At 33.4% G+C, this 61,928-nt stretch overlaps 1 protein-coding gene across 5 annotated transcripts; it reads right to left on the bottom strand.

The window, feature by feature from the left end:
• Positions 1-1,940: 1,940 nt before the first annotated feature.
• Positions 1,941-27,880, bottom strand: LOC126971234 (protein tramtrack, alpha isoform-like). 5 transcript variants are annotated; one of them, XM_050817429.1, is made up of 5 exons: positions 27,573-27,880; positions 21,947-23,015; positions 7,147-7,569; positions 6,655-6,894; positions 1,941-6,319 (listed from the first exon to the last, which is right to left on the bottom strand). In XM_050817429.1, the coding sequence occupies exons 2-5, from the start codon at positions 22,800-22,802 to the stop codon at positions 6,153-6,155; spliced, it is 1,686 nt and encodes a 561-aa protein (XP_050673386.1). In that variant the 5' UTR covers positions 22,803-23,015; positions 27,573-27,880; the 3' UTR covers positions 1,941-6,152. The 5 variants fall into 5 exon arrangements, with proteins under 5 accessions (XP_050673386.1, XP_050673384.1, XP_050673385.1 ...); XM_050817427.1 differs by lacking the exon at positions 27,573-27,880 and adding an exon at positions 26,932-27,037; XM_050817428.1 differs by lacking the exon at positions 27,573-27,880 and adding an exon at positions 26,848-27,031.
• Positions 27,881-61,928: the final 34,048 nt, after the last annotated feature.

Raw genomic sequence — 61,928 nt, 5'->3', positions numbered from 1 at the left:
TTTTTTTAACATAACTGCTGAGTTTAACCTTAAATGCTGAGTGTTTATACTATCTTTGATCTTAACTATTTGTTAAAATTTGATTTATTTTTCCATACGCCAAAGAAGTATAACTTCAGTCGCGTGTACATAAGTACACACACTCTTTAAACAGATCATAAGTTACTTTTTTTCATACTTGGTGGGATTTTTATTAGGCATTATTTTAAAATGTATAGAGATGGAGACGACACGGTTCCAAGATGATAACTTCTAGATAAGAGCTATCGAAACTTGTCAGTCTGAAATATACTTACATATCAACTATGAAGAAAATATTTCCATGTGGGATTGAGATACGATTATGAAGATAAATGCATAATATTATTTTTTGGGAATGTAGGTGCAGCAACACCAAAAACAAGTAAACTCAAAAGCTATTAGATTTACTACCCTACCAGTTACATTATCTCTGGACCTGACGTCGATGACGTCACGCCACATTAGTCGCATTATTACGGTGTGCAAAACAAGAATCACGTTTCATACAATCGCTTTTTTCTTAGAGAATTTCGCTAGGCTGATAGTTATAATTGAAAGCAGTATTCGAATTTTAAATTCAATGTTTGAATTCCAATGTTTTTATTTTTTCAAATCAATTAAAAATAAGTATGTACAAAAAAACCCAGTGTTTTTACTTAACTTTTATTATCTGAGCCAGATACATCACAGTTTCCGTATTTTAATTTTGACACATAATATTATTATGCTATACAGACATTATCTAGCCACGTGGTTATATTATAATTATTTATGGTATGTTTTATTTTTAGGTTATTTAATTCTACAAGAGAAAAAATAAATTAAAATATACAATTAAGATAGCTTAGGTAATAAGCAGTCGGGAAATATTAATTTAATTTCATAAAATAGCAAAATAAATTTTATAATTAATTTCAAAGTTTTCACTATTTTATTTCCGAGGTATTCGCCATGTTATTATGTTATAAAGTCAAGTAAATTCTAAAAAAACAGTATGTCCGTGTCAACTGTAGTAAACTTTAAGCAACTACATTCATAATAAAGAACATAATGAGAGGTGATAAGCGGTATATTGCAATAACCCCGTAAATCCCGTACACTGAGAAAACTCAGTCTACAAAGAATCCTATATTTTCAGCATTTTGTGTGACTGAACCTTATTACAATAGAACACACGGCGTGCCGCGTTTTTATCAAATTACTTAAAATTAAACAAATTAATTTAAAATGCAACATAATGCTTTTTTACTCAACAATAGCATTAAAATGAATAATAAATAACATTATAAAAAAGCATTTTTATAAAAATTATAATAATAAATTATAGTGCGTGATTTGTTTTTTTAAAGTGGCAACCCTCACTTCTAGGATTAATACACAAATAAAATTTGAAAACAAAATTTAATGAACGATGAACTCGAACGGTTAGCTCAGTTGGAAGACCACGTGCACGGAACGCGAGAGGTCGTGGATTCGACTCCCGCATCGTTCATAAAATTTTGTTTTCAAATTTTATTCGTGTAAAGTCCGTGATACTTAGTATTTTTTCACTGTATTTTCAGTATCTCAGTTTTTAAGATCAAATAGGTACCATGGAAATTAAATCCATACCAAAATATCATCTCAATAACGCGGATACTGTAACATTAAAAATTATTTACAAGCTAGCAACTTATTTGTAATTTACAAGATCCAACATATTGTTTCCAATACCAATATTACAGATTTGCAACAGCAGTTTTATCAAATAAAAAATTATAAGGAGTACCTACAACGCAATTGTAGGCAAATAAATCATTATTTTAATAATACTTAGGTACTGCTTTTATCTTGGACGAATTTTATTATGTCAAAATAAGTACAAAATAATTTTTCTATTATTAGAAAATTATTTGCAAAGAATAAAGAAAAAAAATACATCGCTTACATTTATATATTATGACGATTAAAAATACTAAATTCGTCCTGAATGAACATTTTTGCAAAGCTAAAAAATTTCTTTTGGCAACGTTATTCATAAATAATTTCCGGATGACCCATTATGGACTGGAATCCCGTGCCACTATATAAATAAATAAAAAATACCCGAATAATGACAGTTATCAAATTGCACAGTTCAGTTACAGTGTCACCAACTTACCTGTGAACTGATGGGTTTAATTCCAATGTGCACAAAAGTCGGGGCATATATTTTAACGCTTAAAATTCAGAAGTAGGTATCGCACTAAAACACATGGAACACTCGAAAGTAGTAGACACTGACAGTCGACTGTCGAATGACATTTCAACATGGCGACCGTAGTTCCTATTTTTGCCACTTCACAGATACGTTGGTATTACTACAATTCCATGATTTTTCGCATGTTTTGTATGTGTTTTTACTTTTTATGTGTCATTTCCCTTGACATTTGGCAACCCGCAACGTTATTAACAAATAATCACCGAATAATGACATTTATCAAATTGCACAGTTAATTCCATGATATTTTCGCATGCTTTGTATAATGCGTTCCCAAGCGCGATTTATAATTAAAGTTTGCAATAATGAGACCACAGCATGTCCACTGCTATTAATTTTTACCAAATTTATATTTTTCACCTAAATCTTTTCGCGTCTATTTTGTAGGTTTACGGGGTAAAGTCAGACTCGAAGTCGTGAAATTATATCGGGTTAGATACTTAATGGAATCTTTAAAAATGGTACTTTCCAATTATGGTTTTTTTTTCAAGTGAATCTTATTTTTAATTATTGAGACATCGCGCTCGAATATGTTCCGAAGTCGACTCCGATTATACTATCGATTTATGCTCGGCCTCTTCTGATTATTTAGAATACAGATTTTATGTTAATTTCTGCCTGCATGTTGCTTGGGCCACCATTCTACCAAATCAGTTACATGATGATCTCATAATGCATCACAAAACGACCTAACTCGTATCTACTACAATACAATAGGTACGTACTACGATAAAATCTTGATCAAAATGCACTGCGCCCGTAACCCTGATACTTACAGAATTTCTCTCAGATACTATTAAATACTTAATAATTAATATAATATAGACTAACGTAATATAAATGTTGTAAAACGAAAAATATGCGATAAATTATTGTATCAGGTATGCATACGTCATAAATAGTTGAAATTCTTTTGGCACGCTATGGTTGAGCGAATTTTAAACAAGTCTATACAACAATGGGACTAGTTTATACCACAGAACAGTTAAAAGAGATCTCTTAACTGTTCTGTCTTACTATCAACCTTATTCTATACTTATATTAGTAGGTATAGAGACGGAGACTATAGATAAAGAGACAAAAAATTACTGAGCTATCATATTATATCTACATAATATAGAAAACCAAAATTTAAATAAAATAAAAATAAAATTAATTTGCTAACGCTTACCCGTTATAATCGAAGACGGATTCTATTCTATACCCATATTTCTGTAGAATGTATAAATGCAGTAATGAAATATATATATTGATAAAAGTTAATATAATTACGAATTAACGATATTTAATATTAATTACAAGAGAAAATTTAAACATACATATTGATAAAAAATTGGCACATTTTTTAACGGCCTTTTAATAAAACTGTTTGGCACTAAGTTTAGTACGTTATAAGTATAGGTACGTTAAGTTAAATCTATATATCTATCTATTTTGTCACTTATTTTCGAAAGGAACATTCATACATTTTTGAGTACGTAGTTATTATAATACTAACAAGACATAAATCACGTTTACAGCTTACTTCATAAATCAAATTACAATATAAAGATACTTAATAATTATCAAAATCGTTTAGAGTAACGTCTAAAAAATATATTTTCCAATGGTAAGCAATTATTTTTATAGAATAAAACTAAATAGTATCGCTAATCATAATTATTATCAACTTTAATGATGATAAAATATTTCTATTAGGAATTACCTATCGGTAAAAAGTTTTGACTAAGGCCAGGTTGCACCAAATAACTTTAGTAATAAAAAGCATGTCAAAGTACCGGTTAAGCAAAAAATTTGCACCATTTGGTAGTTTTCCAATTACCTACAGATTATAATGCAACAAATTAAAATATAGGTTAATGTAATGTTTGTACCTACATCATTACTTATATTTTTTTTAACATACTCTGAATTTAGTCTCGTGCCAGATTTTGGCGAGACAACACGTGTCGAATTGTATAAAAACAAATATTGGCGGTATTAACACTAAAGAAAACTTAAATCACTTATATAATTATGGATTTCGGCAAAGAAACGCCTACTTCAATAAAGAAACAATACTCTGAATTAAGTTATTTTTTTAAATTTTATAATTCTAAAAAACTACGACGAAACGACAGCTACAAAAATGTTTTCAACAATAAACAATATTACTAACGATAACATATATAATGATAACGATGATATAAATAAATCGATTCCAACTTAAAGAAAAAACACTTGTTAATTATCTGCCACTGAGTTCGTATCTATTGCACGCATCACGCGAAAGCAGCACTTTTGAGTGTACTCGATTGTGCGAAGCGTTGTTGTAGTTGAAACACTCAACGTTGACCATTATGCCGCATAATGGGCTACAGTGCTGTAATTAGAAAACTACCAATGACAAATTTTAAAGGACGTCATAACATTAACTATAAACCATAATCGTCCAAATTTCGCCGGGTAAAGCTATTGTTAATGTTAAATAGCGACTTCAAAAGTTTCAAATAAATATGCGATATTGTCTTGATATTTCACTATTTAACTTTAACATGAACTATGCCAAGAAATACTATGGTACAACACATTCCGCAGTCTATGTCAAAATCAACGTTACTGTTAACGTTTAATTTGACTTAAACCTTAACTATAACAGCTAATATGATGCAGCCCAGTCTAAGTAAAATATTATGTATTTTACAATAACGGTACTTATCACATTAGGTCGCTATCGACAGTCAATACTGTCTTTTTTATTAGTTTATTGGCCTGGATACAGTCCTAGCCTATCTCAAAGCTTAATGCTTAGTCTGCAGCGTAAGTATTGCCATTATTAGATATTGTATGTTCTGTTATAAACAGTTTCGGGTTACAAAACCTGAGACAGACGATAAGTTAACCCAGAAATTGAGCCACCATTTAAAATATCAAACTTATGATTATTAATCAATTTGATATTTATTAACACGTAAAGTACTTGATACAATCAAATTGTGATTATGATGGGGATTTTTTTATAATGCATATTATATGCAATAACATAAAATAACATATCGTTGAAAAGTTCTTCATGAAAAAAGCTTAAAATTGTTGAGCTTGGGTTTCTAGTTGGTCGGTATCAAAAGCTATTCAAATCCAAACATTTCTCATAGAGTTACATTGAAAATGTTTGTTCACAGGCATTCATATACGCACAGAAGATTTGCAAAGAACGAGCGACTCATCACCAGTTAAAATATTGACATGATATTCAAAGAGTTCTTATTCCCGCTATTTATATTATAAGTTAGCCTGTCAATATTATATCTATAATTATTGAGGGGCATTTTTATAATATTTACATATTATAGACAAACGAGAAATTCATAGTTCTGAATAATGCCAGCTGTAATATTTTTATCGATATTGTTGAATTTTATATTCGATTGCTGATTGGACTCAGTTCACATTTGCTGATGGCATTGGCTGGGTGTAATATTTACTCAAAAGATAAGGAACTACATACCTAACCCTATAGTCTTTTTCACGACGTTAAGTCTTCCGGAACATTCTCATCTGCGTATCAGCGCGCTTTTTGATATTGATATATTAAGAACGAGAAAACTACCTCTTTGCGACCTTATTGCAAATGGAAAGGATATATTCAGATATGGTCACCGATGTCCAAGCGCATTAAAACAGCAGCTATTTTCAAAGCTGTCTTAAAAGTTCAGGAGATTTATAGCCAAAATTTACCACAGCCAACCAACATAGCAAAATTGTAGTTCTTAAATACTAAATTCTTATAGATCTTCGTATTTTTCAGTTTCCACGTATACACGTGTATAATCAGAGCTGTGCCCTTATACGCATTATAAAATTGAATGATATTAACAATTTAATCGTAGTTGATATCTTTTTAAATTGCAGCTTAGGTGTGCATCACAGTTGTTCGTCTGGAGTATCCACGCCGGGTTGGGACATCGCCACCCTGAGCCTCACATTCTTTCCGCACTCTTGCAATTATGTCTGCAACTAATTTTTCCTCTCTGATCCTTTTCTCAACTCTATCACTCGCAGATCTGTAGTTACTTTCACCTTAAAAAATTAAAGAATTCAGCTGTTTTGGAAGTTTACTTACAGGTAAAAAAGGTAAAGAAGGTACATGTCCGTGTTAATATTTTTAGAAGCCAAACTTTTTTCCATCGAAGGTATATGTGTAGTTAATAACATTTTTCGAAAAACCGAAAACTATGTGCAATCTGTACAAACTTAGGGTAGCAGTAGTTTACGGAGTCAACCAAAAGCGCAACTCTTTGCGTTTTACGACACAATAGTTTTGTTAACTAGAACCATACACCAATTTCCAAAAGATTATATAACATTTCATTTTAATGGACAAAGCAATAAAAATTTTTATGTTAATTTTATACCTCTACAGTGACCTTTTCTCTTGGTCTCCGATGTTTTGGCGGCAGCATTTTTCATTGCAGTTTGATAGTTAGGAACGCTCGTTTTTGGTATTGACATTTCAGGGTCAACGTCATCTTTTATTTCTGGCAGTGTGACATTTGGCTCGTCTCTAGATAAAGCTTCTGCCTGGGTATTAGTTAATACTGGGCTCGAATCAGCTAATGTTTCACTGTGTCTGCTTGCTATGTGTCCAATATATCCTGAAATATATAGTGACTCTTATAGTTATTTAATAATAAAACATTATTTATACTAGTTCTCTTTTTGAATATTGATTGCATAAGAAATTGCATCGCAATTGCAACGCATTGTGATATTAAAGATCTTCATGCACCAAACAGTTAAGGATCCAATTATATATACTTGAATTTTAAGATATGATTAATTGATTTAATGGCATAGATATTATACTGTAAGCAATTGCCTAAGAAATAATAAAACAAATCAGTTACCTTTTCTGCTTTTAAAGTAAACTTTGCATTGTTCACACTGAAACAGTGGAGACGGATTCAATGGATGTACTATGTGAAATTTATATTTATGTCGATACCAGTGAGTTCTGCTTTGCAAAACTTCACCACAAACTTTACATACAACTCGACCATCATTTCTCATCATATATTCAAGTGCGTCGCTTCTTCCAGATGCATTTTCTATTATTTCCTTATCATACTCTCCGATTTCGTACTTTTCGGGTTCCTGTTGATTTTGTTCAGTAACTAATTGTATATCAGATTCTTGAGTACTATTATCTGTAGCTTCTTGGGTATCATCATTTAGATCGGATTCATTTCGATCGATGTCAGTAGACAAAACTTCTAATGTAATAACTGGAAAGTTGCTGTCTAAATCATCGTAATACGTTGACTGATATGCTGAAAATGGTTAAATTTTTATTTCATTGAATATAAAAGATTTTCATTGAATATTCTATAAATAATGCACCTTATTACAATCGAGTTTATTCTGAACTGAGGTGATACACAAACTTAAAATTATACTTTACAGCCCTATTGAATTTATAAATTAGTAATTATATAAAATGTAATTTGCCCCCAAGAAGTCCTTCTTAAATTCTTCCCAAGATGTTAACTTGCCCAGAATATGTCCATATTCTGGGTTAGTTAACTCCACAACCATTGATCGTACTGTCGACCGGTAAAGCGAATATTTATGACATTAGTGGAATGAAATAATTATTAGCTTTGATAAAGTTGATACACAGAACTTCAAGAGCCTTTGCCCATATTGACCGAGTAATTTTAGTGCCAAAATTAAAACGACTAGGAATACAAGGTGTATATCTTCTTTAAGTCAGTTGTTATTTGACTGATTGCAGAGTCATGCTAATTATTTCTGGGTGGTTTCAAATCTGACTTTGTTCCCTCTGGCGAGTCTCAGTGATCCTTGGTGCCTCTCTTTTGTGAATATTAAACGTTTGCTTGTAAATATTGACATAAGTGTCACGTGTATGTCAACTATTTTTTTTACACGAATATTTTACAGACGCAATTTCAAAATACCCGCAATACTTAAATATAATATTAGTACCAACCTTTTATAGGTATTAGGGGATGTGGTAGGATAATTACGATAATTGGGTGGCTGCGCTTAAATATGCTCACAATGACTTTGTTATTCAAAGTAAAAAATACAAAATTAAACGAATATAATATTTTACTGTATTTAACTTTTTATTGGATTAATTATAATAAATAGTTTTTTTTTTATTCCAAATTGTGTTATTGAAATGCTAAATTGGCATTTATTTTCTCAAAATAGATTCCTTTAGATTCTTGTTACCTACTATTGTCTTAGGAGGTACATCATTTGTACTTCAGCGTAGCTAACATCCTTCTGGGTGGTATTTACGCCGAGCAGCCGTCTGTGGTATAATACTTAATCAGATATACTTATAGATATATAGTTGTCAGAGACCGGTTTATTCGCTGATCACATCTTATGATATAAAATGTATTTGTAATTCGAATAATTTAATTAAGTGAAATCTTCTTTAAATGTTGGCCATTTTTAGATATGGGAAAAAACTATTGATTTCTCGATAGTTACCGACACCCCCGATATGTACATATATTGTGTATATAAGTACATAGATACACATGAATGTTGACATTTTTGAGATGGGAATAATTCACGGAACTTGCAACACTTACCGTTACCAAGACCACTTTATTTAAAAGTCCTGCATAATTAAATACTTCCTGACGATTCAAAAAATACACACCTATGGATGTAAGTTTTCACTTCTATTGAGGTTTCGACTTCTGCCATTGCAGGAGTGCCACTTTTTTTTTAATTTTTGTTTGATGCTAAAACCACTTATTATAACATTAGAAATAAGGGATTGCTTGTAACTAATTCTAGTAGGCTTCATAAGATACATAATAGCTTTAAGGGTAAATGTATACACTTCTATAATAAAGTCCCAGCCACTGTTCAGGCATTATCTATAAATAAATTTAAATGTTTTATAAAAAAATGGCTCTGTCGTAAATCCTATTACTCCACTGCTGAATATCTAAATGATCGGACAGCCTGGAACTAGATTGTGATTATTTTATAGCGATGGAAATGACTGTACAATATTGTATATTTTTATTGAAAAGAGCGTAAAAAAGAATGCTGGGAGAGTTTCTTGCGCCGCTTCTTCTCTCTCAGAGCGCCATTTGTTTCCGAAGCGGTAGTAGTATCTAGTAGTTATTAGAAATGACATCAAAAATAATTCTAAAGGAATCAATTTTGAGAAAATAAATGCCTTTTATGCCTGCCTTATGGCATATACATTGTATTCGAAAGACAATTGCCGCAAACGCTAGAAGAACAGGCACAACATTTTTAGCAGTTTTTCTTTATTTTTACTATGATGATATTTGGTAATTTTTTTTAACTTCGCTACACACTTTAAACTTCGATACCTACTTACCCAGCCGACTTGCAGGCAAACAGACTTTGCAATAAAACTCATGAGCTTACTTTTTTACGTATCCTATGGTTTTCAAGTAATCGATATAAATCTCGTAATATAGTGTCACTGTTACATTTTTTATCTAGGTAAACAACAGACCTGTATAAATACCACTGGATAGACTGTTCCATATTATGTTTGACAGCAAATTTTTTGTGCCTACTTGAAGCGCCACTCGCGAGCGTCCAGAGAACAAATTTTGACGTATAATACAAATGGCTGCGAAGAAACGTACTCTGAAGTATTTTTACATTTCGAATTAATTTCGTTGGTTTTCCATGTTATTTATACTTCAAGAATCAACATAATAAAGTACACAATTCTTTTTTGTAAATAGTTTCCCACCATCTATGTTGTCATCACTAGTTTTAGTACCGCAGAGTCTCACTATGGCCAACAGCGCCAAAATGGCGAATGTCAAACAGGCACAAAAGCACTTTGACAGCCGCCAGTCCAGTGGTAAATAGTGAGTTATACGGAACGCCCACGTGATGCATGTCACCAACATCTCCCTCGTCAAATTAAAAACATGATTAAAATCTGTTATTTATTATTTATTTGTAGTATACACATAAGTATTACATCGCTAGGTAAGACTCCTGTTCAATCTTGCCTTCGCTCCTGTAACTATAAAATTTAACGTTAAAGCTATCTTGAAATATACGTGGTACTCTAAAGAAAACTACGTAATTCAGTTTAACTGTGGTAGTAATTGTTATAAACATCGATAAAAAGTATTCTCTAACTTAATAAAAACATAAACTTAGAAATACTCTATGAATAATTTTAAACGTGCATACCTAAAGTTATCGACAGTTCCCTTACCATAGATTAATAAAACATTAAATATATTTAATGAAAATATACAACAAAGTATAATATATAATACTCAAACTTTAAAAGATTAAGATGTAAAGCGACAAGCACTTATATCACAATACAAGTTATAGAACAGTAGCGTTACACAGAGGTCTCCTTAAAATTTAAACCTACGTCTGGCCGGAGCGATAGGGTTGGTACATACAAAAAGTTTGACGACGCGGACGGCGCGGCGCAGCTAAGTTAACTCGGACGGCGACCAGTCTCTGTGGCGTACGTCGTGGCACCCAATAATTTTGTCTACCCAAGATTGCTTAGCGGCCGAGTAAATCGTGTGAATGTGTGCGTGCGTCGATTCGGGCGCTCTATTTTTAAAGTTAAACTACTTTTCTATTACTGTATTGTGCTTATTTATACCTTGGTGTCACTAAACTAATATAGAATATAGAAATATTTAACATTTGCAAATATATTGCACTAAGATAAGGATAGAACTTAAGTAGTTAGTTTTAGTGTTTCATTTCATTTCATTAGTTAATATTAGTGTTTCATTCATAAATATATTCAGTGTATATAGTTTATTGGAAAAAGGCTCGTTTTAGTTTTTATAAATGCAATGTAGCTATAGAAATTCGTAAAATACCAAAAAATTTCGTACACCTAATTTATAAAAAAGTTGTAAAACAGATACAAAGAACTAACATAAAATTGCATGTTCTAAGGCTTAAACTAAAATAACAAAAGAAAATGATTTGTTTTTATTTCGAGGCTGCCTGGCAGCTTTTGAAGAAAAGAAACGAAAAAAGGGATTAACAATGAACTTGAAAGCTAACTTAGTTAGCACTAATATCACAAAAAAATACTAAAAGAAAGAAAATAAATAACAGGAAAATAAACCGCTTCAACCCATAAAGATGATAGCTAGTGTACAAAGTATTAAGTTTAAAGCGGGTGGAAAAAAAACATAAAAAAGTATTTTTCATGAGACCTTTGTTAGAGAATTTGTGCGATTTGACTGGCGCATTTTATAAATGTATGACACTTATCTAAATTTTCAAAATCACACATCATTTATTATTATTTTGTTAATACCCTTTCGGTGAATTTAAAATCTATTCATCCAAGTAACTACTATCATATATACAATATCTTGAACCACAACATGATTACGTAAAATTGTGCGCAGCTTATCTATAACTAACTAATAGAATATAACTAACCTAGAATTGCTAATAAACACTCTGACAAACTAACTAATAATGTTATATTGAAACTTAACTTTATGTTAACATATTATTGGGGGCGACATATAAAACACTAATGAAATCGCAGATACAACAATTTTTCATCAAATTAATAGTTAATTTAATTAGTTAAAATGACAATGAACACGTTGAAATATCCTAATCAGCAAAGGTCCTAAGTTAAATAATAAGATATTTCGGTGTATACATATAACAGGGGGGACAGTGTGGTTCTGACAAGAAAAACTTCAAAATTTATTTTATTGGATCAGGTTTCGTAGTCTGTGATATTTTTTTTATATCAGTGATAAAGATGTGTACATTGATGATGTACTTCCCACCACACCCAACCAAAGCTTATAATTATTGTACTCTTGGTTCCATCAGCACACACACCCCCCTGTACGCCCCCCGCTAATGAGACCCTATTTTTTGTTTCTACGCCTTCACTGAAAGAGCTTATACAATAAAGTTTTGCGAGCTAATTAATGTTTTATATGTAACCATATATATCTATGTCTTTCTTAATCTAATAATTATTTCTCTTATCAATGGAAGAACTGTTGATTGTCGTTTGGGTTCCTATTCACAGAACACCATACTTATTCTACCAGGATCATTATATTATGGAAAATTATAAACATGATTATATTATTTGTGCTATGGCACTCATACTATGCAGACAATAATATATTAAACTCACATAATATGCAACTTATAATAAAATACAAATTTAATATTCTGCAATAAAGACTTAATAAGTAGTTTTCTAGTTATTGATTCGATTGATTTTAATGTAAATACTAACCCACCGTAAAAAGAAATTTAGTTTAGAAATCAGTTAGAAACAGTCTTTGGTTGCTTATATTTACGTTTAAATTTTCATAATTAATTAATTATTGTCGGTATGAAAGGATTTATTATCAGAACCCAAAGAAATATATTGTTATTTTAACTATTCGTCAAAAAGTTAAATGATAAATATTAAAAAAAAATAGAGTCACCCAGCTGATAATAATAAGTGAACCGCAACGATTGTACAGTTGTCATTTAGAAGTGAGAGAAAAACGGTATAAATGTCAAGATAACCAAAAAAATAACCAAAATTCCTTTTTTCTTATTGCAATCGAACTACCTACAAAAGTACAGTTCTTCTTCTCATTACACCGCCATGCGATTAATTTTGAAGCATAGTAAATATATCAGACTGTACAGTCACCCGTTTCTTAAACCTTATAATATTCTGTATTGTCAAACAGCAAAGTGAAGACTATATATATATCGCCTAGGCATAACTGGCCACTTTATATTTTAATATTGTCTAATATTCGCACAACCTTAGTAATAAATCTGAAACAAAGAACTAACAAACATCAGTAAATGCTTAACAGTATCAATGGAAATATATAAAAAACTATTTAAAATTCCACTCCAAAAATAGAATACATATTACTTATAACAGAATTGAATATAATAACTCTGTGCTACAACTATGGTATATAAGGCGTCAATAAAGGCACTTTAATGTTTATAAGACACTTGTAAGATATCTTAAGCTTGGGCAGGGTCTGGTGGAGAATGTGACGGCGTGGAGCCACGTGGCGAACCAGATCCTATCGACTCCATCTGGATTCCTGGTGGAAGTTGACCCTCTAGACCAGGAAGTATAAAGTATGTGTTAGGCGGATAGACGATATCTTTCGGGACGTAACAATCGTGCGTTGTTTTCATGTGGTTCTTCATTTTGTCTGGTCGAGAGAACTCCTTACAGCACACGGGACACGGGAATACTTTCCTCTGCTGCCCTTCGTGATAGAGAAATGCGTGCCTCTGGAAGGAATATTTGTTCTTGAAAGTCTTTTGTATGTTTTCCTTGGCGCATTCTGTGCATTGGTAGACTCCCTCGTTTACCGATGCGTAGCGGAAGAGGTTGAGGCCGCGGACTGACATTTCTGTCAACTGTTCAGCCGGGTCGTTGGAAGCTGAGTTGGCTCGTCTCCGTATGCGTCGTCTAGATTGAGGGCGTTGTATTTGGCCTGCTTGAAGAGTGTTATTATTAATGGAATCATTGTGATACTCATTAGAAGTCGAGGCCGTCATAGCAGGGTTAACGCGGTGCTTTCCTTGGTCGTTCAAAGGTGATTGTGCATATTTTATATCCTTATGTTCGTAATCAGGCGTGCCGCGACCTGTAAAGTTAATTAATTTTCACGATCATTAATACGGTCATTTTAAATTGATGATACAGTGCGATATAGCTAATGAAATAATCAATGCGGATGAAAAAATAAAGAAAATGCAGTAAAATATAATAAAATTTATTTGTTCAATGAGAAAATAATTACAGCATGAAACAAAATAATATTGAACTAAGTTGGACGAGTTTGTCACTTAAAACATAATTATTGTCAAAAACAAATAGCACCAAGTACATCTACGCTCGTTCATAAAATCACAAACTCGCCCGATCAAGGGTCTTAAATAAATATACCAATCTAGAAACAAAAATAAATCCAATTAATGAATTAATATATCTCCTAATGAAATTAATTTAAACACATACTACATCTAATAAGAACAGGCTGCATGAGAAACAAACACATTAAAATTATAAATCTAGAATAATAAATTAAAAAATAACAATAAGTAAAGTTTCTACTATGTTTAATATAGGACTCAAGTTTGCATTTGGAACTGTAACGGCAAGTACTGTAGATAGATTAATAAAAAAAAATAAACAATATTAGCTAGATCACATATGGTGGGCTGTATGTGAGTAAGCCTTTGCTCTCGAAATCCAAAGACATTAGTTGCCATCGAATGAAAAATAATAATAACGTAACTAAAAGTTTAGCCTCAATGAATATCTATAAATTAAAAAAAAAGCGATGATTTGTACTGAACGAAATACTATTTTAGTGTCAACTTGAGCAACATTGAAAGCACATACATAATATCTAGCCTTAAACAATTTATACGTCTACATAAATCCTCTTGCTACTAAACAACCAATGGAAACAGGCCATTTTTATTACTTTAGTGTTACGTCGTCATACACACGCGATTTGTATGTCATTTTGTATTAGTGTGCATGCATTGTTCAAAATAGAGGTTAACAGTCAACCTCAATTTATGTCTCAGCTTATATAGACGTATAAATGATCTAAGCATCTAGCTAATAACATCTAAACACACAATCTAAGTGATTTTTTTATTTGATATTTTACCTACCTGATCAGTCCTCTTCACGACTACTATGTTCTCTTTATAGAATAGTAAAATTCACTCCAACACTATAAACTATTATTATCAATAACTTAAATTAATCTTTACTAATAACCCGTGTTGTTACTTCGCTACTTATAATTAATCTATTAATTATTTATTTTTATGTCGTTGCCGGTATTTATCACTATTTTTTATTAAGCATATAGAGACAACTTATAAAACTTGTTTAAATTAAACGCGTTTCCATTATACCAAAGAGTATTTACTGAAATATAGTCTGCATCTCTTGTTTTTGGTTATTTTAAATTATAATTATTACAAGTTTTATAAGTAAACCCGTATTCATCGTTAAAGAGAATAATTTATAACGCTTTTAAATAGTTAACATATTAGTAAGTAGAGAACAGTTTAATAAAAATTCTGTAGTAACATAAGAGGTATAAACAAAAACAATAACGCAAAACAAAAAAAAAGTTATCGAAAAATAACATCAATTAAACATTAGATATTTTTTGATGTAACTTTTATTTTTCTTTAAAGATTCTAAAAATAGTAATTAACATGTTATTGTATACGATTGTATTTTGTTTCATTCCATTAACATTATATATCTATTCGTGTAACTTTCAATGCTAAGTTATAATAATTCTATTACAGTTTACCTTCTCTATGGTCTAAGTGCGAATAACGAAAATGGAATCAACATTTGGCTAACAACTACAATATGTAAAACATAAAATGTCTTCTGAGACTCGGTCTAATAGAATACATGTAAATATATTATATAAATACTCTTTATATATTTTAACCCAAACCCCTGTTGATAATAAGTTTGATTGGTCAATGTTCACTTGTCAGCTGTATAAGTTGTCAATGTCAGTTAACTCCAGCCAATAACAAAAGGTTGTTTTCAGGCATATATAAGAAATACATGTTAAATTATAACTTGATTTATCCGTTTACTTGTTCAGTTGAGTTTATAGATGAGATGCAAAGAGAGGAATTATAACAAAGACATCTCTACAGTCTCATAGTTGTGACACAGCATATGTTGAATTGATGAATATTTGACTAGTCAAACATAAAAGCAACTGAGATTTAGGTTTTAATTTAACAAATTTATTGCCTTATAAAAAGAAAGCGTTGGACTAGGGCCTCCTAGACATAAATTTAAATTTTGGTGACGCCGCAAAATCAGGTAGTTTAAAATTTAAAAAAAATACTACCTCCCCTCAAACCATATAATATACATTTCATCAGTGAATTATAAGGCTTAAATAAGCATGGCTAATATTTTGTCAAGTAAAAAAATACCTGCATCGCTGCCTCCAATAACAACAACAAAAAGTTGTAGCACTAACATGTTTTCGTCTTTTTTTCGACTGAAGGACTAGCATACATGGTCTATGAAGTAAATTAAAAAATGTGTATTTTTTTAATGGCACGGGACGCAAGTCCATGGGCCAAGTCGATTTAGTCTTTCGTGTTAAGGAACCATTCTCGATTTACACTCCTAGTCCTTCACTGACGTGTTGTGTAAGTAATAAAAGGATGTTATTTATCGAAATATATTAAATTATTTTTACTTTTTTTCATGAATACATTTTTAATAGGCCGGTATCAGACAGGCGTTTTAGACTAGGCTTTATATATTGCTATAATGTGTAATTATATTTCACACGCCTTTTCTGGCTTTAATATTATTTATCCGCACTAGTCTTGTACGCGAATTCTATATCGGAAATATTAAGTCTGAAACCGAGAAGCCCTGAGTCCAACATAATATTTACTATATAATCATGGTATAATAAAATCAATCGCTATTTTATTATTTAAATATATTATAATCTATTGCGATGTGCATGCCTCTGAAATATGCAATGTAATTATAACGATATCATAAATATTAATTATTGTAAAACTCTAATTTCTGTGTTCCCTGCAAACAGAGCAATAAACTAATGAAACACGTCTACGGCAGCTAAATATTAATTCACATGCTTACTGTAAAGGAAAGTTATTATAGAGTAAATAACATTTGCGTCAAATATATCTATATATTATCTGTAATATTAAAATCTTTAAGAAGCAATAATATAACTTTGTAATTAGCTGAAGATCTCTATAATATTCGTAGTGTGCTTCTAATATAATATAATTATTTGTAATATGCACGCGGTGAGAATAAAATAAATAATATAGTCTTTGTAAATAAAATACACATTCATGCTTCATATTAATATATATATATAGAAGATCCAATTCGTCATAGCCAACGAAATGGGGCGAGTAATATTATATAAATTATTTGTCTTTGAAAATAAAATATTAACAAATAACATTTAGGGACATTTGATGTCGCATCAAATGAGACATTTCTTAAGTTTAATTTAGCACCAATTGATGATATAATAGCTTTTTATAAATAAATTTCAATCATTTAACATCATTTGATATAAATAATAATTAATATGTAAATAAGTTGTTGCTACCATGTAAGTATAAATAGATATACATTTTTCTATCATGTAATGAAGGAACTGTAAAGGGCTAAACTTGACACAAAAACGATTGCTGTAGTTAAATACGAAATTATAACCGTCACATTCATGCAATAATAATTAGCGAATATTAATTGAATGATACACATTATTTGTCTAATAATTAAGTTTGGAATTTAGGCACTGGCTAAATTGACTAAATTTAATTATTTATAGGTCCCGGCACCGATCTTCAACGGAGGAAATGAGTACGCAGAAGTTAAACATAGAGTCTCACTGGCGGCGGCGCGCGGGGAGGTTGCGTCATATTTGATTGTACCAATAACAATAATATCAAACTACCCGCCCATAACACGTGTATTAGTTCTCGTACCTCAAGATCCGTGCAAGGACCTATTCTAAGTATATATTTAAGTTATCTTTCCGTATTAGCCTCTCCAAATATATCTTATTCTCATTTAAGTATCTAACCAATTTTCAAGATAAATTTTTCTTACAAATTTATGAAGGGTACAATAAATTCGTTTTTTTATAATTTTTAAATGAATTAAACAGTCTCAAAAACGATTACGCGAACTCACCTCGCCAAAAGATATTATAAATTTTATTTATATATCGTTTCAATATTTCAATTTCAGGAAACATGAGATGATGTAAGACGTAACTACCAATAATTATTTAACTACTTGGGCCTAAAGTTTTTCTATTCCTAAGGAAGCTTCTTAAAATAGATTGTAAAGTTTAATTAAAATAAATTATACATTATACTCTTTGAAATTTCTTACTCATCTACAGAGTCGAAATAACTTATTAATATAACATTTAAAGGCACACTAATAGGCAAGCGTTCCCTGAACCTACTACAAATATTATTTGAAACTCATCTTTGGGGTGAAAACAAATGCCGGACTTATATATAACTTATCTAGTTGTAGAAATATCATCGGAAAGCGATCATTGTGTGTCCCACAAGTTCAGCTATCACTGAGTAGCAAATTCGTTTGACACTGGCATGGTTTAATGTGACGAGAGACGGGTAAAAAAAAAGGCTGTTTAGCTGTACAGAAATGATTGCTTGACAACTCTGATATTGTTGAAAGAGGATCGAATTTTATTTTTGCAATGGTATGCCATAAAAATATGTTAAGTAAGATCCTATTATATCATAAATATTATAAAACTAGTAAGAAAATACCAACATCGTTAATTTTATCAACAAAATTACATAATTATTTACTCTACGCTCTTTTTTTGCTTCAAGATATATTGCCACGCGCCGAGAAGAATGCAAATTCTTTCAACATATATTATTTATCAAACCTCGTATATAATAAGACACGATCGCTTATATCGGCACTACTCTTCCCACCCCCGCTGTATCGTACTCCTTTCCCCGCAGACAATCGCAATGTCATGATTGTCTAACTAAACAATTGAAAAATAAGGCGCATACTTTGCATACATATCTTTTAAGTACCTGGCGATTCTCGGAAACTATGACTTACCAGAATACTACCTAGGGATCACCTTCAACATTTATAATAGGCAGATATTGGCATACAAATGTTTCATGATTACTAGAATCTTTAAAAATTCAGAATGCAATTACAGATCTTTGAATTTTGGTTTGTATTTAATATATATTATAATTAATTCAATGAATGTATTGTCGCGATCAACGATGAATTTCTACAAACTTTCGAAGTCCCTTTTAAGTTTAATTGAAAATAGAATTCTATCTCTATGGAAGACTACAACTGCATCTAGATATAATTCGAACAAATAAGTACACATCCTTAATAATTAATTAAGGCATTTGGAATCCGAATTAAATAAATATTAATCATCTCATGATTCCAATGTTTCGAACATCGCCAAAGCACCTTGCTCACATCACTTTAACAACAGTGCGTTGTAACAAGTATTTACAATTTTCAATATCAAATATAATATTATTAAAACAATTACACGTTTGTAGATAAATCGAGGATTTACATATATAATATATACGTCCCTTTTATTTTATATCTTCTAAAACTACAATAGGTATTGTCTTTAACATATGCTGTCATGTCCTGAAATAAATGTCAACACAATAAAAATATCAGCTGCAACAGTAAGGAACTCCCAAACGACGACTGGACGCTGTTTGAGTTATGAGATTTTCTTTTGTTATTTAATAAATATTACTCTTAAATACATTTACAACCAAACATAGACCTCAATTAACTATTTACTATATTAACCATACACTACATGTTAAAATCATAGCCCATATTGAGTTATATCGAATATCTAAACTGAATTATGAACTAAAATCACTAATACGGCAAGTAAAATGCTTTCCACACCTACAAACAGCAATTAGCCTTTTTGTAACAATCATAGCCTCTCTAGTGTTTCATTAAATACTTATATTGTTTATTAATTACAAAAAGGCTCCGCCATTGGTATACACGTAAAATAAATCCTAAACTATACTAATTCAGTTCAGTGAGAATTGCATGTATTCGAAATTACTTTGAATACGATCACGATGAGTAGTTACTTTGTACCCTGAAGTTTGTAAGTAATAAAATTAAGTAACGATTGAGTGCAAAACAACAAGTAAATAATAGAATTTGTCATAAATCTCTTTAAAGTACAGCACTCTAGGAAACAAATGGAACAACGTAAATAAATAGATAAATATAACAACTGACGACATAATTCGTCCAAAACTTCAACAACTTATTCATAACCTCGTGAAACTTAGAGCTCCAACGCTCAATCAATCTCGATCAAATAACTCGATATATTTAATATGCTTACACATAAATCAGATCTTTTCTGTCGTCGTGTAAGTGACTTGAGTATGTTTAAGTATAACGTCTTTAAGAGCGATTAAGACTCTTGTTTAGCCGTTTGCTCGTTGGCATTTGGCTGATTTTTATGTATAATTTTCAAATGCGCAATCATGTTATCTTTGCGAGTAAATTCTTTGAAACAGATGGGACAAGGAAACACCTTAACATCTTTCTTGTGAGATGTAACATAATGTCGGCAGAAATTACTAATATGCGTGTATACCCTCGCGCATATTTTGCATCGGAATACATTTTCGCCTTCCTTAATGCAATAGTCCCGAACTGATTCATTATTTTCCTCATGATAGTTGCCCACGCTGCCTATGTTATTCTTCCTTATCGGAGAAGGAAATATACGATGTTCCCAATTGGTTTGCGACAAGTCTGCGACTTCGCTGTTCGCCATGTTTAGATTATTCTGTTCCAATTCGGCAGCAAAAAGCTGAGTGGCAAGAGCTGGCATAAGGACAGTTTCTCGAGGAAATTTATCGAAACTATTCAACGGGTTTAAGTTAGATAGGCCCGATAACTGATTGAATAACGTTCGAGCTCTAAATTTAGAAATTTGGGGAAGCATCTTTTTATTATTCTTTGGCTTTAAGTTACGACCTAGTCTGTTTTTGTCATCGGTGTCTTTCAATGGTCCGTCTCGTGAATTTGAATTTTCACGGCTTCGATCGGGGTTATATTTGTATTCAATAGGCTCGTTGCATTCGTCCATTCCCTCATGTGTAGCTTGTTCCTGTTTTATAGCTCCGTTTTCGATTGAAAGAATCGGGCCATTAGATGGGAAATTTGGTTGTGGTTCATCTTTTGGTACTTTCGCGGTGTCTGAAATAATTTCATTTTGCTTATTTTTTGTAAATGGATAGAATGATTATTTTGATTTTTAAAATGATTTTAATGTATAATTACGTGTATGGAAATAATAAAGCATAGCAAACGTGGTTTAGTTCGCTACATCTTAGTAGTTCCATTGCTTCTAATGAAGGAAAGCTATTGGGAATAAGCCTTGTTTGTTTTCCCTTTTATTTTAATAGGAATATGTTCGATTAGCACAGTTACAAGAATGAAATTTTGTTACTCAAATTATACCACACCGAAAATGCCCCTGGCCATTCCTCTAATAGCTCTCCCCAAAAGCAGAAAAGCAAGCAAAAGAATTCATTCTTTATGGAAGAAAGCATTTTGTTTTTCGATATCAAAAATTTATAGTCAACTTACCCCTTCGGAATTATTTATAGTTATTATATTAGCATTCAATTTATCTTTATACACTTCACTTTTCACTTTTGTTCTAATATTATCTGCCTAACATCAAAGCTTATATCCCATTAGCTTTTCTTTAAGTAACTAATATGATTTAATTAATTTTAACTAGTGGTGGATAGGTAGAATGGAGGGGAAAATTAATTTGGTATTTACAAAAAGACAAGCGATACACATTCAACTATGTTCTCGTTCGCGACGTTTTGTTTTTGTAGCACGATATTATTATCGTCTCGATAAACAATACCAACAACGTTGCATCCAAGAATAAATAATAAAAATTAGAATGTAAGTTGGAAAGAAGAGTGAAAATTAATCATCAGTGTCGCCGTCAGATGCTCTTAGATGGGATTACATACCTGCTGAATCTTTTCCAGAAGTAGGAGCTTCATTCGATTGAGCGTCATCCCCTTCATCAATCATCAGAGCCTCCCCACCATCTTCTCCACCAGATGTTGTACCGTCTTCAGGATTAAATCCATCCATTGACATTTTGACTTCTAACATTTCAGGTGATCCCCTAATCAACTGATCGCCAGCCCTGTTATTATTTGGGTGTGATGCTGTTTCCGGTATAAATTCGCCAGGCGGGCTTGCAGCAGTATTAAGAGCGTCGCTTGAACTTCCACTGAGCTTTCTGGGTCGACCACGTTTTCTCTTTGGCTGCATCAATGCATTTCCCAACAACGGCATCAAGAGATTAGGAGGTGCCCCTCCAGTCGGCATTCCTGATGCCGGCCTCTTCTGATGCATGTACGGATGTATTCTGTGCAGCTGTGGCGGAGGCGTATGTGCCGTAACATTGGTCTGTTGCTGTTGAATCAACGAGTTAGTGAGTCCTGGAATATCACACTTCTCCTCGTTAACTTCGGTGAGACCCTTTATCCTCAGGCTCTCAGCTACTTTCAAGAATGCTGTCAGTCGTTCTTGATCAACACTGACTTCTCCGCGGTACATAAAGTCCAATAAACTCTTCATATCCGAATACGGTACATCCTTGAGTATAACAATTGGATGTTTCTCCTGGTGGTTAACAAAAAGAGCTTGAAAGTATGGACTGCAAGCAGACAGCACCATCTTGTGTGCTTTAAGCAACTGGCCATCAACAGCAAGCGTAACATCAGTGAAGGTTTCTGCGTGTAATAGTTGGTCAAACACGGAAAGCATATTTGACTGGTGGTTGTTCCACCTCAAACAAAATCTCTGCGTAGCCATTTTTGCGGTTTTAACTTCTTTGGAATATTAATTGATAGTCGCACGAGCTTATTGTCTATATATAATTCAACAATATCTCAATGTAAATATAAGAATTCTCTTGTTCTGATAAAAATCAACAAAACTTTAACAATGGATTATGTTTTCATATTATTCATTTAATATTTCCTTCCATAGTGTGTTATTGGAGACGGGCTCATGAGGACCTGGGACCTGAAACAGAAAAAGAACATATTTGATACAAAACTATATAATATTTTGAACACAATGTAAGGATTGTAAACCTCATTAAATAAAATTTTAAATAAAAACTTCGCCACGAAATTATTGAAAATATCTAAGAAGTAAGGATTTATTCCAACAACAAATTTCTCAAATAACATTAATTAATAGATGTTTGTATATTATGATCTATGGCCACGGCCACTTCTGCTACTCAACGAACGAAGCGTATAAACTCCTTCATAGATAGAAGCCCTCTTTCCCTAGTGCCTTTAACTCTACACTTTTTTAGTATATCCCCTACCTAACTGGGGAATTCCTAGGTCGACCTGTCTTGCACATCCATCCCTCTACAATCTTGCATCATCTGCCCATCACGTGATAAGTATAAATATTAGAAATGACATAATATAGCACATGGATATAATATAGTATGATTTTAGTCACAATTCTAAATTTAGAACTATAAATAAAGGTCTATTCAATTGAAATTTAATTCAATTCCTACTGCAGCTAGCTTTTTAAAAAAACATGTCTCTATTAACAATAAATTGTCCCCAACAGCAAGAGGAACTAGGAATTCTGAATTTGCAAACTTTTCCAAGAATATAATTAAAATCTGCTCATATGTATAGTAACTTTATTAAAACCCAAGAAACTCGATGTAAGGCTGAATGGCAGGTACATAAAAGGTAATTCATAACAACTTTAATAATACCATTGTATATACAAAAATTTTAAACACGAAATAAAGTATCTATAGATAAATGCATAAACGGCATGACACTCGCCTCATAGTAAAAAGGCCCATGAGTGCGAGCGAGCGAATGATATTGGTAATACTGTTCATCGTCGTACGAGCTAATATCGAATTTAGTTTAGGATTTTAGTTTGGTGCATGATAACTGTTAATGTTCAACTACAACATAAGACGTTTTAATATTAAGTCCATATCTCCCAGATGTCCTCGGTGTATCATCACGCGAATGTTCTCAGATAGATTGTATATGATTTAACATGAGCTCGAAGATAAGCTAATAATAATATGTTGTGACTTATTAATCAGTGCCGAGTGATGGTTCGTTTAATTGTAATCAACAACATGGCTGAGAGATATGTACATGAATAATAAATTATGCTATAAACTAACCGTGTCCTTTTTCTATTTAATGGAAAATAGCAATGGCTAGACGACTATTTTCACTTTTTTATAAGATATAAGAGATTTTTTAAGGGAATAATATATTTATAAAATATGCGACGAAACGTTTTATTTATGACAATAAGGGACGAGACGGGCAGGACGTTCAGTGATGGTAATTGATACGTCCTGCCCATTACAATGATTCTGGAAAAAACCCAAAAATTCTGAGCTGCTCTATAATTGCGCTCGTCACCTTGAGACATAAGATGTTATTAGGTCTCATTTGCCCAGTTATTTCACTAGCTATGGGCACCTTTCTTTAATTGCTTCACGGCAGAAAAAGGCGCCGTTGTAATACAAAGCGCAAATGAGTCTCCCACTGTTAAGCCAAGTACCTAGGTAAATATAAAATGTGGAATCCTGGCGCAAATCGACGCTCATTCTTTTCATATATAAATTCAAAAGGTCAAGGACGGCACAGGAGTAACAAGTGCGTAGTTTTTCTGCGAGTGCTGCAAATAAACAATTTTACAGCAGGTTTAATCTTAACTGCGCGATCATGTCTTACTTATTTTTCGTTTTATGTTTTAAGTTTTCCTCGAGATGTAGGTACTTAAGGTATACGTTAACATTATACTATAAATCCGCTGTTAATTCCCTGAAATTCTTCAGCTCCTAAAGGAACTCACAGGTAGTGCTTTAAGCACATCAAAGAGGATATAAATACTACGCAGAGGCGCGAAAATTTAAATTTAGTTTAGTATGAAACGCGCAGTGAGATTTGGCATTAGTTTGAAATAGTAATTACAATATTATGGTGACGAAGTATAATACGGCTAAGTTTGAAAGCGAACACTTGCCTTAGAACGTAGTGGATTTCGCTTGTCTCCGTCTTTTACAAGATTAAAGCCGTCATCTGTCAATCTATCAATGACTGCACGTTTCATACAATCGATTGAATCTCTTTTTTCTTGGAGTTTCGCTAGGCTGAAGCACATGAAGATGTCAACAGAGCAGAATACCAATGGCAACAGAAGTCCAATACAAACGAGAAACTGTAGAGATAGTGATAGAACAAAACACGATTACCTCTTATACCTAGTATAAATGCATTATAAGCGATATGACAGACTATTTGTTATATTAACTAGGTACCAGTTGTACGTATTTAGGTACATACGTAAAAGCAAACAATAAGGGATCTGGGGAAACCAATAAAATATTCGTAGAAAAAAACAAAGTGTATCGTCAGGCTACGACAGATAGTTAGAATTAATTTGCATGAATTTTAGTAAGTACAGAAAATAAGGATTGTCTTATTTTAAGATTAAAATCAGAAAACTGAGTCAATACTTTCTAGAGCATTATGTGTAGGTACTTAGAATAGGCAATATTTATAAGATGTTTTTAAAACATCTATAAAAATCCATTATTTTAGAGTTAATCGTTGTTTCAAAGGAAAAAAGTATAAAATTTCAATGGAAAAAAGTAAGGGGGTTTCAATCTGACACAATTTTTCCCAACAACTTGGTATTTCTAATGTTCCAAAGTGTCAAAGGTGGTAAACAACCAAAGAAGCTACAATTTCAACAGATTTCAATAAAAAAAAAACTAAGAACTAAAAACTAGCTCCAGTCCCTGGTAGGATCAGATCTATATAATAAAAAATACCTTAATATACCTAGAGATTATAATAATTATCTTCAGATTATTTTGCTGACATGGTTGAAAAGCGTTTTTTTTTATTTATTCACTGGCGCGGTATGCAAATTCATATGGCTTAGGTATAAGTTTTTTTTTACCGGAATGAAATTCCAGATGCATTGACAGTTTCGCCTTTCAAATCTTAATAAATGTTTTTTTATAGACTTGTTCTCATGAAAATTCAATAAAAATTAATAGAATAATATCAAAATTGTTTTTATAGTTTTCTAATACAAAATTTAAGCAAAGCAATTAATAATAAGTCGCATTAATAATATACAGCTCATTAAGAATGACTACATACTTCGATTTAGTAATGACACTAGATTAAGAAATTATTGCATTAAAATTAATTAAATTCCAATGAAACGGGGCCCGGGGCTTCAAATAATAAAAAAATATTATACTAAAAAATAGACGCACTGAAATCTTAAGTCAGAATTATATACATTCCTAGACCTAGTCATTTGTGTTTAAAAAAATAACTGTTAAAATAGTAGTATGTTAAAAAATATGGAATCCTAAGATTGTATGCATAAATTCTGATTTGAATAATCGTTTAGTGAGGTACCACGTAGGTTTCAAGGTTAGTTATTGAGGGCGCCACCGGCGTTCGCGGGAGGAAAATCTGTGCACTGCCACTAACGAACGCACTGCAGTAGGAAATAATATCGATATGCAACTTCTATGACGATCGTTTTATAAATCCAAATTATTGGCAGGTACTCTATTCATTTTAACACATTAATATATACTAAAATATATCAAACTTCTAATTAGATTCTAATTGGAATGTCTATGTTGTCTCTATGTTCTCATTAATTTTATCATTCATATTTAGACACGAAATCCACAGGTACCTATGTGATATTGAGCTAGCGGCTACAGGCACAAACATCTCAGCAGAAGCACACAAATTATTACTACGCACCCAGTCGAGCGCGCTTCATTACGTCATCACAATGGCATTATTACCTATGATATCCACGTTAAATCAACCGATGCGATAAGAACAATTGGAGAATATATAAATCACTGCACAAACATAATGGAACGTACCACACTTATCTGCACTATAATCAAGTCGACCCTTTTATGGGAATGAGAATTAGCCCTTCCGCCATAGTCCGATCCGCGTTTACGTCGCACCCCGCTCACCCGACGACTGACGGCCGCGGGCCGAAGCCCGCAACCCCGCGCGCATAAACTCACGGCCCGCGCCCGCGGCTCGGATATCTCTCACAAAAAATACGTCGTCATCGAAATGGCGATTGGCGGCAGCGGATATATACAGCGCAGGGTGCACGGTAAAATATTGATTTATTGAAATCTATTGATTCCCTCTCACCTAACAAGGATTGGATTGCAGCGGGGTGGAACTGTTCTACTTGTAATCTATCTCAAGTCTAATATTTGTAGTGTGAACCCTATTGCTAGAGAGCACGACTCCTATATTATGATTTATCGTACGTTATCATCGGGTACTTTACTTATCAATTGTTGTATGAACTGCGAAATTTTAAATCGCAATATTTGTATCTTTTATTCTTGTACCTAGACACAATAATATTATTTCATATCCTAACTTCTACGAAATAGCTACATAATAATAATTGAGTTTCGTTATTGAAGCTACTGCGGTTAAAATAATATATTATTGTCTATTTGACATTGAACATCTTATATCCGTGTCAACATACCTATGTGTTTGTTGAAGGGATGAGTTTTCCACGTGAAAAACATCAATCCATTCGCACTGGCACGGTCGCCATGTCAGCAGGGTCTTCCTTCTCTGTCGCTCGCGAGCAGGGTGGGTTAGGTACCTCTCGCCTCGAGCATTGCCGGAGATTATAGCACTCAGCCACTCGTAACTTTTCGCACGACAGTACCCGATGATGTACGGAAAATAAGCGGGGCGCACTTAATTTTTCAATATTAATTATTGTAATTACACTTTTCGAAGCACAATAGATATTTAAAAAAATATTTTTGTTTCAGTAAGCTCACACTAGTTAAAAATAATTCCTTAATTATTTTTTTAAGGATTAATAAGGATCTTGAGAATGAAGGCCGCGCGCGATATGTAACTCGGAAGTGTTTTTAATAAAAATGGCCTGCTGCCTCGGCGGGAGGAGTGGCAATGGGCAATGAGGTCGGTACCCTCTCTCTGGCACCCGCGCTTGCCCCTCCCCACCGCGTCACTCAACACAGGGTTAGAAAGTTTCCGAAGAGATTCGAGAAAAACTATTGTCACTCATAGTCCTGGATCGGGAACCAATTCAATGCAAGCCCAGAGCCCGAATAATATATTATTTTTAGAAAAAAAAAAAAAAAAGCATAATTCTTAAGAATCTTTAATATCAGTTCCTTGATATACTTATTTTCTATAACCTCACGATGCAGTCCTCTACGGAAGCTTGGTTAATACCTGTAGCAACATCGAATAAATTTTCAGCATTTCTGAATGAGATAAGTTATCATAAGGAAATATATTAAAACATAGAATGTGATCTGTTCTAAGAGCAATAGAGGAAACAAAAATATATATTTACACACTGTATAACAATGAAACATAACATAAATATTAAGTAATTAATGATAAGCTAAAAAAAATATTAAAATAATATGTTTGACAAGTATTTCAAATCTTGCGTAATTTTATAAGTATACAAATGAAATTAAATAAAAAAAGCCTTTTATTTCACACATAATAACTAACTCATGCATTTTACATATTAATCAGTTTTTTTTAATGTAGTTATACTATACAAATATTATAATTAATAATTTATATATTTAAACGTGAAAATGAAAACAACATTAATTTAATTATTATACCTACATTTTAAAATGAAATAAATTAAAATTATTATTATATTTTTTATTGATTACTTTGATTTAATTTTTACTAATAGCGTGAACCCGTCTATTTGAGGGTAAAGGCCTCCTCCAATTTTTAAAAGTATACTAGATTATAAAAAACTTGTATGTGACTTCCGAATTAATAAACTATACAATTAATTGTACACAGAGGAGGAGTTATTTGTTTGAAGGTAAGCTTGTATGAAGGTAAGTATGCTAAATATACAGGCACATTGATTATATAACAGACATAATTGAGCTGTGACCTGACCTGGGTCATAGTGTAAGCTGAAGTCCTTACACAGAGCTGACCCAGTTTTCAGCAGTGCAGTCGCTGTATAAAAGCTTGCCAACACATTTTCGCGTTAACAACAAACATGGCCTGAAATCCTGAGATATTGTAGGTCACTAAAACCGCTTTAGCTTTTATGTTTTGGGTATACTTTACATAGAGTTTGGTATTGTCTATGGGTACTATTTTATCTAAAATACACAAAGAGAGAGTTAAATGGGGGTTTAACTGTTAGATAATTTATATGATTAGAGTCTTTGCTGTTAGAGAACCGATAAAAACGGGCCAGGGTTAATACTTTAGCAATACAAGTTACGTCTATTTGTGTCACTTTATGTTAGTGTGCGTGCATTGCTCCAAATAGAGGTTAAATCTAAACTCAATTTTTTGAGACGTTTTCACAGGTGTCATAGTCTATCTCGACGTAAATGATCTTAATTTACAATATTTCCCCGTAATCCTAAGATGGGTTGTTCTTGTAATCGAGTAAATTAAAAAAATGTTGTTTCTAAATATATTTGTTAATTTGTTTATAGGTGCGAGTGTCCAATGCTTAAAATAAATAGATAAAAAATTTACTGGCGTAGTGTATCTTTAAATTTTTAGACTTAGTGACCATCAGTAAATTAAGTTATGTTATATGTTAAGCCAGTTTTGCACTGACTGCCACCATCATAGGTAGGTGCAAGCATTTATATGATGAATATGGATGTTTGTTTCTGAGTCATGGATGTTTAAATGTATTTATGTATGTTTAAGTAAGTATATTGCATTAAATATATCATTGTCTTGTAACCCATAACACAGGCTATATATGCTTAATTTGGGGCAAGATAATTTGTGTAAAAAGTGTGTCAATATTATTATAATAATTATAATTATTATCATCATCACACAGAATACAAAACCTTATTTTTAAGTCAATCAGAATCGGGGAAAGGGGATCACTTGGTAGTAGGTAGTCTGTCTGTCTTACATATTCATCAGTGTGACTATCTATGACAGTTTGTAACTTGTAGTACTAGGGTGATTCGTGAGAGAGTAAAGAGTAATTTCCCAATCCTATTTTCACGGCTCTTACGTTATGAAAACTAGAGTTCACAAAATGGATCCCTGTCCCGTCGAAAGTTTTAATAAGCATTCCATCCACACGGAAGTAATGAGTGTATATAATAAGTTTGTTAGGCGATATACTCGTATATGCATTTAGAACACGATCCCAGAACAAGGACAAAAACAGTGTTAAAACACACCACAGAGTACATATGCCACCTTCAGGCTATTTAATAAAAAAAATATTGTTAGAAATTATATTCTGACGAAATATTATAAAAAAAAAAACTGAAACCCGCTGAGTTTCTTCCGCCGTGGGTGGTAGTTTTTGAAGTACAGTATATGATATCATATCCTATTTTCAATAAAAATATTTGAATTTGATAGACATAATTTTAATATCCAGTTAATTACTTCGAGAGACTAAGTTTTTCCTTTTCGGCCTCTTACACGTCGCAATTCAGGCCCGGATTTTAAAATTGAGGTGAAATAAACTACTTACGATTTCTAATAACTAATTACATAAAATTTGTTATAATTTAAAAAAATTAGTATGTCGAATTCTAGTGACATATTAAATAAATTATAAATAGTCGTCCGAGAAATAAAAATTAAAACACGAAAGTTGACACTTCATTATCTCGTCGAACCAGGACGATAATAAATCATTAAAAATAATAAATTCCTCATTTCGCAACCTTGAAAAATTATTTTTTCGCCAAAATTTCACTTATTTTAGAATTATCGTTGGTGTAGAACAAAAATATCAAGGGATTAAAGTTTAAAAAACTATTAATAAGTGGAGAAAACTGAAATTAAATTTGTTTGCTGTACAAATACATTAAATTAAATTTAAGTTTAGAGTCAGTTGGTAGTCGGTAGGGTTTGGGCCCCATTTTGGGGTCTAAAATACGAAAATGTATTTTTCTCCTCTCGGAAAAAAAAACTTGTCGTCACTTCATAATACCCAATCACCAAATCAAATATTTTAAATGGGTGATGTTAACTGTTGTTAAGGCGACACTAAATGCCAGCGACCTTGAGCGATTTGAGTTCACGGCTGCCGGCCCGCCATCTATGTAACAAAGCCAATATTTACAAAATTCTTGCGTGGAAAACAGTTTATATGCTTACAATCCTCGTTATTCACTACTTATCTGAATAAATTAACCTACACAAAAAAGTACAAGCTATAAGAATAACTTTTCTGAGAGAAGTACCAAAAAAATGCGTCACGCCATGCCAAAAAACTTGTTTAACTTCAAAGAAAAGTGGTAGTTCAAAAAAGCTCGGCAGTGTTAACTATAACCAACAGCGAGCATAAGCAATCTACAAATAAGACTTAAGGATATGTGTAACAGGATTAAGTAGTGTTCATAGCTCGAAATGCTATACTTACACCACAAAACTTGTCTAAAAACACCATGTTTGCGTGTTTTCTGCTTACTCTTCGCCTTAAGTGATCATCGCCGCCCACATTCTCTTGGAGGAATCACAGAAGCGGTGCCGGCTTTTAAGGAAGGTCTCCGCGCTTTGTTTGAAGGAACCCATGTCGTATCGTCCTGAAAACATCACACAAGGAAGCTAACTCCTGTTAGCACAGCTGTTTAAAGGTCAGGTTTTTGATCACAGAAACTTCAAAACGACTAATTTTCTAAATTTTATGGCTGGTTATTAATTGGGCTTTGCATAGACTATAGAGTATAATTAACATTAATTACAATGTTACGATATTAAAGAACATTAAGTTAATTGAACCAAATATAGCTTCATAGACCACAACTATTTAAATTATTGATGATTACAATTTAAATATAAATACAAGTAAAATAAATTATAGTTGATGATGTTGAAATGACCACCAGTTAGATATTGGTTTGCTATTTATAATGATATTGGGAAGAAAGAGAAATCATTTAGTCACTTAGATCAAAATTACACTTATGATGGTCAGAGATTTTACCGTCAGTTCGGAAAAGTTGAGGTTTAATGAGAAGAAGTAGCAAGAAACTCATTGCCACTCCTTAAAGCTACATTTACAGATTAAGCATTTTACTTTATATTTTATACAATATGTTAAGTTATGCTCCAAAATTACGCAAACACTTTGACTTAGTTGTGTATTTGAAAAAAGAAAAAGAAATGAATAATAATAAAAAATATTTTAGAGTCTGCCGATAGAAGTGAAAACATAGAACTTTTAGTATCAAATTTGAAATTTCATAATGTTTAAAAATAACTAAATTATGAATTTAAATTTATTATTGAAACTTTTTTTCAATAATATATTAATCAAACAAAAACACAATTTCAACAACGCAATCCATTCAATTTTACTAATAAGATATATACATCACTAATGTTGCACAATACGTCAGCTGTATAGCTACAGATATACTGCTATAAGCATTTCGGATACGCGATCTCACCAGATTTCACCCATCCAAAGAGTGTCTAATTATATATATTTGTATGTTTATATCTATCTATAAATTAAAGATTTATCGCGGGCGCCAGTCATGACGATGTCGGTCACGCGAAACCATAAGATTGTCCCATACCAATAGAATAGCGCGTACACCTTCCTTTAAGGCCGGCAACGCTCTTGTGATTCCTCTGGTGTTGCAAGAGAATATGGGCGGCGGTGATCACTTAACACCAGGTGACCCATACGCTCGTTTGTCCTGCTATTCCATAAAAAAAAGTGCTAAAGAAGTATTCAAAAATTTGCATACACTGTAAATAAGTAAAGGTATTATTAATTATCCTACGATAGGTCAGACCTGGGAAATGCCATAAAAAGATCCCGGAAAACCTTGCAATAAGGGGAACATTACTTATAATCAATAATATGTGTGCATGTTGCTTGGTGTGTGTGCGTATTATACGTATATATGGGAGGGAAGTTTTTCAGTTTTTATAGAAAGTCATGGAAAATTTCCAATAAATTGTTAGATACCAGGGAGGTTTATTTATAGAAGAGGATGACAAAGGAGCGTACCTACGGGTTATAATAATAATAAAAAAAGCCGTTTTATTCCATACTAAAAAATCAAATAACATTTGAAAAACCAAGAATGTTAAGCTATAAACTGTCAAAAAAAAAGATTGTCCAACGATTTCCACTCTTTTCTGTTTTGGGCAACTCTTCTCCAGTCAGGTCCTGCTGTCAATTTTATTTCATCTTCCCACCTTGTGTGCTTCCTCGTTTTCTTTTGCCATCTCTTGGGTACCATTTTGTAACTCTTTTGCTCCATTTCCCCACTTTATCTCGTATCAGGTGCCCTGCCCATCTCCACTTTTGTTGATCGATTCGTTTGAGTATGTCGGTAAGTTTCGTAATTTTCCTTAGGTCAGTTTTTCTAATCTTAACCTACAGGCTGCCTAATGTTAAATGAACATCACAGCCCCAACTCTTTTGTAACACCAGAGGAACTATAAAAACGTCGCCGGCCTTTATAACTTTAAAAGCTATTTATGCTACAGGCATAGAGAAGATTTTCCCTATTAGAGATGGCCCTAAATACGTAATTAATGTTTGTTCCTCTTCTCGAAAAAAAAAAAGATAGGTGTACGCTCTTTAAAGTTACCGCTGTCGTATCGTGGAAATACTGCGCAAGGGAGCTCATTCCATCGCGTATTTATTAAGTACATACGGTATATACCCGTAGATCACGTAAATATAAAATCAATCGCTGAAAGTAACGCATTTTGAAAGATTTCAAGGTGGGCGCGTACTCAAAATTACATGGAAATTGCAAATGGAAGAATTGCTCCACGTAAAATGACGTCTAATGCACACGTTGAGGTATGCCTCAACCTTAACATACCTCACTTTGACGTAGTAGAGCTATAGCTCTACTACGTCAAAAAAGCAGTTTTCTCGAATCTGAAATTGATTTTTATTTATTTATATCGCAATTACAGGTTAATGTAAGAGCATTTATATCAAATCAAATGATCCGTGAGTTAATTAAAATATATTTCAATAATAATTTTTCTTTTTAACATAGTAAATAATAACATTAATATAATATTTTCTGGACGTCCATGTGTGATGGTGTTGAATTGATCGAAAAAATTTATTATTTAAAGTCCACACAAATTAATATGAGCTTTCAATTGACTGCCGTTTAATTATTATTTATAACAGACTTAATTATTATATTCTGGACATCGACTACACTCGTTACAATATAGTTGACAAACTTCACAATTCTACTGACAGTTATTCAATGATGTTGAATTTTGCAATTTAAGATATGTTTTTTCTCTCTATTCAAATTTTAAATTTTTCCCACTCACTTCGACGGTAGTTACACCTTCTAAAGCCTTCAGGGAGTACAAGAGCTTTGGCGCATGAGAACGAGTACACCTACATACTTGTGTAAACTTTTACAAATAATCAATTTTACAGTAGAAAAAGAGATTATGCGGTGTGCACTTTTGGATCTTCCAACCTATTCTTTTATTTTTAAGATGTTTGGGACTGCAGTTAAAGACGTACTACAGTTTAAATATCGAACCATTAATAATAATAAAAGACCCTTAGACTTACAACTAGATAAAAATCACAAATACTACTTACCAACAATTAATAATAAATATGGGAACAGAACTGTCAATTACCTAATACCAGATTACATTAACGAACTGCCCAAAGAGCTAAATATCACAAAAATTTTAATACGCTTTAAACGATGCTTCTTGAAAAAAAAATGTTTTTGAAAAAAAAATATTGAAAATTGATAGTTAAAAATAAAATGAATGACTCTTTGCACCCAGATAAACCCGTGAGGTTTTCGTGGTACTTATTTGATAAAAATGTTACATATTTTTGAAAATATACTTCTTTAGGCGCGTTATGAAAAAATAATGAGATTGGAATTTAAAGATGCGCGCGCATCACTGTAACACAAAAGTAACAGGGTGAAGTTCCTAAAATTTTCTAACTTTTGCAAAATTCCTTTTTTTTTTTTTTCGTCCATTATTAGGACAGGCAAAGGGTTCAAGCCCATACAGCCGTATTCGTTATTTAATAATTAATTGTCAAAGCCATCTTTGCAAGATTTTTACAATATTGTTCTTTCTACACACACAATTTTTTTTCTGTATTGGCCAATAGACTAAAAAAATACAAATGACTACATCGAATAAAGATGTCTTATAATGCGTTCCGTCCGCATAATCCGTTAACTTTTAAAAACCAAATCAACATATTTATACACCATGAAACTTCGAGTGTCCGATGAATAAGCAAAATCATCGTAACGGACGCTGACTCTTTCACTGTTAGAGCTACGCTAGTAAAAGCTGTGAACAAAAAGAAATCCTTTAGCTTTCTATCATAGATGTGTGTTTTAACGTATTGAGATGTTCTATGTAAATGTGTGTGTGATGTAAATAGCTAAGTATCATCAACGCAGGGGCGTGCATTGGTTTTCTAGGTAGGCACTGTGGATCTAACTAGTCGTAGTTGAGCTTTGGAATAAGAATGCTTACCGCAAGTATGTAGTATCTGGCATAAGGAAAAATTTTATGGGTGTGTAATAGAAGTTTGGTGATAAAATAACGGAAACATATTTAAACTAAATTAACTTTAACACTAGTGCTATATTTATTAAGGTTCATTACGAGATAGGCACTGCCTAATTGCCTATATGATATGCACGCGTCTGCATCAACGTATTGATTATCGGTGGTCAGTGCAGACAATAGACTATGAATATCCTAGCGTTAATATTTAATAGGCGACCTGACAGCCGACACAGCGGAATTCTCAGTGTGTGCGTTAGTTAGAGGTTTAGGTTTCAGAATATCTCTGAATTATTTTTTATGATAATTTGATATTATTTAAACACGATTCATATATTGATGCAGCACGTTGCAAACTAACTAACACCATCTGGATTTGTGGCATTCCTCCACAGTGCGTTTTTCAAGGATCTTTCTTCCACGTATTACAAATCTATGAAATGAGCTTCCTTGTGCGGTGTTTCCGGGGCGATACGACATGGGTACCTTTAAAAAAAGCGTTCCTTAAAGGTCGGCAACGCTCCTTTGATTCCTCTGGTGTTGATTCTCACCACGGAGCCCCCGGTAAGACCCTCACCCGCCACGTACCAATGTGTTTTCGGTTGTCGAATTCAAATGTACGTTTTTTCAACGCTTTATAATGGTCGGCTACGCTCTTGTGATTCCTCTGGTGTTACAAAAGAGTATGGGTGACAGTATACCATCAGATGACCCGTATATTCCTTTGTCCTCCTCTTCGGTATTAAAAAAACCTAAAATTGTAATATAACAGTCATAACAACAGCAAATCTTCAATACCAAAACACAGCAGTACAAATACCGCACTGTTATTTTACGGAAGAAATTATCATGGTGTATAGTGGCAGTACTCTACTACCAAGAACGAAAAACGTACAAATAATTCTACTGCAACCATTTCTTATTTCCATTATTTCCTGTCGCACTCTATGCAACTATAATAAACAATTCAACAGTACTGAAATTTTTAATTACAGTAAAGACTGCTTTATAAGGAGTGTTAATAAAAATCTAAAGGAAGGTATAAATTAAAAGTTATTCACAAAACACACACACACACACACATGCACAAAACGTACATACACGCACACACGCACTCACACCAAACCACACACGCACAAATACCACGTCTTAATATAAATATTATATATCCATTATTAGAAGTAAGTAGTTCTACAAGAGTATTATTATAATATAAGGATAACAAACTTGTGTGAAAGGTTTTCCAGTGGGAGGCTCCTTTACACCGGATGCCGGCTAGATTATGGGTACCACAACGGCGCCTATTTCTGCCGTGAAGCAGAAATTACAGGAAATATAAGATTTGACATCTTATAACTATAGGTAACGAGCGCAGTTGTAGTGCCGCTAAGAATTTATGCGTTTTTCAATAATCCTGAGTGGCACTGCATTGTAATGGGCAGGGCGTAGCAATTACCATCAGCTGAACGTCCTGCTCGTCTTGTCCCTTATTTTCAAAAAAAAAACGTACGTAGCCTCTACTTACAGCTCTGGGAGAAAAGCGTGGTTGTATCTATGTTAAATATCTTTAAAGTTATAATATTTCCTGAGGCTCATTTGGGAAAAATATAGATTGAATTTATTACGATACATAGCGTTACTATTTTCTGACACCATGAAGCTAGCCGATAAGTGTTCCTCTAGTATAGTGTGAAGTGACAAATATTTATTATATACAAGATATATACATAACTTAGGGAATATATATATACATAACTTAGGGGATAGGGAACCAAGAGTAGTACAGGGTTTTGCATTGAAGTTTTGCTTCTTTTGCTGCTGACATATTGTTGCGAAATGGTGAAGTTTTGAATATAAATTGTATACTTTTTACACACACACACACTTTAATTGTATAGTATCAATTTAACTCTGATTTCTATTCACCTTACGTATCGAAAGGTTCAAAGCTCGTTAATTACCTGCAGTAAAATATTGTGTGAAATTCTCAGCGATGCTTTCAAGTTGTCACAGTTATCCGTTCACAAAACGACAAGTCTGAAAGCGTACAAACTTACAAATGTTTGAATATTTCTTGTTAAAAAAAAGTAGTTAACATAAAACAAAGTTATCTGCGAATATAATCGATTACCTATCAATGTTATAGAAAGTTCTAGTAGATAAAAATAATGTTATAAAAACAAAATTAGACGCTTAGCCACTTGTTGTACTTTAGAGAGAGGGTATTGAACTGACATCATAAAATTTTACTCAGATAAATTAGAATAACAAAAATTTAACAAAAACCATCCGTTTAATACAATCAATAAAAACCTTTACCATCTATGAAATACTTTAGTTGAAAATATTTCAACTATCCGAGCACTAGAGTTAATCTTTTTTTTATATACTGGCTAGGGATTCAGGTATAAATTCACAAAATATTTCCTTTAAACCGATACACTTTCATTTAAACTTAGTGTATAGTTTTAAAAAAAATGCGTTCCATTTCTCACCCATTCTTTTGAGAGAAACGGCATATAAAAACCAAAGAGTAGGGATGGATACTTCGTATTATAAAAACGAAGAAATAAGAACCATAGATAAAGTATGTCTTTACAAAAACATTGTCGATTAGTGGGAGGCAGAAGGGCCCGTCCTCCAAGATTCGGATCAACGCAGGTAACGGGCAGGTTTCGGTTCATTGACTTGTTTCGGACGTTCAATTTTCGCTGTGTACTGTTAGACATCTTTGAAGCAATCATAGACTCCGCAATAATGATAGAAACGCGTCCCGCGGCGGTGGAGACGAAATTACAATGTCCTTGTTTCAAACGCTGGCGACTAATATTATTGGTACTGTGTTCAGACGAGTCGTAGTTTGAATACATAAGGGCTTTACGGCTACAAACAGTTATTGTATCTATATTACCATACCACAGATTTGGAATGGAGCGACCGCCCTCAGTTTATTTAATAATAAATTTAATTGTACTATTTTATATTGTGACGAAGTCTTAATACAAAAAAAAGCCCGCTGAGTTTCTTGCGCCCGTTCTTCTCAGGGCTGAGGCATATTTTTTTCGAATGGTGGATAGTTTTTGACGTTCAAATTTAATTAATTTTACGTATGTGGACAATGTATTTCGGATTTTTTTTTCTATATTAGCCGAACACTTTTTTTGCTTGCTAAGTAAGTCATACTATTACTGAGGCTGGGTTGCATGTTAAGGTGCCGGTTAAGCTAAAAATGTGTTGCACCATTTACACTTTTAATTTTACTTATCTCAATTAGATGACGTCATAACTTTAACTGTTAACCGTAACGGTTAAAACTATCGTTAATGTTAAAAAGCGACCGGTCAAAAGTTTCAAATAAAAAGTCGGTTGATATTTCACTTTATATTTCTCACAAAATATATTCAACAGCGGGATAAAATATATTGAATCTTTTAAATTTTTCCTTATATTACATAGTCTATATTGTAACCATTTTAATTATTTTGTCCGTACTTAGAATAAAGTGTCAATATTCTAAGCGTCCGTAAGATATTACTTTGAAGATAGCGCAAATTTAATTGTGTACAAAGATGATAAAGTAAACGGTTTTGGCTGAATCAAATATCAACGAAAGTCACTTTTTCATATCGTTATCTTATCTCAGTTTCGTTGTTTTGTACTTGCCAATAGCTGTTTTAAATAGAATATTATATTTTTTAATCCAAGAGCGTCTATTGTTCAATGAGGAATGAGTTTCTTGCCACTCCTTTTCATTTAAGCTCAACAATTTCCTAAGTTTTCTAATATTTTTTTTTTATGAAAATAAAGGACCAGACGAGTAGGACGTTCAACTGCTAGCTACGGCACCCTTTAGACCGAAACACAATTAACACACATTATTGCTTTACGGCAGAAAAAGGCGCCGTTGTGGTACCCACAATCTAGCCGTCATCCCGTGCAAAGGAGCCTCCCGGTTGTACGTAGTGGTAAATGTAAAAAAAAAGAAAACTTTTAACATAAGTGTCACTTCCTTGACCTACATGAATAAAGAGATTTTTTTTCACATATTGGCCCCGTCTTCCATAAAAAATTAAAGCATTTTACTGCAATAACATTCAGGTTAATAAATATGTTTTTACTTTTTAGCATCTGACCAAATAAGAATCGAACTTACATCATAAGCCACTTTTGCCGCTCAATACATTATGAATTATGATATACTAGCTGACCCGACAGACGTTGTACTGCATATAATAAACAAAATACTGTTTTTTATGTATTTGTCAATAATTTTTCATAACATCAAGAATTATTTCGTAACGTACCTATGCTCCTTGTTGTTATAGTGAAATTGTTTCACAGCAGAACTGTCAAACTGTGCGTCATTAAATTCTCTCACAGAAAATATGTAAATACAAAAAAAAATAAAAATAATTATGGGTCCCAAATCAAAATAAAAAGGATCCTATCTCTCAAGTTGGACCTAACTGCACTCCATGAAGTAATCCCCATTTAAATCCTTTCATTAGTTAAGGAGTCCATTGCGGACAAACAACGTGTCACGTATTTTATATATATTTAGATAAGTGTACCTTTATAATGCTGACAATAAAAAAATCTGATTAACATGTGACTCTAATGACGATATCCAAAAAACTTATACTGAATTTTAAGACTTATTTCAAATATCGAAAAAAATTAATAAAAAATTATATGGATGTCCACATGTTTTCTTTCCTCTAGCAGCTAGCTACATCATTGTCATGTCCATACTATTACCGCAGTAAATTTATTATTGCACAAAATCGTTAGTGCTATTTTCGAGAGTTATTAAATATATATATTTACAAGAATTGCTCTAAAATAAGTTGATTTTGAAGAATTATAACGCATGTAATTATAATTTTTCTGTAACTGCACCACGGACGAGAAAAAAAAGGACTCCGCGCCGTGATATTAGCAAGTGAAGCACCTTTATGCTAGTGTGTGTACGGTTACGGGGGATACTAGTTACACAATTTCTTCTCCCTTAAATAATTATATATGGCCACAAATACTTTTTTTAGTATCGTTTTTACACTTTTTCACAACGCACGACGGCATTTTCAAAATATTTTATTGCGACGCAAACTGATCTGTCACAGACGATGTCAAATCTCATAATAGCTGCCGATCGGCTTGTATTACTGTAATTATGTGCGTGGTACTATGTATTTACTCGTTTACCGGCTTGTTTTGGTGCTTCACTGTTATGTAAGGTGACACGGAGTCCGTGTGAAGCTCTCTTTTTTTACTCATCCGTGAACTGAACTTGTAATATTTTTTTATGCGAAAAAGTGACGACGCGAACAAAGTTTTACACCCGATGGTAAGTGTTCGTCTTGCCTGTTACAATGCGCACTGCATTGTATGTTAAGTTAACTTATAATTTTATTATTATTATTTTACCCAACAAGTTACACTTCTTTGGCGTAACTCCGTAAAAAAAATAATCCTCGTGCTGTTTTACGTTTGTAGAAACAACAATATTGTAATACAGAAGGTGTTAAATACAACCAATGAAACTATTATAATACCGCATAATTTAACTATGGGTAATGTTCATTTAAATATCACTAAATAATGTTTTACAATTAAAAATACATTAGTTTTTTTGAAATTTATTTAATTCTCGTACGTTGGTTGTAGACATATGTACGTTTTTAGAATTATGTAAAAAAAAAATTTACTTCTTTTTTTTATGTTTAAGCTTTACTGAAAGTGATGGACAATTTACAATTTACCGGACAGATGGCCGATGGGGCAGAAAAGTCCTCAAATGGCACCCACGTACCGGAAGACGCAGTGTTGGTAGGCCCACACAAGATGGACCGACGATCTGGTCAAGATCGCCGGAAAACGTCGGACGAAGGCAGTGCAAGACTGGTCGTCATTTAGATCTTTGGGGGAGGTCTTTGACCAGCAGTGAACGTCCTCCGACTGATGATGATGATGATGAAGCTTCACTGAGATGTTAAATTTTTGGTACCTTGTAAAAAACATGCTGCGCACGCTATTGGTGAACTACGATACCGATAAATATAAATGTTGTAAACTATATTACCTAAATCATAATTTATTGTAGTTTGTTTGTGTGCCTAATTAAATAAATATGAGTTACAAGAGGCTTATGGCAGCTAAAGTAACATACAAATGGTCTAGACTCTAGCTGACCAGCTAACGTCAGGGAGTCGTATATGCGTGACGGTGTACGCGCATAGTAAAAATTCAGTCTCGATCTGATCACCGCCGCCCACATTCAATTTGAAGACCAGCTAAATCACAGGAGCCTTGCCAGTCTTTAAGAATAGTGTACGTACTTTATTTGGAGGTACCTATGTCATGCCGTCCTGGAAATCCCGCATAAGGAAGCTAATTTCACAACTTGGTTGTACGTGGAAGAAAGTTCCTATAAAACCGCACTGTATATGAAATAATATACATCCAGATGGTGGAGATGATATTTTAATCTGTAGTGTGTCTTGCGAAGGTAGGATTCAGCGGCAGCTTAGCCGCAGCGGCTCTTCGGAACACTACCTATGAGAAACGATAGAAGACTCACAATTACGCAGGGTCTCTACGCAACGCCAAGTGATCCAGCCGTTCATAGAGCACTGGGACCCCAATAATTCAAGCAGCTCTGCGTTGCACCTGGTCAAATGGATCGAGCTGAAACAGACCAGAGATGTAAGCAATATTCCATAATTATTTGACCGGACCTGTGCTTTATAGAGCGCTAGAATGACGTATTTCCCTTTTTTTATTTTTTTATGGAATGGGAGGACAAACAAGCGTACGGGTCACCTAATGTTAAGTGATCACCGCCGCCCACATTCTCTTGCAACACCAGAGGAATCACAGGAGCGTTACCGGCCTTTAAGGAAGATGTACGCGCTTTTTTTGAAGGAACCCATGTCGTATCGTCCCGGAAACACCGCACAAGGAAGCTCATTCCACAGCTTTGTAGTACGTGGAAGAAAGCTCCTTGAAAACCGCACTGTGGAGGACCGCCACACATCCAGATGGTGGGGATGATATCCTAAATTGTGGCGTGTCGTGCGAAGGTGGAATTCGGCGGCAGGAATCAGGTTAAACAGCTCTTCGAAAGACCCCCGTGATAAATGTGGTAGAAAACACACATTGAAGCGACGTCTCTACGCAACGCCAAGTGATCCAGCCTTTCACGTTGCACGTCCAATGGATCGAGCTGATACTGGGGTGCGCCAGACCAGAGATGACAGCAATACTCCATGTGTGGCCGGATATGCGCTTTGTAGAACTAGAATGTGGGCCAGGCCGGCTTGAAGTATTGCCGTACTCTATTTATGACGCCCAACTTCTTCGAAGCCAATTTGGCTTTGCCTTCCAAATGACCGTGGAATTGGCAATCGCTCGAGAAGTAGCGACCCAGTGTTCCTATACTAGGCGAGGCATTAAGGGGAGTGTTCTCGAAGAGCGGTGATACGATATAGGCGTATACATTTAAATCTACCTGTCTCAGAATGTAACTCTCTCTATGTCGACATTTCATAAGTCCTTCCGTCTATACTACTATACTTCTACTATACTTCCTACAAATTCTTCTTGGAACTGAGATAATAAATACGAAAAAAAAATATTATCATATAGTATAACGCGTGGTTTATGTGCAAGAAATAAGAATATTTGTTTATTTATTGGTCTAAAAGCGCTTTTAAATAAAAATATTTCTTAAACTATAAACAATATAAATTACATGAACAGGGAATGCAAATTTATTTAAAGGTAAACACTGCATGCTAATTTCGCTAATCATTACTTTATAAATGAAAAGTAAAAGTGAGTTAAAAACTAAAACCAGAGGAAAATAATTATACAAAAATATTTTAAAAGTTTACAATACCTTATCAATTGAGACTTACCAATTGAATATGGTATCGCGAAGTTCTTTAATCAATATTTGTGTAGAACATATATTTAAATATATATTCTTACGCCAGCGCACGTGGATAAAGTATTTCTAGAGTGCTTTTTCTTTTGACCTAATTCAGAACAATCAATATTTAAATCTAGCCTAGTGGTGCAGCCAAATACTTATGCGTCATTAATCTAGTTATCATACAGGAAAGAATTTATTATATAAAATGCCTTATAAATATAATTAATTAATTTAAATCAATGTTACACACACTACTGCTTCATATGTATAGAAGTGGTGAGAGCATTGAGCCCTGTGGGACCCCTGCCGTTAGCAAACGTGGAAAAACAAGGACACCTTTATGTCTGAAACGAAAGATACGGTCTTGGAAATATGAAGCTACCATCCGGACTAATCGAACTGGGAGACCTAAAGAGTGCAGTTTGTGTATAATGTGTATATCTCCGTGCCATACTTTATCGAAAGCCTTGGCAACGCCGAAGAAGACAACCGCTCGAGAAGTATTCTACAATGCGCTGAACTTGTTGTTGGGCACAAGACTTTGCTTGAATTGATGTGGTTTTTTGTATTTTTGTTTGAATGACATATAACATACATTATAGATGTATAATAGTATTTGACAAATAAACCCTAATTAAGTTCAAATTTCAAAATGAAATGCATTATGGTCAAATTAAGACCTCTGGGCGAACACTAGTTAGTATAGATAGACAATAGTGAGACCTATTACCTGTCGTTTGTTACCCTGTGTATGTCTCCAACAATAGAAACATAACAGACACACGATACCGCGAGGAATCACACTCACAGACATCCGTTAGCGACGCGACGTCCCGTTACAATTACTCAACAAATGCTCTCTCACGATATTCCTACTTTCAACGCTCAATCAATTAACCCTGCTCCGCTACAATACATTTCTTTTATACTGTAAATAATTGAGATTAATAAACTTTAAAATAAAATAGGTTTTAAAGGATTAAAACGGACGTTGACGTGTGGCATTCCACAACCGCCCGCCTCAGTCAGGCACTTTGTAGAATCAATAACCAGCTGTTGTTTTTCCGAACCATTCTAAGTCGTACTTAAGAAAATAGCATCACCACCATCATCATTTCAGCCGGAAGACGTCAAGTGCTGGTCAAAGGCCTCGCCCAAAGATCACCAAGACGTTCTGCGCTGCCCTCATCCAACGTATTCGGCGATCTTAACCAGATGTCGGTCCATCTTCTGGGGGGCCTACCAACACTACGCCTTCCATACGAAAAGAGCATAATAATAATAATAATAAAAATAATAATAATAAAGCCCTTTTAAAATATATAAACATAAAAAATTTAAAATATACATTTATATAATATTATCATAGTTGGTGGGTATAGGCTCTAGGCTCCTCCAACTATTCCCAGGTTTTCTTGACTTTGCTTTACGAAAAAGCATACTCCCACCATAATGGCCGGCAACACATCTCTTGCCCGTTTGCCCCCTTTTATATAAAAAAAATATATATCTGAACTTCGGGTTAAACAAAAAAAAAATGATTTTTTTTAATCCTTTAAACAGTATCTAGATTTTCATCCAAGGGAATAAAGGAATGTCTTTATGGACAGCGTCATGGTCGTAATATTAGTTTGGACTCCAGTGAAGTGCGGGCGTTACATAGTGTCCTAAATCAAACGAGGGAATCTTGATTTCAGAGATGACTAAAACCAATTCTATTTTCACATCATCTGCAAGGCAATAAAAAGAAAGCGTTATGAAAATATGCATTTATAAGTTTCTGGTTATTAAATTGTATTTAAATATGACTATTATATCTCAAATATTGTGAGTCAATTAACTTTGTAACTCAAACCATCTATGTATTCCTTGACGACATTTTGATGCCTTGTTTCATTTTGACAGATTCAAAATAGGTAGGGTCGATAAAAGAATTTGTCATTTGATGTAGTTCGTACATGTTTGATTTTTTGTAGATATCTGAAGGATTTGTGATGGCCTTTTTCCCTCCCGTATTGCTTATACGATTTCTTACTATACGTATGCGTCAACAAATAGGTACCTTCAAAAGCGTGTACACACTGGCTTTTAAGGAAGGTCTTAAAGGCCGGCACACTCCTTTTTTTATGAAAATAAGGGACGAGACGAGCTGGACTTTCAAGTGATGGTAATTGATACGCCCTGCCCATAACAATGCAGTGCCGCTCAGGATTCTTGAAAGACCCAAAAATTCTGAGCGGCACTACAACTTCGCTCGTAACTTTGAGACATAAGATGTTAAGTTTCATTTGCCCTAGCTACTACGCGCCCTTCAGAGCGAAACTCAGTAATGCTAACACATTACTGCTTCACGGCAGAAATAGGTGTGTGTGATTCCTCTGGTGATGCAAGAAAATGTTGGCGGTGGTGATCACTTAACACCAGGTGACCCGTACGCTCATTTGTCGTCCTTTTCCATAAAAAAAGAAAAACAAATTCAAAGTAACAAAAACTGCGATTTTCAGCGTAAACAGCGTAAAAATGCGTAGTCTCAGCTACAGGTACTTTCAGGTGTGGTGTAAAAATTGTACTTTATACACCCGGTATAAAACTATAAACATATGAAGTAACTGTCATTAAAAAAAAATAAGTTTAGTGTCCGTTGATAAGATGATACAGAAACCACACATAATGGAAAGGACATCGCTAGTTGGATCAGCTTGTGAACATGCATAAAACATGATGAGGTTAAACATACTTGCTTCAATTGTATCTGATATGCAATGTACCCAGCCCGTATCTTAATAGCTGTAGCTTATCAATGAACATTTTAACATTATGTAAGACTTCGCTCATATTTATCAAGCTTGCTTGAAATAAGGACATCTAAATATATTCTTGTTAATAATAATATGCTATATTTATTGGCATTACTCTGGATTCCAAATTACAATGGGGCTCGCATATTGAAGAATTGGCTAATAGACTTGGTTCTGCAGCATATGCGGTTAAAAAAATTAAGACAAATTACTGACATAGTGTCATAACCATAATGTTAACCACCAAGAACAGACATTAACTTATAATGCCTACTACTCGGCTAAGTCGAGTAAGTAAGTCTTTTGTGGGGCGATGTATATGCTTCCAGAACAAGATCCCAGAACATGTACAAAACAAATGTATTACGAAATTCAAATGAATTATTTATAAATGGTTGTGTGTGACTCTAACATAAATGACTTTCTTAATAATTCTACATATTGGGAATGGAGCGACCGCCCTCAGGCTATTAAATAATAAGTTTTATTGTACGATATTACATTGTAACCATATTTTTATGAAAAAGAAGAGAAGACTGCTGAGTTCTTCTCAGGTCTGAGGCATACTTTTTCGAATGGGTGGTAGTTTTTGACTTTCAAAAAGTGATATCACATCCTAATTTGAATAGAATATTGGAATTTAAAAGTAAAATGCTTAGATTATACTATATACGTCTAGGTAGACTATTACAGCTGTGAAAACGTCGAAAAAAATGGACTTTAGAACTTACCTCTATTTTGAGCAATTCACACAAACTAACGCAATGTGTCATACAAAAAAATTAATATTCCTGGCCTGTTTTTATGTGTTTTTTAACAGCAAGAGACTATCTAGACGTATAAGTTATCTGAGGTGAAATGTTATAGATTAAGTTTCGTCCTAATTTTAATTTTTTTTATGAAAATTTGGGACGAGACGAGCAGGACGCTCAGCTGATAGTAATTGATACGCCCTACCATTCGATGCGAAATTTTTCCTAGATGGTATATGACTACTTATTTTTTGAATTCCAACGTTCCTTCATTAATTTGTATCCCTCCTTTTAAAATTCGCCCAGCGAGGCGGGCGTCACGTCACACACACGTCTTAAATTTGAAAAATCGGTCCAGCCGTTCACTAACATACACATGAGCAGGAGATTTATATTATATGGACTGAATTGAGAATCTAAACCATTCTCGAATCCACCTAAAGACACACAGAATGTTTCATTAAAATCGTTGAAGCCGTTTAGGAGGAGTTCATTTACAACAGACGCACAAAATAAATATATAAATTTAGATATGGCCGAAATGGAGAATCTAAACCAATCTCAAATTCAAATCAAAATCAAAATCGGTCCAACCGTTTCTCGAATCCACCTGAAGACACAGAGAAAATTTCATTAAAATCGGCCCAGCCGTTTAGGAGGAGTTCAGTTACAACAGACGCGCAATAGAAATATATATATTTAGATAGTGAAAATGGTCTTTGTTTGAGGCTCAATCACGCCTAAACCACTGATCGTATCGACATGAAACTACCACCATTCGATGCGAAATTTATCCTAGATGGTTCTTGACTACTTATTTGTTGAATTCCAAAGATCCTTTCTTTTAAAATTCGCCCAGCGAAGCGGGCGGGAACGGCTAGTATATATAAAGCAAAACTTATTTTAGCTAGTAAACTAAACAGAAACGTGAAGTAACTAGTTCTTATAAACTTTCATGTATCATATCCCAATAATTAAATGATAATAAATAATATTTTATGGTGCTTAAACTCTATGTATTATTAGATTACTTTATCTATATATATGATATATAGTATCGTCCACTTATATTCTCTGTATTCAGAACCCATAATGCAAGACCGACGTAGGAAACTGTTTATTTTTAAAGTAAATTTTAATCTCAATTAATACACATAACATTTCATTAAAACATCGTGTTTTGCTTTTAGTAAGAGATAGTAGATAAAGCTATATTTTTAATACGATGTAATAATCTTGTTGGGTCAATATACTTAGATTATAAATAATAATGGATCAAATTTAACTGCATGAGGATTTTGGGGCTAAAAACAAATACAGCTAGGTAAAGAAAGCGCGTTTCCCGTGTTGTTTCCTGTATTATTTTTGGAGCCTGGGTGAGCCAAGGTACTTTTATAACTATATAATTAAAAGGTTATAGGTGAGATGTGCTTGTGTCGCACGCGCAACGTGACAAGGCGAGAGGCCAGGATGTGGCCGCGGCGGGAGGTCACCGATTCCAAAAATAACAATAATTGTAACTAGAATTGGATCGATTGATTAGATTAATTAGATTGTTTAAAATACGCAATTACTTTTTAGTGCATATTATATCTATTGTTTCGTAATAGTTTTGTTATTTTTTTATTATTATTTGATATTAGAATTAGATTTCGGTTTGGTGTATGTTGAGAGATAGCATTAGCTGAATGCTTATTTCAGATTTATGAATTATCCGTCCGATAAGGACAGCTACAGCTCCGACTAAATCTATTAGTTAAATACTCAAAAGTCAGGGTTTTGGTCTCGGCAATTCCAATAATTAACCAAATGTAACGAAATTTTGTAAACTGAATGTGAACTATATATTCTGTGTCAAACTGTTGTAATCATTTCATTATTGTTGTCGAATTTGAATAGTAAGCCCCTTTTTGCGGCCAATTTGATTGAGCCGTTTTAAGCATATTTTGAAGTTCTTAGCACTTGCAAAAACAAAAATATATCAATAAAGCAAAACAGGGAGACAGATAATTGTAAATCTTTTTATATTTTGATCTAGGGTTAAAAACCGAGGACAAAATCGTCGAGAACGTTAGCACGGAGAAAAGGGCCTCTTCAAATTCAAATTCAAATATTTTTATTCAAAATAGGATGTGAAATCACTTATTGAAAGTCACAAAAACTACCACCCATTCCAAAGTGAATGCCTCAGGCCTGAGAAGAATGGGCGCAACAAACTCAGCGGGCTTTTTTTTTTCATCAAAAATATGTTTTACAATTAAAGTAACATTTACAAAGTAACATTGTACAATTAAACTTATTATTTAATAGCCTGAGGGCGGTCGCTCCATTCCCAATCTGTGGTATCATTAAGAAAGTCATTTATGTTATAGTAACCTTTACCACACAAACGTTTTTAACAATTCTTTTGAATAACGTAACACCTTTGTTTTGAACATTTTCTGGGATCTTGTTGTAAAAGCATATACATCGCCCCACAAAAGACTTACTATCTCGACTTAGCCGAGTAGTAGGCATCATCAGTTTATGTCTGTTCCTGGTGTTAACATTATGGTTATGACAGTTTCTGGCAAATTCACTTATGTGCCTATGAACATACATTACATTATCAAGAATATATTGAGAAGCAACTGTCAAGATGTTAATTTCTTTGAATTTTGCTCTCAATGATTCCCTAGGACCTAGGTAATAAATAGTGCGAATAGCCCTCTTCTGCAGGTTATTCAAATATTGTATTAATATCGGCAGCGTTGCCCCATAGTAATATACCATAGGACATAATACTATGGAAATAACTAAAGTATACACAAATCTAATGTTAATCGTCTATCTTATCTACATTTTCAAAAATGTTAATTTTTTCCGCCTTAAGAACTTTGACCGCGTGTAACGTAGGACCCAGAGGCCTGTGAACGGCTGGATCACTTGGCGTTGCGTAGAGACATCGCTTCATTGTGTGTCCTCTACCGCATTTATCACGGAGAGTGTTCCGAAGAGCTGTTTCACCTGATTCCTGCTGCCGAATTCCACCTTCGCACGACGCGCCACAAATTATTATATCATCCCCACCATCTGGATGCGGTCCACCACAGTGCGTTTTACAGGTAACTTTCTTCGACGTACTACAAAGCTGTGGAATGAGCTTCCTTGTGCGGTTATGTGATTCCTATAGTATTGACAAGAGAATGTGAGCGGAGGTGATCACTTATCATCAGCTTCTACTACTAGTGACCCGTACGCTCGTTTGTCCTCCTCTCCCATAAAAAGAACTACAGTTTGGGAAACAAGCGCTGACATGCTGACTCTTGAATAGTGGTTGATAAAATTAATGATCCACTACATTATTTCCGGCTTTGATAGATAATAAAAAACATTTATTTATCTGTGTACGACTTGTACCCACAGCTTTATTTATAGTTTTGATGTGACTTACCGCAGCTATTACGAAGCATTTCAAAGAGCTCTTTTTATGTAACGGAATCTTTTAACGTTATATTCACCCACTTTAAAATGTTGGATGGAAGTGAAACTTTGCACTCTTATCAAGGACCGATGACTAGTCATTAATTATTATTATTGTCTATCGCGCTTTCTTACAAAGATCTTCATTATTCTTCTGTCTTACAAGGATAAGTGATTCTGTTAATGTGTATTTTTTTTGCCAAAGACAAAATTACGTGTTTGCAAATTTTTCGCTGTAAGAAATTATCATCAATTTAAGACTAAAACAGCAAAACTTATTAATAGTTAAATTAAAACTGAAAAACACACTTTAATATAAAGCCAATTAATTATTATTTAGGGATAGCGTGATGAACGATATAATAAAGATAAAGGTTTTATTGTTTAAAAAAAAAGCATTTTTATTTTATTATTTGGGACATAAGACAATTACACACGAAATGATTACATTAGAAAAAGGAATAAAATCAAGTAGTCCTAAGTCATCCTAAGTCATAACCTATGACAATATCCACTGCTTAATACATAAGTGTTAAATTACAAGAAAGAAAAGAACACTCTAATTACGCAGTGAATTGTAATAAAAAAAATATTACAAACATATTATTGTGTTGCTTATAATGTTATTATGAGATTAGATATGTCTCCATTGAGAATACTAGATTTAATAACATTAATTAAATTGATGCTGTTTCGATATGCTATAAATTGCTGATTTGAATTATAATTCATATATATTACTAGCTGACCCAGTATACGTTGTATTGTCATATAAAGAAATAAAAAAAATCAGAAATTATAATTTTTGGGGTATAAAAAATAGATGACGACCGATTCTCAGTCCAACCAAATATATCGTACATAAAATTCACAATAATTATTATATTCAATTGCCATCTTGGAACTCTATTGCGTATCTGTGGATGGAATAGAATAATTTTAAAATCGCGTTACAAAAATAGGTGTTGATCGTAGACAGGTGAAAATTTGAAGTTGTATGTATTTTTTAATGCTGAATCATAATTAAATAAAAATAAAAAATAGTCAAAAACATAAAACAAAATATTTAGGGTGGATGACCCTTCTCATTTAGGGGTATGAACAATAGATGTTGGCTGATTCTCAGACCTACCGATTGTTTGAAAATTTGTGTGAATATCGGATACACACAAATTTTCAAACAAATCGGTTTATCCGTGTACACGAGAATTTTATATTTAAGATGTCAATATCGGAAAAGAAAGAATCGGAAAGAAGAGCATGGGATGCAGTTTAAGATATTTCCAAGATGAATCTACTTTTACTAATATTTGTCAATAAATTTTTTATAGCATTTGACATCAACCACCCCATGCTTTGTAACAATAATATCCATTTTTTTGTTATTCACACAATTCCTAATTTAAACTTACTGCACATTATTTTTAGATACCTTAAGCGCGAAACTCGTAGGTATGTTCTACTTAAGTACCTTGGGTGACTACCAACCAGGCTCCAAAAATAACCAGGCTCCAAAAATAATACGGGAAACAACACGGGAAACGCGCTTTCCCAAAGATGAGACCTAGCTGTATTTGTTTTTCCCCCCAAAATCCTCATGCAGTTAAATTTGATCCATTATTATTTATAATCTAAGTATATTGACCCAACAAGAAGAGATTATTAAATCGTATTAAAAATATAGCTTTATCTACTATCTCTTACTAAAAATTTTTTTTTCTACATAAAAACTAGAATTTCAACTTTTTGTCGCACGAAATTGTATACATCAATTATATTGTACATATGAATGATTTAAAAAGCACATCGTCAGAAAAATAAATGATTGTTAAACTTATTTTTTTTAATTAAGAATTTTATTTACCTACGCAAGTATATTTTATACATACAAACATGAATAAAATGAAACGTAAATAATCTAATAAAATTAATTAATTACAGATAGTAAATATCATTCTTCATTAGGAGCGCTGTCGGCAGGTAAGGAAGCTGCCTTGAGGCAGGCAACGTTACCTCTATGTATGGCCAAACTTATTAAAACAACATTTAAAAATCGGCTAATTTTTCATAAAAAAATTATTTTAGTGCCTTATCGTGTTGATTTTTAGTCCTATGAGGACTCTACAAAAATATATTTAAAACAATAAATGCATAAATACTACCCCACCAGGCTCTCAGAGAACATTTTTCCATGTTCTGACAAACTTCGGAGCCAAGTTCCTGTCGCAATGTTACTAGGCTGACATGATAACATACCATGAAATCATATTCCATAAAATTACCGAGGGCATGGTGGCCGATATCTACTTTTTTAAGTGTTTTGGATATTTAAATACGCTTGTAATTGTAACTGTTTATACATTAGTTTTTGCGTAAAAGTTACATTTTAATTATTATTTTATCTAATTCGACGTTTCGTGACCTTCTCAGAGCCCGACGTTTCGTTTTCAGGGGGGACTGCGATTGACAGGAGTTTAATACTAGATTGTTAACCAAGGCTCGAAAGAATCAATTCACGAGGTATTTAGACGCCCGAGCGCAGCAAGGGCGGCTATAGTCCGAGTAGGGATTGATTATTTTACCCGTGTTAAACACTTTACTTTTCATTTCGAATATAAGGAAAATAAAACTAGTTGTTTATCTAAACTATTTATTGATAATATATCATAATATTACCTAGTAGTACCTATTTAAAATTAATTGTCAAATTAGGACAATTTATGTCGACTTTTTAAATTTTAAATATGGAACTCACAGCGTAATTGTTGCGGCTTATTCCGCTCAAAGAAGTTTGTGCTAAGTTCACACTGGCTGTTTAGAAAGTCGCATGGCCGCAGCATTTTTTTTAATTAGTTGTTTTTTACATAAAACTCTTCACAGCTGAAAGCAGTTCTATTTTTGAAGTTCATTCCGGCCCTAAGGTGGGTGGGTGGAAAGTAATTTGTATGAGTTTTTCCCTCTCTATGGAGGGAAGCAGCATTTTCCACCCAATAATCAGATCAAGATAACATTACTTTCCGAGTATGAGAAATGAAAATAGTATTTCTCATAGATGTCATTATGAAGCTTAGCGCCATTTGTTGAAGGTGGTATTTGCTGTAGACTGATGTTTTTGGCAAAAACCAACAAATACCAAAAAGTGTTTAATTAAATGTGTAAGTTACAATCGAGTTTATCAAAGAAAAGAATATGTTTTGGACACTTCTTACACAGTTCAAAGTTGACTCAGAAGTAATTTGTTATTCTAAAGAATTTATTATGTTTTAATGTGATAACCCTCACTACACAAATAAATCTGAATTTTTTATGAATTTGATGAAGCCACAACGTGAGAGTTGAACAAAGCATTCAAATTTTTATGACGATACTCGAATGGTTGGCTCAGTTGGAAAGAGCGCTAGCACGGAACGCGAGAGGTCGCGGGTTTGAGTCCCGCATCGTTCATAGTTGCATGTTTTCAGTTTTATTTGTGTAGTTTGTTATTGCCTCATACATTGTGGTTTATGTGAACCCTTACCTGTAGGTACTATATTTCTTTGACTTTTTGAAAACACTAGGGCCCAACCTTATCTTCTCTTCGCCTACTCAAGTGAGTCACAGAAAAAATTAACATTAGACCATATATGTATTGGTTTTTAAATGCCATCAGAAGGCGTTAAATAAATTATATGTGGTATAAACTATATTATAGAGAATGTAGGCGTACATATTTCTGCCGTTAGTATTAGATGCGCTTTTTGCGTGACACGCAGACTCAGAATTGGTAAAAAGAGTGTTGATCGCAGCAATACTACTATATAATATACTATTTGCTTTTTGAAGTGATAACTTCGAATGGGAGGGTAAACCGCTTCGTAACGTAACGCGTTACGGCGCCTGTCTGTCTAGCTTCCCTTTCTATCACGCATACGGTAGCGGTAGGCAGGCTCCTACTCTCTCACTCTAACCAATTGTTACTTTTATAGGATTTAATAATTTTTCTAATAATGAACATATTGAAGAATTGTAACCGAGAATAAAATAATATATTTTTTAATCAATAAAACATTTTATTAATTAATAACCTTTCCTTACATTATCACAATAATATACCAATTTAATTTAAGTAATAATCTAAGATTTTCTCAAGTTAAACAATTTCGATATTTTTTTACATACATAAGTGTCATTTCCGTGACCTACACGAATAAAGTGATTTTGATTTGATTTGATATTAAATAGTTCAGCTTATATTAGTTTAAGTTATCACTTCTTTTCAGTTACACTTCTAAAAAAAACGAGGGCATCCCGAGACACACTCGTTTTTTTTAAATAATAAGCAAAGTAATTAAATATTCGATTATTTCAAGATATCTTAAACAATTTTGTGGTCGAGGCTTTCCAGTGAGTTGTCTTCTGAATTTTTAATTGAGAATCTCGTGCATCTTCCCTGATGACAATTAACATATGACTCCCCCTCGGGAACCAGAGCTTAAATCTTAGACTATTCGGCCAACCTGAATTGAAAGTAGTTGAAATTAAAAATTCAAATTCACCTCTACTTCGCAGTCGGCTGTAATACAACATGATTTTAATTATATTACACCTGATATATACTATCTTATGTTAATCATTTCTCGCTTGTCCGCCGACATAGGCCTCCTCCAGATATTTCCACATTTTCCTGTCGTAAGTTGTTCTTCTCCATGTTGATCCAGCAATATTTTTGAAATCATTTTCCCATCGTATCCTTTGTCTCCCTCTATTTCTTTTTCCATATCTTATCTATTCTATAATGTCCTATTTGTCCATTTATCCTGTTTGCTTTTTATCACATGTCCTGTCCAACGCCATTTAGTTGCATTGTTTTTTCCATAATTTCCATTTTCCTTCCTTCTATTACTATATTGCGCTGTACCTAAAAATTATTGTACTGTTGTTTGGAATGACGTCACCAAAATCTGTTTTGAGGACCAACAAAATGGCGGAGATATAACATTAACAGGCGGCTTGATCCGAATCCGAGGTGGTAGTATTGCGTAAGCGTGTTTGATTTCTAGCTTGTCTCCCACACGGCAAGGTCGCGCGAGAATTGCTCCCACAAGTCACCTAGCTACTAACATTATGCCGATCGCACATCTTAATTGAATAGCAAACGGCGCCGTTGCGATAATTGAACCGCAAACCTCAACTGTGTTGAGAAACGCGTAGTAAAGTTATTCCAAATTTAAAACTTTTTGTCATTATGTTAACTTTGTCAGTACAGAATTACATGACAGGGAGAAGTTATTTCAAACTTGGAGTAACTTTACATTGCGTTTATTAATAACAGCCTACACACATGGTCCAATTTGGTCCGTCCGAACCATCAACGCGGTCTGAGAGAGGACCAGATTTGATGATTCGAATTTCGATTAATACCATTGGGAGGCTCCTTTGCACAGGATGCCGGCTAGATTATGGGTACCACAACGGCGCCTATTTCTGGCGTGAAGTAGTAATGTGTAAACATTACTGTGTTTTGGTGTGAAGGGCGCCGTAACTAGTGAAATTACTGGGTAAATAAGACTTAACATCTTAAGGTGACGAGCGCAATTGTAGTGCTGCTCAGAACTTTTGGGTTTGCACTGCATTGTAATCGGCAGGGTGTATCAATTACCATCAGCCGAACGTCCTGCTCGTCTCCTCCCTTATTTTCATTAAAAAATACCATCGAATATGGTCTGCTACGTGACCGCGTCCGATGGTCCGTTCGGCCGTACCAAATCCGATGATGTATATGGCTATAAGACAGCAAGTGTATACTTATATATTATGTGTTACGGAATATTAGTTATCTGTGACTTATTTTCATTCAATTAATTTGATAGTAACCTTTTGTACTATGAGTTTATTGACTTCTCGGTCGAGTTTTTGATCTTATCTTACTTGCAAACGATGGGTCATTGGTTCAATCTATGCTGTGGTGTTATGGTACAATCAAATAGTAAATCTTAAGCAGATCCTAAGCGTTGAGTGAACTATCACATAAATGATCTATTCCACACACACACACACACACCGCCCACATTCGCCTGCAACACCAGAGGAATCACAGGAGCGTAGCCACCTTTTAGAAAATTTCAAGCGCTTTTTCGAAGGTACCAATGTCGTGTCGTCCTGGAAACACCGCACAAGGAAGTTCATTCCGCAGCATGGTGGTACGTGGAAGAAAGTTCCATGCAAACCGCAATGTGTAGGAACACGTCACATCAAGATGGTGGGGATGATATCCGAATTTATGGCGTGTCGTACGAAGGTGGAATTCGGAGGCAGGAATCAGGTGAAACAGCTCTTCGGAACACTCCCCGTGATAGATGCGGTAGAAGACACACAATGAAGCGACATCTTTTCGCAACGCCAAGTAATCTAGCTGTTCACAGAGTACTAGGTCCCCGATAATTCGAGCAGCTCTACGTTGCACGCGGTCAAAGTTATTAAAAAGTAACATTTTTGGAAACATTCGAGGCTCTTTTCTCCATATCAACGTTCTCGACGATCTTGTCCTTGGTTTTTAACCCTAGAGTAAAATCTTAAAAGATTTCCAATTTAATTTTCTTATAATTATTATTCCAAATTATTAAATTATCTGTGTCCCTGTTTTGCTTTTTTGATATATTTTTGTTTTTGCAAGTGCTAAGAACTACAAAATATGCTTAAACAGTTGAATAAATTAGCCGCAAATCGAGGCGTAGTATTCAAATCCGACAACAATAATCAAGAAAGTTATGTACTTACATTATGGGTAACTCAACGGCGCCTATTTCTGCCGTAAAGCAGAACCTAATGTGAGGGCTTTATTGTGTTTCGGTCTGAAGGGCGCCGTAGCTAGTAAAATTATTGGGCAAATGAAACTTAACATTTTATGTCTCAAGGTGACGAGCGCAATAATTGTAGTGCCGCTCAGAATTTTTGGGTTTTTCAAGAATCCTGAGCGGCACTGCATTGCAATGGGCAGGGCGTATCAATTACCATCAGCTGAACGTAATACTTGTCTCGTCTATTATTGTCATAAAAAAAAATAAAACAGTATGAAGGGATCACAACAATAAAATCAATTCAAAAATCAATCCCATATTTTTTTACATGAAATACACGAGAATAATGTTCTAAAATACATCGAACACTAATTCCGCACGATAAGATGGGGAAAGGTTGCCATATTAGTGACGTAGATCAACCACTTCAAGACACACCAATCAATAGTACCGTATCCAAACTCACTGCTTGACGGATGTCAAGGTAACGTAACATGACATGAGTCTCTGATCCAAAATTGCACGTAATTCCAGAAAAACGTTCCAAACCACAATCATGTCGAAATTGATTTAAGAACACAAAACTGGTCACGTGATTCATATTAACAGACAGACCTACTGTCATTAAATGACATCATGACTAGTAGCCCAACCCACATGTATGGAATAAACTATTACTTATTAAACTTTAAACACGAATTCCTTAAAATGTGATGTTTGTGGATACGAACGTTTTTCAATTAACATTAAGTTATAACTGAATAGTTCGCCGTAAAACTGATATTGTTACTCATCTCTTTTCACTTACCTGTAATTATTTTTAGCAATAACGTCTGTACTTTCATGCATACCTTGATTGCAGGATAGTGTTGGTACATGCGTATGGCTCTATAGAGCTAGGTTTATTATCGTTTTATAGCTGTTTTATGTTTTCGCGACAAGATTAAAGGCTTAATAATTGTGTAAAAGCAGTATTACACAAACGCGTTGCTGGCGTAAAAGGTAGAGTCAACCAATTTAAGTATGTACTATCAACTATGGAATCTTTTTTTATGGAAAAGGAGGACAAACTACAGTCACCAGTACCTACCTTGTGTTTAGTGATCACCGCAGCACACATACTCTTGCAACACCAAAGGAATCACAGGAGCGTTGTCGGCCTTTAAGGAAGGTGTACGCCCTTTTTTGAAGGTATCCATATCGAATCGTCCCCGAAACACCGCACAAGGAAGCTTGTGGAATGAGCTTTTCTTATATTTTATTATATAAAAAAAAGTACTAGTTTACTAGTGGATTGAGAACATGCGTATTTTAAGGCATCAAGTAGTCTTAAACCGTGCCGTCAAGAGTGATAAGGTTCTATTACCAATAAGTTCCTGGAGGTGTATTAATGGCACATATAATCAAAAAGAATCCAGTGTATTCATTGATAGAACAGTTATATAAAGAAAGGGGTTGTCTTAAGAACTAATAGAACATAATTGCTTCAATTCTTATAAATAAAATAATATTTATTTATTTACATGAGTCAGTGTTACAAAGTTAGTCCTCTCCGAGTGATTTATTATGAAGTAGATGCGTTTGTTGGTTCCCTTCCTGTTTAGTCATTATAAAGGCATTGGTTATGATAACGTGACATATAAATTATAAAAAGATTCACTCTATAAATCGTGCAATACAGAAACATGTCTTGTTTCGTTGACAGAAAAAAAAAACCAAAGTTATGTCTGAAATATACAATAAACCCTTCATAATAAGTCTAACCTAGGTCACTTTCGTACTCTTAATAGAATTGTTCGCACTTATAATAGCCTTCCGAAAGTTGATCGAACTATAGACATTTTTAATGATAAGCTCTCTGCTTTTCGGTATAAACTTCGGAAATTGATATGTTGCTAGACAGAAATATAATTTGCTGCTCAACAAAAATTATTCATTTAATGTAATATTTTAGTTCTGCCGTATTTAAGTAAAATAAGTTTTGTTCATTTTTATTTTTAATTGTATTGTATCTTATTATATAATTGTATTATATTTGATCTTAGTATTATTTCTTATGTTGTTAAAATTAAAAAATTATGTATGTTTTACTTGCATGTGGTTGTTGCCTGTAAGTGCAATAACACTTAGACTTAGACTTATTCAGAATTATATTTCTAAGCTTTGTGTTGACTTTGACACAGACATTGACATTTGAGCCACCAGTGAGGAGAATGTAAAAACGTCGTTAATTAGATTACAAAAGTTTTTTTAAACTTCTTTAAAACTCAGTTGTGTTTGTTAATTTGCTTCAGTTTAAAAGTGCAAAAGACGATTTAAGTTTTTAAAATTGGAATAGTAAAGCATGAACATTTAATTGTCGATTCTCTGTTTAGGTTAGTACCTACCTAATTAGATCATAGTCATATTTGTTATGTAAAACTTAACTGTATTTAATAAAATAAAACTCTGTTTTAGATGAATCAAATTGTGTTATGCTTTAGCAAGAAAATAAGTAATGGTCTTATATATTTCAATGTAATTGGTTAGTGATTATTATGTTGGTGATGCTAATTAATAAATAAATAAATAAATAATCATCATCATTTCAGCTGAAAGATGTCCACAGCTGGACACATATCGGTGATATACGTTAATTTTTCATATAGCCAGTGCTTATGACAACCCTTGCATATTTTAGTGACTAAAGTGAATAAAGATCTTACTTACTTACTTACGAGACGGCGTTGTAGATATTTAGCGGCACAACAAAGGAGGTGTCACTATTTACCTATTTTATTTAAAAAAAAATGAAGTGAAACTTCTTTATCGACGCATTAGAGAAAATAGCAATGTCGTCACTATTTTTGATTACCGCGCCATGTTGAATTTTCTGTCATTTGTGACATGCTTTGATGGTCAATAACATTTTATTAAGTTTTATTTCAATCGCGCGTAAAGATTACACCCATATTCTTTTTTTTCGCAGGTTCCACATTTAAATTAAACACTTTTTAAAGGATTCAGACACGTGTAATTGTAACTATGTTTTAACTTTAGTTTTTGCGTAAAAATTTACAATTTTGTTATTATTTTATGTAGCCCGACGTTTCGTGACTTTTTCAGAGCACGTTTTCAGGCCCCGCCAAAAGTAATGTTAAAACACAGCTACAATTACACGTGTTTTAATCCTTAAAAAGTTATTTATTTAGAACTCACTCCGTCGCATTTCTACAAAGTTATTTATTTGTATAAAGAAACTTACAGCTATTTATATTACATAAAGGTATGATAATCGATAAATATTACACTAGCCAAAATAGTTCCTAACGATGCTTATTACATAGTGAAGTTTTAAGACTTATTAAAAAAAAAATACAAAAGTTTAAAGAGCCAATAAATACACTAATACAAATATAACCTTTATGAACGAACGAACAACATATAATATAGAAAGTTATTTTTTTTATCGTAAGCTCAATTCCAGACTATTATTACTGTTCATTGTACAAGCAAATTACAAATTACGTCTTAACATTCAATTAACACAGTAAACTACAGATGCTCGTATTCACAGACAGACGATGACTTGAGAGCCAAAAAACATAAAACCAAGCAATTGATAGAAAAAAGTGTGCTCCTTTTCTCCTACTTTCCACTGAGCGAGAGGCTGTGTGAACTAGAAAGAGACGGAATGATTAGATCGAGACCGAGATTTCATAAAATTTAATTAAGAATTTATCGGAAACTGGATATTTCTGTTTTAGACACCTGGGATACTAAAATAGTTTGTTTAAATCCGGATACATGATACACAAACTTAATACTTATAATACATTATGAATACACGACACCTTCTCCTGTTTTGTATTGAGATTGTCATTTTTTTTTCATGGCCATGGATGATAGTCCTTCAGTTGGAATAATAAAACTGTTGATAATATCATTCGAATTGAAATGTAGTTTAAATTATTGACCATAAACTATAGAATGCTTAAGAGCAAAGAGGTTTTAAATAATAAAATACTTAACTGAATTACATGTAGGTATTTGAGATTTAATATTAAATCTACGTAGGTAAGTATTAGACACGAAAAATGTCCTTAAATTATATGTTTGCGGCGTTAAAATTATCATAAAACACAAATCTTTATTGTTGTAGCCCTCTCAACAATATTAGCTATTGTTGTGTGTTAATTAAATAATGTAATTTATTACAGAATGGTACAGTACAAAAATATTTATATATTAATTGTGTAAATATGCTGATAGAGCTCGAGATAAAGTTATAACATTGTATGTTTTAAATAAAACGATTAATAATTTACATAAATGTACCTGTTTATGCAATAGCCTTATCTATGAGTCTAGTGTCATAGAGGTTTTGATAGACGCGTATGCTGCGCGGGCGCACGTGAGAATGACTGGTGTGAAAGGAACAGTTATATCGATCACGCCCGCATCGGAGAGGGACAACTGATGTGAAATTAGGGTGGTTCCACGTGAGTTCAACGACCCAGCGACACGCGTGTCTGTGATTTTTATTCTTCGAAATTGGGAATAGCTTCGAAAATGATTGTAATTGATCTTATACTTTTTATAAATATCTTA

The sequence above is a fragment of the Leptidea sinapis genome, chromosome 23 (genome assembly GCF_905404315.1).
Source record: "Leptidea sinapis chromosome 23, ilLepSina1.1, whole genome shotgun sequence".
In the NCBI taxonomy this organism is placed as follows: Eukaryota; Metazoa; Arthropoda; class Insecta; order Lepidoptera; family Pieridae; genus Leptidea; species Leptidea sinapis.
Note: the sequence above shows the minus strand (reverse complement) of the source record. Positions and strands in the feature narration are given on the sequence as shown.

Bases quoted from the DNA above. Each gene is read 5' to 3' on its own strand.
- LOC126971234 (XM_050817429.1), bottom strand. From the start codon at position 22,802: ATGGCTACGCAGAGATTTTGTTTGAGGTGGAACAACCACCAGTCAAAT. The intron at 7,570-21,946 runs GTATGTAATCCC...AACCATTTTCAG, and splicing joins TTCTGGAAAAGATTCAGCAG to CATATCAGTCAACGTATTAC. The intron at 6,320-6,654 runs GTATAAAATTAA...TAATTTTTTAAG, and splicing joins GAGAAAAGGTCACTGTAGAG to GTGAAAGTAACTACAGATCT.